Source organism: Rhinichthys klamathensis, unplaced genomic scaffold (genome assembly GCF_029890125.1).
Source record: "Rhinichthys klamathensis goyatoka isolate OS25496 unplaced genomic scaffold, OSU_Roscu_1.1 h1tg000754l_1, whole genome shotgun sequence".
Taxonomy (NCBI): Eukaryota; Metazoa; Chordata; class Actinopteri; order Cypriniformes; family Leuciscidae; genus Rhinichthys; species Rhinichthys klamathensis.
The window spans coordinates 2,757-74,845 of NW_026607160.1; the positions used below are offsets into that span (position 1 = coordinate 2,757).

At 39.6% G+C, this 72,089-nt stretch overlaps 2 protein-coding genes across 3 annotated transcripts in view; one reads left to right on the top strand and one right to left on the bottom strand.

The window, feature by feature from the left end:
* Positions 1-19,188: 19,188 nt before the first annotated feature.
* LOC130077529 (intraflagellar transport protein 43 homolog) lies at positions 19,189-51,254 on the bottom strand. Of its 2 annotated transcripts, none has more exons than XM_056242806.1 (9): positions 51,170-51,254; positions 50,463-50,564; positions 37,142-37,212; positions 31,848-31,883; positions 30,462-30,508; positions 24,097-24,169; positions 22,258-22,333; positions 21,993-22,046; positions 19,189-19,921 (listed from the first exon to the last, which is right to left on the bottom strand). In XM_056242806.1, the coding sequence occupies exons 1-9, from the start codon at positions 51,212-51,214 to the stop codon at positions 19,811-19,813; spliced, it is 615 nt and encodes a 204-aa protein (XP_056098781.1). In that variant the 5' UTR covers positions 51,215-51,254; the 3' UTR covers positions 19,189-19,810. The 2 variants fall into 2 exon arrangements, with proteins under 2 accessions (XP_056098781.1, XP_056098780.1); XM_056242805.1 differs by having other exon boundaries at positions 21,984-22,046.
* Positions 51,255-59,992: 8,738 nt separating this feature from the next.
* The window catches only part of tgfb3 (transforming growth factor, beta 3), a 47,345-nt gene continuing 35,248 nt past the window's right edge, over positions 59,993-72,089 (top strand). The window contains exon 1 of the mRNA XM_056242804.1: positions 59,993-60,636. Coding sequence (XP_056098779.1) covers positions 60,291-60,636 — 346 coding nt within the window. The 5' untranslated portion in view covers positions 59,993-60,290. The remainder of the gene's footprint in view (positions 60,637-72,089) is intronic.

Sequence of the window (72,089 nt, forward strand, 5' to 3'; positions counted from 1 at the left end):
GAGACGAAGGTTCAAGCCCCACCTTCGACACTTTATTATTAGTCAATTGTGACAGGAAGACTGAACCATGGAAGTAGAAGAACATACTCCTCCCTCCAACGTGGTGGAACACATCCTCACTGAGCTCGCTAGCCAAGCTGCAGCCATTAACAAGCATGAACAGATTCTAACTGAGATTCTTAAGCATCTAAGATATCGGTCTAAATCTCAAACCTCTCTAGTCCTACCGGCCCAGTCTCAAGGTACCACTCAGCCAGGTCCACCAGCAGGTCTCCTACTCGAGCCTAGACTTCCAGCCCCTGAGAGGTATGATGGGAACCCAGAGAGGTGTTGAGGATTTATAACACAGTGTACTCTTGCTTTCCAATTGCAGCCTAAGAGTTTCCCTACAGGGAGCAGCAGAGTGGCATATATGACAACCCTTCTCATAGGAAAGGCAGCAGTCTCCTCTCACGACCAGCAGCGACCTCTTCATATCAGAGATGAGGAATGCCTACAACCTAGTTAGGATCCGAGCCGGGGATGAGTAGAAGACTGCATTCAACACCCCGACTGGTCACTATGAATTTAAGGTAATGCCCTTTGGCCTAGTCAATGCCCCAGCCTAGTCTTCCAGGCATTCATTAATGATGTTCTATGAGAGATGCTTAACCAATTCGTGTTTGTTTATCTTGATGACTTCTTAATCTTCATTGTTACCAAGATCATGTCCAGCATGTCAGGCAGGTTTTGTCTCAACTGTTAAGGAACAACCTCTTTGTGAAGGTGGAGAAAAGTGTATTTCATGTACCATTTGTCTCCTTAATTGGGTTCAATGTCTCCAATGGCAGCATTCAGATGGATCCTGGCAGGACCCGTGCAGTCCTGAACTGGCCCCAGCCGTGCTCTGTCAAACAGGTACAGCGCTTTCTTGGTTTTGCAAATTTTTCTAGGAGATTTATAAGGAATTTAAGCTCCATTGCAGAACTCCTTACAGCTCTTACCAAAAAGACCTCAAGGCAATTCTAATGGACAGAAAGAGCTAATCTAGCATTTAAGCTGCTCAAGCGACGATTCACCTCTGGACCCATCCTGACCCCCCAGAGTTGCCTTTTGTAGTTGAAGTGGATGCGTCAGATGTTGGAGTGGGAGCTGTTTTGTCTCAAAAGGCCACGGGGGACAGTAAGCTTCATCCTTGTGCCTTTTTTCATGTTGACTCACCCCAGCAGAGAAGAACTATGACATTGGTAACCGGGAGTTGCTGACGGTGAAGTTGGCACTCCAGGAATGGAGACACTGTATGGAAGGGGCCAAACACCCATTCATCATTTGGGACCGACCACAAGAACCTCACATACATCCGGGAGGCTAAAAGGTTGAATCCACGGCAGGCCGATGGGCTCTCTTTTTTTAATTGCTTCGAGTTCATCCTCTCTTATCGACCAGGCTCTAAGAACTCTTAGCCCGATGCCCTTTAGAGACAGTTTGATATGCCAGAGGTGGAGGACAGACCTGAGCCTATCATTCCCGGCTCCAAGGTGGTGGCAGGGGTTCACTGGGGAATAGAGTAGCCGGTAAAGAAGGCTAAACGACTACACCCCGACCCAGTAATGGCCCCCCAGGTCGCCATTTTGTTCCGAATGTTGTACGATCTGATGTGTTGCAGTGGGGACATGCATCTCTTCTGGATTTACAAGAACTTTGAAGCGTATCCAGACACGGTTCTGGTGGCCCAGTATGCAGGTGGATGTCAGAAAATTTGTGTCTGGCTGTTTTGTATGCGCCCAAAAATAAAGAACCTAAAGCCCACCCTTAAGGTCTTCTTCACCCTTTACCCATCCCGAGACGTCTATGGTCTCACATCTCCTTGGACTATGTTACTGGACTTCCTAAATCACAAGGTAACACCGTCATCTTGGTGGTGGTAGACAGATTCTCAAAAGCATGTTACCTGATACCTCTGCCTAAGATCCCCCACAGCTTGTCAAACGGCAGACCTCATGATGCAGCATGTCTTCAGGATCCACGGTTGTTTCCTCAGGACATGGTCTCTGATCGAGGATCGCAATTCACTTCTCGGTTTTGGAAGGCTTTTGGCCGTCTCCTTGGAGCATCCATCAGTCTGTCTTCTGGGTTCCACCCCTCAGTCTAATGGTCAGACAGAACGGGTCAACCAGGAAATTGAGAAGACTCTCAGGTGCCTGGTCTCCAATAATCAAAGCACCTGGAGCCCCCCATCTGATCTGGGCTGAGTTTGCTCATAACACTCTACACCATTCATCCTTGGGCATGTCTCCTTTTGAATGTCAATTTGGGTTTCCACCATCTCTGTTTCCTGAGCTACTGGAGGTCCAGGTACCAGCCGATATCCATCTAGTCCAGAGGTGCGGCCATGCCTGGCGGCGAAAGCACGTACAGCCTTAGTGAGAGCATCGCAACGGCAGCAGAAACAGAAACCATCACTACGTCAGGGTCAGAGGGTGTGGTTGTCAACTAAGGATCTTCCACTTCATCTAGAGTCTCGGAAACTGGCCCCCCGATTCATTGGTACTTCTAAGATCCTTAGGAAGATCAACCCTGTGTCAAACCGGCTCTACTCCTACCCAGGTCTATGCGCATCCACCCCACTTTTCACATTTCGCGTTTGAAGCCTATTGTCTGCTCTCCTCTGTCCACAGCCACGAAGCCCCCCTCTCCCAGGTGGCACCACCTGCTGTGAACTCTTTAGTTAGGACTGCTCATTAAGTTAATGTGTTCCACCTGTATTTTGCCCTAGTCAAGTCAAGTCACATTTATTTATATTGTGCTTTTTACAATTGTTTCAATGTAGCTTTACAGAGATAACAGGAAAATAAGTTTTAATAGGGAATAGGGAAAATAACCCTATTTAAGTTTGGCAGTTTCATTGACCATCTATGGATTTCCTTGAATTCTAGAAGAGTTTAGTGCTGTTTCTCTGTTGCCATTGGGCTTACTTTATGTTTTGTTTTGTAGAGCTATGACTGCTCTTGTACTGTTTGTATTTGAAAACTGAGATAAAGACTGCCTGCTTTTGAGCTATCTGAGCCTCCTAGTTGGATTTTGCTTCTGCACATGGGTCTTCTACAAACTGTCTTCCCCAGTAGACCAGAGGTAAAGACGTAGCTTTCTCTGACTGGGAGACCCGGGTTCAAGACTCACCTTCAACACTTTGTCAGTCAATTGTGACAGTAATCACGTTGAAAGGTCACGCGTGTTTCGGTTCAGAAATGTAGGCTAGGGTGAAAAACTCAAATCGTTGTTTTACCTTTATTTTTTATTTTTTTTGTAAATGGCGTTTGACTTTGCACATCTGCTTTGTAAACACTAGGTCAGTTCTTCCGCCTTCATCACGTGTGACGTTTCAACGTGACTGCATAATGTATGGCACATCACAACTAGTGCAACACAAACATTTGTGGTTATAAAGTATATAAATGTTGTTGTTTTTTTATATAAAATGGCCGATGGTTTGTCTAGATAAGACTCTCATTCTTTGGCTGGGATCGTCTAGAGCCTTTGAAGCTGCATTGAATCTGCATTTTGGACCCCATTGAAGTCACTATGTGGAGAAAAATCCTGGAATGTTTTTCTCAAAAATCTTAATTTCTTTTCGACTGAAGAAAGAAAGACATGAACACCTTGGATGACATGGGGGTGAGTAAATTATCAGGAAATTTTAATTCTGAAGTGAACTAATACTTTAAGTATATATAGTTAGACACTTATTATAAAGTGTTAACACCAATTTTCTTTCATAGCTCTCTCTCTCTCAAGTGTGACTCATTCTGAACGAGTCGTACAGTTTGAAAAATTCGAGATCTCCGTTTGTTTTGGTGAAGATTGCTGAATGATTCAGCGTCTGATGCTGGTCTGTCGGGCGTCCTTGTGTTTCAAGGTTAAGAATCCGTTCAGTCTGAAGAAAAACAAGTGAGTTCTCATAAGTCCCACGGCCCTCAATGTCACGTCAGACGTCTGCATCATTTACAATCCTCTCCATTTCTGCATTGATACAAATGTACATTTGTAGGCAGATTGACTTTCAGGACGAATATGAAATTACTGACAGGGAGGAAACTAGAAATCTCAGTAATTTGATTGGACGAGCAGATGATGGCGAGTTCATGTTGACGGACACGAGAGCAGATCAGACGTGAACGCTGGGATAAATCTCTCCACACATTCGTCCTTGGTAATGTCAATAAGATGAGCTGAACAAAAGACCAACAAAAAAACAAGGAAAATAATTTATATTACTGTTCAAAGGAAGGATTCCCAGGGTCATTCTCAGGAAACTATGACCTTTGTGTGTCTGACCATGATCAGATACATATATATTTACATACATATATAACTGACAACTGGAGGTGATGGCTTCATAACAAAAACATAATATTTATTAAGTGCTAATCTGAATGGTGGATCAAAAACCACATTGATTCACAATTGATTTCAGTAGAGATGTCGCTAACAATGCATTATTACAATATTGAGTAAAATAGTGCCTTTTTGATTTGCACTGATTTTAAGCATATTTAAAATAAACTTTATGGATGGATTTTGTGCATTAAAGAATTGGCTTTTCCACAAAGGATGCATGTATAATTTAGTCAATTAAAGTCAGCATGAAACAGAAGTTGTGCTGGTCTTTTCTTCTCTATTGTCCCGTATATCGAGTGAAACGCCTCTGGAACAAGAACACATGTGGGCGGGGCTTGATTGTGTCTGTGAGGAATTGATTGGATGGTTGTGGTTTGCTATTGGCTGATCTCATGTGAGTGACAGGTTATAGCCCCGCCCTTGTCATCAGAGAAGAGAAGAGATGCTGCAAGAGGAACTTTATCTGATTCAAAATTATTAAAACAATAATGATGAGCACAGATAAATCATTTAGAATAAAATCTGAAATATTTCAACCAAAACACAAATGGAGGTCCATCTTTTGAGTTGTTGCATGATGCATTACTCTAATATGCATAAAAGTAGAGGTAAAATAGTGCCTTTCTTTACATTGATTGAACTATTTTAATTGCACTGTTTTAAAGCCTTAACTTCATGCACAATTCTTTTTTTTGTTGTTGTTGTCAAAACGCATTATAAGACTGGCTTTTGCATAAAGCATGCATAGTGTTGCTTTATAATTTAGTCAGATTAAGGCGTCTTGTAAGGCGGGATAAAGTTGCTGCCTGTCTTTGGGAGTGAGCATGTGATGCGTTTATAATGTTGTCTGTAGGCGGCAGAAGAACAGCCCTCGAGCCGCTGATAAGAGCAGATTCACACACACCTCTATAGGGTCTCTTCACGTAGAGTTCAGTCTGATCTGCAGTAAGAGCGTCTCTCTGTGTGTGTTTGTGCTGGACTCGACTCTCCCGCCGGCCGGTCCTCATGATCAGTCTCTGGACGGACCCCTGCTGTCCGAACACGAGCGCTGAGAGGAACCAGACACACACACCAGACACACACATCAGTGACACACACACCAGACACACACATCAGACACACACACCAGACACACACATCAGACACACACATCAGACACACACACCAGACACACACATCAGACACACACACCAGACACACACACCAGTGACACACACACCAGACACACACATCAGACACACACACCAGACACACATCAGTGACACACACACCAGACACACACACCAGACACACACACCAGACACACACACCAGACACACACATCAGACACACACACCAGACACACACACCAGACACACACATCAGACACACACACCAGACACACACACCAGACACACACACCAGACACACACATCAGACACACACACCAGACACACACATCAGACACACACACCAGACACACACACCAGACACACACATCAGACACACACACCAGACACACACACCAGACACACACACCAGTGACACACACACCAGACACACACATCAGACACACACACCAGACACACATCAGTGACACACACACCAGACACACATCAGTGACACACACACCAGACACACATCAGTGACACACATCAGTGACACACACACCAGACACACATCAGTGACACACACACCAGACACAAATAAGTGACACACACCAGACACACATCAGTGACACACACACATCAGTGACACACACCAGACACACACACATCAGTGACACACACACCAGACACACATCAGTGACACACACACCAGACACACATCAGTGACACACACACCAGACACACATAAGTGACACACACACCAGACACACATCAGTGACACACACACATAAGTGACACACACACCAGACACACATCAGTGACACACACACCAGACACACATCAGTGTCACACACACCAGACACACATAAGTGACACACACACCAGACACATATCAGTGACACACACACATCAGTGACACACACATCAGTGACACACACACACCAGACACACATCAGTGACACACACACCAGACACAAATAAGTGACACACACACACACCAGACACACATCAGTGACACACACACATCAGTGACACACACCAGACACACACACATCAGTGACACACACACCAGACACACATCAGTGACACACACACCAGACACACATCAGTGACACACACACACCAGACACACATAAGTGACACACACACCAGACACACATCAGTGACACACACACATCAGTGACACACACACCAGACACACATCAGTGACACACACACCAGACACACATCAGTGTCACACACACCAGACACACATAAGTGACACACACACCAGACACATATCAGTGACACACACACATCAGTGACACACACATCAGTGACACACACACACCAGACACACATCAGTGGCACACACACCAGACACACACCAGACACACATCAGTGACACACACACCAGACACACATCAGTGACACACACATCAGTGACACACACACAATTATTCATAATTTGACTTGATTTCATATTTTTACTTTTTATCTCATAATTTCAACTTTTTGTCATAATTATGAACATTTATCTCATAATTTAAACTTTTGTCATAATTGTGACTTTTTGTATCTCATAATTTAAACTTTTGTCATAATTGTGACTTTTTGTATCTCATAATTTCAACTTTTGTCATAATTGTGACTTTTTGTATCTCATAATTTCAATTTTTGATCTTATAATTTGGACTTTGTAGTTTTTCATAATTTCAACTTTTATTATGATTTACCAAAGAACTTGATTGTGATGAAGGATTGTGGCAGAACTTCCATCCATTAACTCAATTTGAATGTGAAGAGATCCATCATAAGATCAGGTGGTTCTGATAAGTCATTTCCAGATCATCTGAACCAGAAGCATGTCACTGGTCTTCCTGATCTCGATCAGTGAAGGACTCCTCGAGTGTGAGGTTCTGATAGACAGCAAGTGGAGGTGGACGTCACCTCATGTCTCGGGTTTCGGAGCAGCCTCCGGCCAGCTGGCACCAGAACCTCACGCCGGAAGTGTTTGGATTTGGAGGAACACAGAGAGACTCTCCACAAGGGTCCGGGACCCTCTCAGCACGGCTCTGTGTCGGGCCGCCGGACCCCCGCCGGACCCCCGCCGGAGCCGGACAGATGGAGGAGAGGGAGGACAGGAGAGACACACAGGGAGGAGAATGGCTGGTGTGTGTGTGTGTGTCCAGCAGCAGGTGTGTGTAGTGTGATCAACCTCACGCTTCAGAACGCTAGCGAGTCAGAGATTTCGGATCCTGCACTCTTAAAACATTCTGGGTTGTTTTAACCCAATTTTGGGTCAATATGGACAAACCCAAACGTTGGGTTAAAATGTTTATTTAATGTAAATAATGTACATATTTAAAAATGTAACCCAATGACTGGGTTTGTCCATTTTGACCCATAATTGGGTTAAAACAACCCAGCATAGTTTAGAGTGTGGAACAGCGACGCCGGAGGTCAGACTAGAGGCCGTTGCACACTGAGGCCGAAAGCTTTGTAAGCGTTTATTCGTATTCGTGATTCGGTGGCTCTGAATGATCAAAACACCCTTCAAACTGCTGGCTACGGATGCGAAAAACACAAGTTATGTTTCAATCAGCATTAGAGACATTAGTGTTCGCTTCAGTGACGTTTCTCTCATTGCAATTGGTATATTCGGCTTGTTTTGATGATAGAAGTTGTTCTATAAGCTTATTAGTTTGTTCAACAAACTGACGACGTTAGATGTTACAGTTCATGTCAATGCTCCGCTTACAACACTCTAAAAATGCTGGGTTGTTTTAACCCAACTTTGAGTCAAATATGGACGAACCCAAATGTTGGGTTAAAAATGTAATTAAAAAATGTAACCCAACGGCTGGCTTTGTCCATATTTGACCCAAAGTTGGGTTAAAAGAACCCAGCATTTTTTAGAGTGAAATCAAAGCTTTTTTTAATTTGAATCCACAAATAAAAATAACAACATGATGATTTTTGAGTTTATAGAACATATGTATAATGAAAGCAGACCATTTTTAATTGGTAAGTTGATACAAGTTGAGCATAGTCCAAAAAAATAAAAATAAAAGTTTTCCTAACTTGTGATTTTTAGCAGTGTATTTGTCACACTTTGTCAGTATATCATTGCATTAACATTAGGAAATATGGAATGGCATTCACAAACTTTTATTTATTTATTTTTAAATGAAGTAATTCTGAAAGAAACAGGAAAAAAAAAGTAGGACAGAATTTGATTGTATTTGTCAGGAATTGATTGGATGGAAAAAAACAGGTGGTTGAAAAATAACGGAAAGTATAAGAACGCTTTGTTAACGTTCCCATTAAGTTATGAAAACATTATTTCTGAATATTCCCTGAATATATACATTTTAAATGTTTAAAACAGTTTTCTCTTGGTTAAGTGAACGTTCCGTTTCATCATCCTTCACACATTATCGGAATGTTCCTTTTGAATGTTCTCTGAACGCTCTGAAACATTTAAAAAACATTAGAACGTCCAACTGAATGTTTCCGAAAAAAACATTCCATAAATGATGTCAATAAGACCAGATAACCAAGCGAACATTCTACATTTTTGTCAAGTCAAGACACCTTTATTTATAGCGCTTTTTACAACAGAGTGTTTCAGCTTTACAGAGATAACAGGAAAATAATGCAACAAAGTGTGTTTCCAGAAGAAAATAGCGTCACAGTAACTTTCAGAACTTGTACAAAAGATGCTCAATCATCACTCAATTAATCACTTAATTATCTCATTAACTTTAACACCGCTTCAATGTTACTTCTAACACTCTTGAGTGTGGACTCATATAAACTCTGAGCAGTGTTCATTAAAATCATGGGATTTAGCTAAAATCCCCAGATAAATAAACTTTAATACCCATATACAAGTGTTTTTATATTACAAAAACACTTGTATTTGGGTATTAGCGATTATTTATCAAGTTTAAAGTATCAGGTTTTTTTAATATATATATATATATATATATATATATATATATAAATCAGTTTATTTCCATTATGATCAATAATTGTAATATAATGAAAGCCATTTGTTTTCTGGTAAAATAAGAACGACACCTTGCACTTGAAGAAAGCATGTATGAATGTATTCATTTCACAGTCAAGAAAACAACATTTGTGGAAATGAAATCATGATTTTGAGCTCACAGCACTTGAAATCTTAAGTTTATGTATTTTGAAGTTATTTGAACTTATATTTTTGAGTGACAGGGCCAAAATGCTAAATTTAAAGTAACGTTTAGTCAAGTACACTTGATTGTTTAAGTAAAGACAACATTAGGGTTTACAGTGTAAGTTCAGTGTTGATTCATTTCTGCTGTAAAAAAAGTTATTAGTTTAGTTTATTTATCTATCCAGCCGCTCTGGAGAAAACAGTGATGTCATCGTCAGCTCAGTTCAGTTCTCATATAATGCTCTCAACGCATGAGATCAGTCATATTGTTGAATATTAGATGTTAGATGTCCCGTGTCGGCTGGGTATAACAGCGTCACACACGTGTGTTTCTGGCCAGAACATCAGGTCCTCATCTGATATGACTTGTAGATGCTGGCGCTCTGCTCGGCCCTGACCTCCACACACACACACACACACACGCGTCCCGTGGCTGCAGTGATGGAGAGGCTTTACAGGAGGACCACCTTGACCCGTCCCTCCACAGACCCCGGATCACCTCGCCTCTTGAGTTATTATCATAATTTCTCATGGCTCCATGTTTTACAGAATGTTTTGTGTTTTATTGCCTGAGAATCAGAGGCAGTGATAAGAAAAGCAGTCATGTGAAAAATGAAAGGGTCACATGTCCGGCAGAGAGAGGAGTGAGGGTCAGATAATAAAACACATGACAAATGCTCCGGCCGTATTTCACGCTCAATGTGAATGCTCACACAAACACAGCACACACACACACACACTACCGCACAAACGCTTCCAATCATTACGATTTATTCTTATCAAGTCTCTTCTGTGCCGCTTCATGCTTTTGTGGAAACCGTGACACACTGCTATTGAACATATGGGGTAAGAATGACCTTTTCAAATAAAGAAAAGAAAGAAATGATATTTTTAACACTAATTGTGTCAGTAAAGGCATTTATAATGTTACAAAAGATTACAATTACAGATGCAATTTCAAACAACTGCTGTTCTATTCAATAAAGAATCCTGAAAAACAAAACGTATTAGTTTTCACACAAATATAAAGCAGCAAAACATATGAAATCAAATCCTGATTTCTGAAGGATCATGTGACACTGAAGACTGGAGTAATGATGCAGGAAATTCAGCTTTGATTACATTAATAAATGACACTTTACTGTATATTCACATAGAAAACCGTTATTTTACATTGTAATAATATTTCACAATTTTAATGAATTTTTGATCAAATAAGCGCAGAGGGTTGTTTCTTCTTCCAAAAACATTAAAGGAATCGTAATTATTACAAACTGTTGACAGGTAGTGCACAACTCAAACCCTCATGAATATAATAAAGATAAGAAGATAAACTGCAGAACAGATAGTTGTGGTCCTGGAAGCTGATTGGTGTGTGTGGAGCTGGACAGATGCGGTCACTACGATCCTAAAGGGGCATGTTTGATGTATATTACAGCGGTCAATATGACAGTCATCTTGGACTTATATTGATGATTAGCATTATGCAAATGTTTCGGTTATTGATGCCACTGTAAAAATGTCTCAATTCACAGTTCAATTCATTCCACAGGAGACGGTTAATATAAAGTGATATTTGACTGGTCATGTGATTGATTCTGTGTACAATAATTCACTTTGCTTCACTGATAGCGTTTGGGTTTGGATGACGTCATCACACAAGAACCAATGAGATTGCAGATGTTTTGACGCAAATGCAAATAATGACTTAAAAGTCTCAGAGTGACTGAGTTGTTTGAATGATTTCTACTCTGCTATTATGTCCTTGTTGGACTATTACAAGTTTGGGTTACACTTTATTTTAAGGTGTCATTGTTACAGTGTAATTATATATTTAAGTGCTGAGTAATATTAATGAACTACACGTACTGCCTATAGGGTTAGGGTTATTTGCATGTAATTATGCATACTTTACTGTTATTACTATGGTAAGTACATGTATATGTAACAAGGACACTAAAATAATTGGCAACGCTTCCTTTTACAGTCCAGTTACCCATGTAAATACTATGTACTTATTTTAGTAACTACAATTACTGGGTAATAACTAGTACTAACCCTGAACCTACCCCTGTTCCATGTACTTACCTTATATTAGCCAGTACTTTCTAGGTAAGTACACTGTAAGTACTGTACTGTAAAAGGAAGCGTTACCAAATAATTAATAGTAACCAAAGATCAAATTACCCAGGTTTGCAGTGACGTGTAAATGCGGACGATCACACGTGTGATTCAGAACGAGCCGTTTTTACAGTTTATTCTCTCTCTTTTGAGTTCAGAAAGTTACAGTATAACGAATAACTCTATAATCTCTAAAGATAATAGTTTTTTTCTCCACTCTGCGCCTGATGGAGTTTCAGTTCCTCGCCAGTCGCCTTTTTTCACCTTTGTTGCCATTGGCTTGGCTTGCTTGCTTGGGGACATTTCATCTAATATTCAACAATATGATTGATCTCCTGCATTGACAGCATCACATGAGAACTGAACTGAGCTGGATGAAGACATCAGAGCGGCCGTATATATAAATGAACTAAATTAATAACTTTTTTACAGCAGAAATGAAACTTGCTTAAGCTGGACTGTGACGCTATTTCCTTCTGGAAACAAACTTTATTGCATTATTTATCTCTGTAAAGCTGCTTTGAAACACACAGTATAAATCAATCTGACTTGACTAGAGATCAAACACAATTTGATTCCTCATGATGAGATTCACTCATAAAGTCTGCTGTTCCTGTACGCCAGAGAGGAATCAAACAATACGGGCCCTGATAAGAGTTTGCGACCCGAGGTCCGGCACGCGCTCCGTAAGCGTGGGCTCATAACATCCCGTGACTTCCAGGCCTGGCCCCGTCTGTCCTCACCCCTCACTCTCCCTATCTCTCCATCTGCACATATTCTTACACTTTAATTACACGCTCGTATATTGCCCTGCGCCGTACGGACGGGAGATATGAGAACAGATCAGATGCAGGAGCTTCTGTCACCACCCAAACATATTAGAACGGCAGCACAGACAATTATTTCATTCTCAACGACAATTAAGCATCCGAGTCCATCCAAATACATGCAGACAGAGCTCTGGACCACAGGGCCTTTTAATAAAAACCTCGGACTTCCCTCTGGTTTCGTTTTACTGGCCACGAGGATGAGAGACCGGAGGAAAAGACTTTCTTCTGATTGATTAGTCATTAATGATGTTTGTTAACGCAGCCGTCGCTCTGACTATATTCATAACACCGGGCGTATAGTAATAGATCAGTAGATTGATTAAAGTTGAGTGTGTGTATTACTTCAGAAAATGCTAAAAAGTACATTATCATTCAAAGGATTTTTTTTTTTTTAAAGAAATTGATTCTTTTATTCATCAAGGACGCATTAAATTGAGCAAAAGTGACAGTAAAGATATTTATATTGTTACAAAAGATTCTATTTTAAATAAAAAAAGTTAAATTTATGATGTTTCCACAAAAATATGAACTGTTTCAACATTGATAATAATCATAAATGTTTCAAATCATCATATTAGAGTGATTTATGAAGGATCATGACTGAAGACTGGAATAATGATGAAAAACTAAATCACATTTTACAATATATTCACATAAAAAAAACACAGCTATTTTGGATTGTAATACAATTTCTCTATATTTATTTTTTACAGTATTTTTTTGTTCAAATAAATGCAGCCTTGATGAGCAGAGATTTCCTTCACAAACATTAAACAAATCTTACCTACCGACCCCAAACTTTTGAACGGTAGAGTTATTTATAAAATGTATTTCTCATACACAAGACAATAACTTCACCCGTCTTTAAGGGATTATTCACCCAAAAATGAAAATCCTGTCATTTATTCACATGTTTTTTTCTCCACCAAACCTCTCCAAGCTTCAAAGGACAAACATAGAATAAAAGCATCATCACTATATTTCATAGAGCTCTGTGTGAGCAATGAACTGAAATCTGAGTTCATCTTCACTGTTAATTTTCTTCTCATTTGTGTTTTTGAAAACTTTTTGAGTTTGGCGTCAGTGACCTCAACCCTTTAGTCTGAACCCTGGAAAGCCTGACCTGTGAAATAATAGTCAGAAAAATCCTTTTTTTTTTTTTTAATGGAACATTTTAAGGAATACTTTGACAATTTTTTTTGTTTGTTAATTCTTGATATTTTATGGATCAGGCTTTTATGGCTCATATAGTCTGATAGTGAAAGAAGCAAAAATATGCAATTTGCTGCAGATGCTGATATTAATATGGATAAATAGCAAGATGAAATTCTGATGTGTTTAATGCAAATCAATGAGACCTTTATAACAGTATAGCAGATACTTACATAAAATGCATATGAATATCAATATCTGCCAATAATGTCTTAGTAAGATGATATTTAAATGCTTAGTTTTATGATCAAATCTCTGTAGTTTTAAATCATATAATGCAATGCAATACAATAATGATTGAGAGATGAACTAATGAACCTTCCTCAAAAGCCTGATGATCATATTTGATACTCATGATTTTTCTATAAATGATTTATGATAATCAAGTAAAGCGAAGCTGCTTCAGTCCAGCTGAAATATTACTAACAATATCAAAGTTATTCCTTGATAAATCAGGTCAGATTTGACACAGAAAGACTCGTGAAGCTCGAGCTGAAGGAGGACGTTTGTACAATTACACTGAAAGACTTTTACTGGATAAAAGAGTCTAAACTCTCAGTCAGAGACAGAAGGACTGAGGAGATCGAGTGCGACAGGTTTAACAATGTTGAGCATTTTAGAGACCGTGTGTATCAAACATGATCCAGTAGACATTACAGGGTTAAAATGAACATTGGTCTGTTCAGAAGGCTGTAATTATACTGTATGTAAAAGAGCATTCTGTCCAACGTCTACTTTTACAGGTTTGGAACAACATAAGGGTAATAAACGATCATATTTTGGTGATCTCTCTTTAATAAGAGATGCAGTACGATGGAGACGGATAAAACGCTGCTTTCAGAGAGAGGTGACTTTGAGGAGCTGGACTGAGTCTCATGCCAAACATCTCTCTCTCTCTCTCTCTCTGTCACATAATCCTCAGTCCTCGGCCCGGTTCTGGGAGCGCTTGTGTGAGGCGGGTCAGTTCCCCGCGATCACAGGGCTTTAATCTGAGCGGCCGCCTGCTAAACTGGCTGTGCGATCCCTGAGAGAGACAGCTAGAGGTTGTCTGTACATGGATGGGCACTTCACAGCTCGGCGGGGGGGGGGAGGAAGGGGCATCTCGGCAGATGCTCGGGGCATATGGGCAGAATTCATTAAAACAGCCCAAAAAAGCTCATGTGAGCAGAGAGACAGAGAAACAAAGTACAGCAAGTGTGTGTGTGTGTGTGTTTAAGCGCACTTTTGTGTATTCATATACATCACTCTTGAGTCTTGCATCATGCTTGAAAGTTGTGTTAGACCTTGAGCCAGTGTTATTTTATTATCATTCATATACTATTATCGCTTTTTCTGCTTTCATTTTAATTTTAGTTAAAGTTTTAATGTTGTGTTTTTGTCTTTTTTTTAAATGTCAATATTGCTTAAGTTTTATTTTATTTAGTTTTAGCTATGAAAATAAGGATTGTATTGCTTATTCTCTGAAATATATTACGTTTATTTCAGTTCATGTTTATTATTATTAGTTAGTTCGTTTGCTATAAAGTTACTAAACTAGCAGTAAGCTAGATCAACATTAGAATAACATACTGACCATATTCTAACATTTCATCATGTTGAGCTAACGTTATATAACATTGATTTGTTTTATGTACATTTGCTCACCTGTCTAATAAAGCTGTGAAGCTCTGTCAAGTCCAAGTTAGTCGCGGACGCTAGTTCTCGGCATCTCAAAAACGCCACGCTGATGTTGATCCTCATTTTAGTTCTCTTTGTTTGTCCCAAAGTCTGCTTGCCATGGTCTGTTTGAAAGAAACAAGAACTGCGTGCCGCTAAACGCTACGCACTGCGCAGTTGTCCACGTCCGTCGCCATGGTTGCGTCATGGCTATGGCAGTATGAACGGAAACCGAGGAGAGCGCGGATATTGCGTCGCTGACAGGCGACATTTTTTTTCCAGGACCGCCACTTATTTAAAATGGGAATTTCTCTGAAATAAAAAATCTTTGGAGACTTTTGGGATATGCAGGAAATATATCACACTGTGCAAGTGATTTTTGGATATTTTATTACAAAATTCTTACATATTGTACCTTTAATTTGCCATAATTTAAAAAAGTTTTTAATGTGTTCATTTATAGTGGAAAACGGTGTGTTAAAAAAAATCTTGGTTACTGTTGTAACCTGATGGAGGGAATGAGACGTGGTATCGATGACTGGCACTCGGGGTCATACTTGGGAGACCCAATCACCTCAAAAATTGTCAAGTGGAATTTGCATGCGCCACTCCCCCGGACAAACAGGTATAAAAGGATCTGGCATGCATCCACTAATTTAGATTTGTGCTGAGGAGCCGAGACAGTGTCCCTGGTCATTTCAGAGGGGCAGTTCAGCATTGTGGCTGGAGGGACCCCACGTCTCGTTCCCTCCATCAGGGACCGGAGGTTACAACTAAAACTGAGACGTTCTATATCTGTCACAGAGGACAATACTTAGCATGAGAATAGGTCGCTTTAGCCGGTGTTTTGGCCTTTTTTTATTTTAATTCACAGCTGTGAATTCTTCAGCCAAATTTAACTGCCGTAGGGTGCTGAAAAGTAAGATACATCCAGGGTTTGCTGGTCCAGGGAACTCATATGGACAAAGAAGTACACATTATTCCAACAGGGAGGGGAAAGGCTCTGTATGCAAGTGGTATAACCTGGATGTTTCCCGCAACTTACCTGTTTGTACCCAAAGGGAAACGGGACAAAACTGGCACAACACGGAAAATGTAAAATCTTGCGAAGGTATTGGGTGTAGCCCAGCCATCTGCTCCACAGATGTCTGTTAGAGAGGCGGCATTTGCTAGAGCCCAGGACAGCCACACTTCTTGTGGAGTGTGCATGCACTCCTAAAGGGCCCGGCACGCCTTAGGGCCGGGTATGCGAAGGCAATGGCATCCACAATTCAGTGGACCATCCTCTTTTTGGAGACAGCCTTCCCCTTCTGCTGTCCCCTAAAAAAGACAAAGAGCTGCTTAGAGCTTCTGAAGCTCTGTGTGCAGTCCAAGTAAACATGCAGGGTGCATCCTGGACACAGCAATCACCCCGAGGTAGTGCTTGCAAGTTTCCCACTTAGTCCCTAAAAGGGGTAGTGGGAACTTTGGGCACATAGCCTGGCCAGGGTCTCAGAATCACGCGAGAGTATGCCGGACTGAACTCAAGGCACGTTTCTCTGACAGAGAACGCCTGCAAGTCCCCAACCCTCTTGATCGAGGTGAACACTGTCAGGAGCGCCATCTTCAACGAGGGCAAGAGGGCCCAGCAAAACCATAGAGAGATCCCATGAGGGAATAGGGCATGGCCTAGGAGGAATCACCCTCTTGGCACCTCTGAGGAACCTGATGATCAGTTCATGCTTTTTTGGAGACAGTATGCCAGTCACATACACTTTCATGGTGGAAGGGGACAGACGGCCTTCCAACCTCTCTTGAAGGAGAGCACTGACCCGAAAGCGTGTCTTTGAAAGTCTTCCCCTCGAAAAGAACACCAGTTTGCGAACAGACTCCACTTCAAAGCATACAGCCGCCTCATAGAGGGGACTCTGGCTTAAGGGAGTGTCTATAATTGCTGGTGATGGGCCATTAAGGTCTACTGCATCACGTCCAGAGACCAGACGTGGAGGCTTCAGAGGTTTGGGTGCAGGTGTCAAATTGTGCCCCATCTTCACCAGGTAGGGGCTGTAGCAATGATTATGAGGGAGCATTCGTCCAGGGCAATGGGAGCATTCCTGGAAAGCGAACCGGTCTACCTGCATTTTGCTGAATCAACACCAAATCAGCTGGACCGCCTAGGGTCTCCACTCCCCCTAATGTGTCACTTGTCGTGAAAGCAGACGGGGGGCGGTGCTTCGGCATCCTAAAATTGGCAATCGCACCGAGTCAGGATGTGTTTAATAGCATACGTCTGCTTCTTTACTACCGAGAACGGCTTGGCAAATTCCTTGACAGTGTCACCGTAGAGGCCACCCTGCGAGATGGGGGCGTCGAGAAAGCAAACTTTGTCCGTGTCCCGTATCTCAGCAAGGTTCAGCCAGAGATGCCGCTCATGGACCACCATAGTGGACATCGCCTGGCCGAGAGCCCGCACCGTGACCGTCGACGCTCATAATGCGAAGTCTGTTGCCGAACGCAGTTTTAGCATCAATAGTCTGATGGACCTGCAAGATGGCCATGGCATGCAAGGCGGAAACAGCCAGTCCAGCGGCACTGTAAGCATATGCCGTTAGAGGGAAAGTAAACGTACAGCCTCTGGATGAGAGTCTAGGACGGTTCCGCCAGGTGGCAGCGTTTTGTGGGCGTAAATGCACACCAATGGAACCTCTATGTACAGTGGCTTCCCCAACAATGAGGGTAAGAGCCGAAAAAGCGGGACCAGGCAATAAAAGGTGCCCTCCACGACTTCAGCTCTTCATGTACTTCTTTCAACTGCGAACGCTCGGGACAGGGTGGAGGGTTCTCCGCCAGCCCGATGCTTGCGACGGCTTGGGCAAGCATGGCCGCCAACTCTGCATCAAACTTGGTCTGGAATACCACACCTGAAGGTGGTCCACCTGAGTCCTCAGCATCGGAAGGCATTTGCCCATCCCCGATGCTGTGATCGATAATTCGTCCCCATCTGAGAACTCGGCTGCATGTGATGCAATCTCAAACTCATCCGGGATGATGATCTTGCGCCAAAGATCGTGACCGTCCTTCTCAACGAGGCCAATGGAAATGAGCTTGTGTGTAGAAGAACAAATCCAAATGACTGGATGCAAGCCAGCTACCTTTATACCCGTATATCCGGTGAAGTGGCGCATGCAAATTCCACTCGCCAATTTTCATTGGCCTTTTCTCAAAATATCAGAGTTGATTGCGGCTCACAAGTATGACCCCGGGTGTCAGTCATTGACACCAAGTGTAAGTGATTGACAGATATGGAAACCAGTGATACTTAAGCATTATTTATATACTATTACAGTATTTTGAAGTAGCTTTTATTTTGATATGTTGATAACATTTTTGTTATTTGTTTTATTTAAATATTTCTATTTATCTTTCATTAAATTTGTATTTAATTTTCAGTCATTTTAGCACTTTAACTTATTTTAGTTTCCAAAGCAACATTTCTCATTTTTAAGTTTTTCATCTAATATTTATATTGTTATTCTATTTCAGCTCTTAAATTGTCAAAAAAAAACGATTTTTAATAGTGTTAGTTTTATTGAAATCAGCATGGTCCACAGTGTGGTTATTGGTAATTGTTTTTATTTTGAATCTACTGGTCAAAACAATGTATCCTCTTTTTTTTAACTTTTAAGCCATTTAAAACAAATACATAACATACAAGATATATACTGAAAGCATAAATTACAAGATATATACTGAAAGCATAAATTACAAGATATATACTGAATATCATCAAGGCTAAAAACAAATTGAGCATGACCATTAAAACATTTCACAGACAAAAGGTAAATAATTAATTACTGTTTATGGATAATTTCATGAGAAATATAAATTTTTCAAAGAGTGAAATTTGATATTCTAACTTAAATGAAACGCGTTATCTTAACCAACAAACAAGGCATGATAAAAACACAGGAATTAAGCTCACCGTGTTTGAAACAGCTGAGAACCGGACGTTTCGTTCACGGTCGATGGTCTGGTCAATAATGATAAGGCTGGCTTGCTCGGATGAGCAAAGTTCATTTTAACTCAATCAACTGGATTTCAGTTTACCCACTCATTAACCTTGGATTTACGCTTTTCCCAGATACTACAAACGGTGACAAATGTCTCCAGATTGATCCAGTTAAGAAAAGCAATGTTTCTGGGTTTGCAAGGTTAACCTTAATGAGAAACACACACAGCGTAAAGCCGCGTGATGTCACCGGCAATGACAATGACATAGTCAAGAAACACATTCAATATGAACAATATCTGAACACATGAAGTGTAAACGTAACCCTACAGAGACACGTCGAGCTGCTCGTTCCTCCTCAGGCCACAGGAGGCGGCGACTGCTCCTCTCGCTCTTCTTGATCCCATTCCGTCTGGAGTTCAGAGGAGACTTCGGTGAACAGATGATCCCAATCCCAAGCAACATCCTCCTGAAAACCATGAAAACCCATCATAGGAACTTCATTAAGAGAGAGAGGCTGGGAAGAACTAGAAGAACAGTGGCTTTAAAGGGACACCTACAAATTCATAATTTACTTACACTCATGCCGAGTAGGGGTGGGGGAATAAAAAAATCGATTCTTTGATGCATCGCAATGCGGACGTGGACGATTCTGAATCGACAAGAGCAAGACAAGAGCCACACTTTATGCAAGTAGGGCTCCAGACTGCGACCAAATGGGCAACCACGTTGTGCAATTGATAAGAGCTGCAACTTCTGCTACATACGATACGAGAAACATCAAACGAAACGAAAGTTACGAAACCGCGCTATTCATTTGAGCTTCCGCGCAGCGCGAGCTCAGAACAGGTTTACTCGTGGGCCAATCTCAATCACGCGACACTGTTATTACACAGCGCTGGGAGATCCAGGGAGAAAGCGTTGAGTTCACCGCAGATAAATAACACGCAGCGAGATCAAACGGCGCAGATGTGGAAACCAGGACAACCTTAAAAGCTTCCACCCGACTCGGAAAAGGCAAAGCGAATTACAAACTCTATCACAACATGTATTGCCACATCACTTCCCGTTCACAAATCACGTGTAATTAATAAAATATATTGGAAGTAAATTCATTATGGATCATTACAAATACTTTGCTTTAAAAGTACCATCTTCTGTAAGGAAACGATGTGATGTACTCAGCAGTTCACAGTGAGCATGTCTGTCAAGATCCAAGGATGAAAAACAACAATAAAATTATCAAAGGGGTAGGAGTACATGAGTTTTACTTCTTCCTACTCCTTTTTGTACATGTAAATAGAGTTGTGGTTTTTTTGAAGTACTGGAAAGTATGGAGTTTTATTTTGTTGTTCATCTGTTTTTTTACCAATATTTTTTTTTTTTTTTTACTCTGATTTTTTTAAAATTGTATTTACATGTTCAAAAAAAAGATATCAATCAATCAAGAAAGTAGAGTCGAGGACACGGGGTGCACTACATTCAACTGAGTTTCTCAGGAAAAGCATCAACTGCAGGACTTTTAAAAATCATTTTGATAGTTATTATTGTCCTTGTCGTAATGGACTGTCATTGCATACACTACCGGTCAAACGTTTGGAATTATTACGATTTTTTAAAATGTTTTTCTCTTCTGCTAAAATGTTATTACAATGTAAAATATATGTTTTCTAAGTGAATATGAATTATAAAGAGTAATTTATTCCTGTGATCAAAGCTGAATGTTCAGCATCATTACTCCAGTCTTCAGTGTCACATGATCCTTCAGAAATCACTCTAATATGAGGATCTGATGCTCAAGAAACATTTATGATTATTATCAATACAGTTGTACTGCTTTATATTTTTGTGGAAACCGTGATACACTATCATTAAAAAGTTTAAGGTAAGATAAAAAACAAACAAAAAAAAACATTATTAATCAAGGATGCATTAAATTGATTAAAAGTGACAGTAAAGACATGTATAATGTTACAAAATAATATATTGCAAATAAATGCTGTTCTTTTGAACTTTCTATAAATAAAAAATCCTGAAAAATAAAATGTATCACAGTTTTCACATAATTATGAAGCAGCAAAAAAATCAATTTTGACATTGATAATACTGATAAATACTGAGCATCAGATCCTCATATTAGAGTGATTTCTGAAGGATCATGTGACACTGAAGACTGGAGTAATGATGCTGGAAATTCAGCTTTGATCACAGGAATAAATTACTTTACTAAATATTCACATAAAAACTGTGATTTTAAATCATAATAATATTTCACATTACTTTTTTACTGTATTTTTGATCAAATAAATGCAGCCTTCGTTCCACAGAAGAAACACATACGAGTATGTAATGATATGAGGGTGAGTAAATGATGACTGAATGTTCATTTCTGGGTTGACTATCACTGTAAAACATTACGAGAAAGTATGAAATGAAGAATGCTGGTCGTGATTTCCTAAATCTGCTGGTCTGACCCTCTTCCACGCCCTAGAAAGAGCCGGACCAACGCTATATTTACCCCTAGAGCTCACCTCTCTCACCTCCTGCTCCGGGGCTAAAACCTTCGTGAGCAGCTTCAGGTCAATCTCTCCATCCTGGAAACATTCAATACAAGCAAAACATTGGGCAAACAATTACTGATAATACCACAGCTATGCAATCTAATCCCAGGTCAGCATATTCACCCCAAAATACTGTAGGATGGGAAGGATCCTCTAAAATGATTCAGAAACCTTACGCTGCTTTACAAGAGAGTCAGCAGTCTGTGTTGTTGTTTAGGAATGATGGGAAGAGTGAGTGTCTCACCAGGGTCTGGAAAGCAGAGTACTTCATGAGGTCGTTGTCCAGGTCTCTGTAGGTCATGACTCTGTTCACCTGGATACTGAGGACAAGAGAGAACTATAAACACGTCATCTTAAAGGGCCAGTTCACCCAAAAATGTAAACTCTGTCAGTAATTACTCTCCCTCATGTTGTTCAACCCCGTAAGACTTTCGTGAACTACGTGAACTCAATAGTTGAATAAGTCGTTATTTTGGGTTTCTTTGGCACACAAAAAGTATTCTCGTCGCTTGATAAACTTAAGGTTGAGCCACTGTAGTCACTCGGACTATTTTAACAATGTCTTTACTAACCTTCTGGGCCGGCAAGTTTCAATTACAATAGAAGCCTATGGAGGAGTGATCCAGCTCTCAGATTTAATCACAAATATCTTAATTTGTGTTTCGAAGATGAACAAAAGTCTTACGGGGTTGAACAACATGAGGGAGAGTAATTACTGACAGAGTTTACATTTTTGGGGTGAACTAACCCTTTAAAGACTAGATTGTAATCCCTTTAAAATCGCTGATAGACAACCAGATGAAATTCTTTGAAACTTTTCAGCACTCAAATTAAGAATCGATTGAAACTTTGACAAGATGAAAATATTATGGCAAACCATCACACGCTAGACATCCTAAAACTATTTCACCTTTAACACTGACTTAAGATATTAATTAAATATGTTTAGGGCAATCACTATGTTTGATTTTGGTTTCATTTTCCATTTAGCTTTCTAAAGGCAGGTCCGAAATCAGAGACTAATTGTGATTATTTTATTCCATGACAGCTCTAGATTAGCACAATTAACTACTCAAGATTAGTTGTTTAATTTGCACTTTGTTGTTTGTTAAGCACAATATTCTCATTAAAGCTGATCTGGAATTATATTTATTGTGAAAAGAATCTGAATTGAAAAAATGTTCATCCTCTTGTTAACCTTATATAAAGTAAATATTTCCCAGATAATATTTTAATAATTTGTTTTGGCTTCAGTACAGTGGCAATATAAAACCAATTATTTTTTATCTGGGAACGGATAACTTGCATATTATTTGTTGTTGCTTATTATAAAAAAAAATAAAAAAAAAGAATAAATGGGTTTGTGTACATGAAAATAAATAGCTGCCTTTGTATTTTAAGAAAGGTGTCCCACATAAGGTAATCATCATATTTGTCCTTTTACTTTTGTGCTTTGTGTTAAAGCCTCAAGGAAATATATATACATATATATATATATATATACTGTATGTATTCTATTTCACTGTTTCTGAACTCCTGAAACGCCTCCATTGTAGTCTTGAGTTTCTTCCGGGAACGAACACGTCACAATATTCCTCATTATAATAATTAATACGCAGAATAAAGGGGCGGGGCCTGGTTGAGTTAGTTAGTAGTGTGTTAAACTGGCGGTTATGGGAAGGGGCGGGACATTTCCCAAACACACTCGAAACGCTTGACCAATCACAACACACTAATCCAACCGACCAATCAGAGCACAGTGTGCTTTTCAGAAGGAGGGGCTTCATAGAGACAGGAAGTAAACAGAGCGTTACTGACAGACTGGGACGAGAGGAGCCGCAACAATGGAGAATATGAGGAGAATAATCAACATTCAAGCAGGAAAACCTGTTCTAGTAGAGCCTGAAAGACTAGTGAAAAAGTGCATAATAGGTCCTCTTTATAATAAAGTTTTTTAGCAAGATCAATCTGTCAAATGCTCAAACATTGGACTCAATTGGACATGTTTCAGGATGATGTCACTATTGTTTGTGGGCACGTGAACCATATGAGATTATATTAGAAGATGAGTATCAGTTGATACCTGGGTGGAGCAGCGATCTGCATGGTGAGATCTTCGTCTTGAACCTCCTCCAGGTCTGGAATCACTGGGATGTCTAGAACAAGTAGGTGAAATGCATTTTCCATTGAACTCTAACAAGACATGTAATGTAGTAGCTACTCCTACGGTAAAATAGCTGCCATTAAAGGGATACTCCACCAAAACAAAGGAAAATTCTCTTATCATTAACTCGCCCTCACGCTGTCATGCTTTGTGTTCATGCTTCATATGAACACAAACAGACATTTTTAGAACAATAATCCATCTCTGTTTCTCCATATAAAGCACATGGATGGGACCCTCAAAGTTGACGCTTCATAAACCACACAAAACAAACACTACTGCAATGCATTCGAAACCGCATAAAACAACTAAATTAGCTTGATAGGAAAAACAGCAAACAAGAACACGGCCATAATAAAACTAAATAAATACAAATGCTTTATATACCAAAATATTATGACCTGCACCTGCCTATTTTATTAATAAACTTGATTCAAGCCCAAGCAAGTACTATTACTATGGTCAGAAATAGTGAATACCAAACGCCTCTGGCTTGCTTTGTTGGGAACACGTAAAGGATTAGTTCACTTCAGAATTAAAAAATCTTGATAATTTACTCTCCCCCAAATCATCCAAGATGTTCATGTCTTTCTTTCTTCAGTGGAAAAGAAATGAAGGTTTTTGAGGAACACACTCCAGGATTTTCTCCATATAGTGACTTCAATGGGGTCCAACGGGTCGAAGGTCCAGATATGAGTTTCAGTGCAGCTTCAAAGTCTCGACACGATCCAGCCGAGGAATAAGAGTCTGATCTAGACAAACCAGCCGACATTTATAACAAAATACACATTTATATACTTTTAACCACTAATGCTGGTCTTGCACGAGCAGTGATGCGACACACATTACGTGATCAGGGTGAAAGGTCAAGCGTGACGTAGGTGTAAGAACCGACCCAGTGTTTACAAAGCAAACGTGCAAAGACAGTCAAACGCCATTTAAAAAAAAAAAAGGTAAAACAACGATGTCAGACGATTTTGAAGTTGGAGGAGAAAATGAGAGTTGTGTGCCCTACTCTACATTTTCCGCCTGACCTTTTCAACATGATTACGTAATGTGTAATGGTTAAAAAGCATATACATTTTTATTTATTTTTATAAAATGTCCGCTGGTTTGTCTAGATCAGACTCTTATTCCTCGGCTGGATCGTGTCGAGACTTTGAAGCTGCACTGAAACTCACATCTGGACCTTCGACCAGTTGGACCCCATTGAAGTCACTATATGGAGAAAATTTTTCCTCAAAAACCTTCATTTCTTTACGACTGAAGAAAGAAAGACATGAACATCTTGGATGACGAGGGGGAGAGTAAATTATCAGGAAATTTTAATTTGAAGTGAACTGCAGTCAGTCCCTCAGCTCACCATCGCTGTCGCCAAACTGCTTTGTGTCTAAAATGTGCATAAGTATTGCTCAAAGTTTACTTACAGGAGCGCACATTGTCCCGTCAAGTTTGTTTTGAATAGATCACAACCTTTGTGATGTACGCAAGTTTCAAGCCACGTTTATAAATGAGAACCCATGTTATTTAAAGAGGCAGACGGCAAAACTGCATCACACTTGGAATAATAACCACAACGTTTGTTAATAAAATGAACGTGGTTATGAACGGGCCTTTACACTAGCTAACATAACTCCTAGTTTACAGAAACAAATATTGACTTTTCATAATGGACTTATTACAGTACAGGTGAAACTCGAAAAATTAGAATATCATGCAAAAGTTCATTTATTTCAGTAATTCAAAGGTGAAACGAATATATTATATGGACACATTACATGCAAAGTGAGATATTTCAAGCCTTAATTTGTTATAATTTTGATGATTATGGCTCACAGATATGAAAACCTTTTCACAATATTCTAATTTTGACTTACTAAGCTGTAAGCCATAATCATCACAATTATAACAAATAAAGGCTTGAAATATCTCACTTTGCATGTAATGAGTCTATATAATATACTAGTTTCACCTTTTAAGTTGAATTACTGAAATAAATGAACTTTTGCACCATATTCTAATTGTTCGAGTTTCACATGTATATCGATATCAACACTTTCGGAACGATGAAAACATTGACATCCAATCAGAATACATCCATTTTTTTAAAGACGCAGACTGCAAAACTGCATCACTCTTCTAATAATAAACAGAACGTTATCGTACTTTGGTGTGAATGCTAATAAAACAAACGTTAGTATGAACGGGCCTTTTTGTAACTGCTAAGTTTACATAAACAATCATTGAGTGTCTACAATGGACTTAATACAGTCAGTTTTATTAACTCGCCAAAGCCAATTCAGTTCATGGCTTTAAACTGACCATGTGATCGAGCCACAAAGTTTTCCTTTTCGAGACGCGCGCGGCCATATGCTACAGCCACTGCTGGGTGTTACCGCGAGTTGCAGCATTTCCCACAATCCCTCCAATCATCACAGATGCTGTCTGTCTCCTCGGCACGGCTCTGTTTATATATTGTGTGTGTGAACCGTTTGATTCCCTCCCTCCTCTCAGTGTTTCTCTCACTCTCGCACTGACATCCTCCTCCACGCTGCCCCCCTGTCACGGAGACCAGGCGGCCATGAATATTCAGTGATCGAGACAGTATCTCTCCCCGCTGTGAGGCGGCGCTCCGGCCAGGGGCTCCCCAGAAACCGACACACACTCGCACTCATCCCGGAGCCGAGCATTTGGGCCCTGTCAGCGCCGGCCACCCTCAGGACCTGTCAGGCCAGAGCGGCGACCTGCGTGTCCACTCGGGCCGGGCCGGGCCGGGCTCCAGGAGCGCAGGCCTGCCTGCGAGCCCATCTGTGTGGGGTCGGAAGTCACGGCGAGGCCTGGCAGGAGCCGCGGTGCCAAGAGCCACGCACCCGCTGCCCAGAACAGTGGGAACCCGCTTTAATTGGCAAAACTCGACAGGACAGAGCGTGGCATCGCTCCCAAAGAAGGACAAACTTTCACAGCCCTTCGCCTCCTCTTTTTTTTTTTTTGGACAGGGTTTTGCTGGAGTGCGTTCAGGTGTGGCACGTTCACAAAATCACCGTCACAGTGCTTTACATGGACGAAAGCAGTGCTTTTCTGTATAAAGGAACGTTTTGTTGATCAAATCAGAGCAAAACTTTTGTCACCTTCACCACTTAAAAGTGGAAAAGTTCAAAAACACCAGATGCTTTTATCCGAAAACAAGCGATTCATTTTTACATTCAACCAATGTTGAAAAAAGTAGGTAAGGTAACACTTTATTATGATGGTCCCTTTTACACATTCTGTTGACTATAAGTAACTTTGCAACTACATGTGAACTAACTCTCATTAGAGTATCAGTAGACTGTCTGCTTAATATCTGCCAACTCTTTATTCTGATGCTTTCTAACAGATATTCTACTGACTAGAAGTAACTTTGCAACTATTCATGTCCACTTATTCTAACCCTACTAATACTCTACTAACACTGTGATGAGAGTTAGTTCACATGTAGGTGCAACGTTACTTATAGTCAACTGACTGTGTAAAAGGGACCATCATAATAAAGTGATTATTATTATAAAACACTTTTTATAATAACTTTGACATTATAAATGCCTCCTTCCATACGCTGCTTGGATCTAGTGGAACATTTTAAAACAGTTGAAAGCTCTTCTATTTAAAGAGGCTTTTAGCTAGACTGTAGGCCGGTCTCATGTGCATTTCTGTTTTATTTTATTTACTTATTTAATTTTTGGATTATGTATTGTACGTCCTCCTTTTGTTGTGAAGCACTTTGTGATTTTTATCTGTGAAATGTGCTATACAAATACATTTTACTTACTTACTTACATCTGTCATTAATAAGGTACTTCTATATAACTAACAAACGTGAATTAGCGCTGTTCATGAAGTCATTGAGCCAGTCTTCACGTTGAGTGCGTTTGTGCTCCAGACATGAGTGATTCCTCAAATCAGTGTGTTGATGAGGAAGAGTGTGACGCTACTTTACTAAGTGATCAGCTGGACGAATAAACAGGAGAGAAAAATCCCACAGATGCTCATTGAAGGAGAAACCAGAAGATCACTAATGACATTTAATGACATTTGGCAGACGCTTTTATCCAAAGTGACTTACATTGCAGTCCAAAGTACACATTATTTACATTCTTGTCAGTTCTTGTTTCCCTGGGAATCGAACCCATGACCTTGGCGTTGCAAGCGACAACGCTCTAAAGGAAAGCCTAAAATGCAAGGTCAGAAAAAAGTCATCTAGAATACCATCATTTTGAATGAATAGTTAGTGGCATTGAATGAATCCAAAATATAGTTATAATGATTTCAATTGCTCACTGCCATCTGGTATTTATTTTTTCCCTGAGCTCATGCATTCTGGGATTGCCTTCTCCACCAAAGCTGCGTTATGATCTTAAAAAAAACGAACCCACGATGCCTTGAAACACTCCCTCCACACACACACACACACACACACTATCTCACGGAGATAAACGTGGTCATTTTTAATTCCCTCTCAGACTTCCTGAATCCTGTCACAAAAGCCACGTTCAATTCATCTCCCTGACCCTCATAACAAGCCCCGTTATCCTACATTGATAACTTCTTCCTTTTCTCTCATTTTTAATTAAAGCTAATTAAAAATGCCAGCCTCGTTTAGTCACTGACAAGATTCATCTGTGTTCCTGATACACAAATAAATGCAGGCGCGCACGAGCGCTGCTTCATATTCATGAGCGCGAGGTGACAGCGTCCCCTCATTGCTAAAGCGTCTGGTTCAGCAGATTCGGGCCCCCGCGGACCCGCAGTCAAATCTAATGCTCTTAGAGCAATGACATCAGAAAGCCTTCGCAAACAGGCCGCCGGACCTGAACTTTTACACCCTCCCTGCGTCTGGCCCGATAATGCACCGTCGACACAATCCTCAATGTGAAGCGCCGAGAGGAAAAGCTCTCGCTATGCAAACGCCATGATTAAGCGGCCAGAGAAAACAGCGTTTTGTTTAATGAGGTCGCGATACGACCTGTGACACACAAGGTCGAGGGGGAATCGACACTGACGCGTCGCAGAAACCCGGCTTTGATGCTGATTCTATCAAAAAGTCGAGTGTCGCCACGTCTCTACAAGATGACCACATTATTCTCTTGTCTATATTTGTGAGTTCAAGCAACTTTCTCACGAGTAAAGGATCGGATTCGGTGAGCGAGCTCATGAGGGCGGGCGACGTTGCTCAGACATCAGTATGATGATTTATGACTGATGGCAGCATAAGCAACTAGTTATGAGTTTGATATGCGTTTAGTATCATTGATATACCAAGAATGAAATAAATTTTTTACATTTTCTCTAAGTTTTAGTCATTTTGTCTTTTTCTTTTTTTAGGGCTGTGCAACGAATAATCGCATCCAAAATAAAAGTTTGTGTTTACATAATATGTGTGTGTACTGTGTATAATTATTTTTTAGATATAAATACACACACACATGCATGTATATATTTAGGAAATGTTTGCATGTATATACTGTATATATATTTAAATATAAATATTTTATTAAAAAAAATTCTTAAATATATACATGCATGTGTGTATCTATATCTAAAAAAAAATATTATACACAGTAGTACACACACGTATGTATAAACAAACTTTTATTTTTGATGCGATTAATCTTTTTTAAATATAGTTTTTATTAAGTTTCATCAGTTTATTTACCTTTAGTTATTTTAGTACTTAAACCAAATGCAACTAGCGGAAATAAATCCAGTATATTGACAATATATTAGCAGATGTTGGTTCATTGGTTTATATTTGACATTCATTCACAAATTTCTAAATCTAACAACTTCATTTTCTGTTATCAAATTTGCTTTTAGTGTATTTTTGACACTCAATCAGTAAAGATTATGTATTTGATTGTAGTTTAATGCATATTCTGGCAGCTGTATCCAGTATGTTATTTCTGCATAATCTCTTTATTTTATCATCATTTAAGGTCTCTTTGTCATTTATGAGTGCAGCATTTGGCCTGAAGATGGCATGTTTCGATCGGGTCTTTTAAGCCTAATGTAAGTGTGTTTGCCGCTGGTGTGTGTCATGAAATAATGTTTCAGAATGTGTAATAATTTATCAATCGCAGCAGCTGGAAGCTCACGGGATAAGCCTCTTTATCAGCCCTCTTATGGAATGTCGAACAGTAAATTAGCAGCCATTAGCTTCAGTTCTGTTTGAATTTCATACGGCGTGTTCATGGTGGAGTGAATGTGTTTGAAGTGAACCCGAGCTCCAGGGAATCATCTATACTCACCGCTTTCAGTGTCGGAGCCCTCGGGGGTTTGAGGCCTCAGACGCCGGCTTCACACACGGGGAGAGACAGAGTTAAACACAAGAGAACAGGGACAAATACTCGATCCATGAACAAAACACACACACACACACACACACGACGGTTTTATTAATGAAAACCACGCTTTTTAAAAACGCTCTCCAAAGTGGACAAATTTGAAAACGCCATTTTCGTGTTGTAGTGTGGACTGTCAAAACTGAGGTATTGGAAAACGATGACATAAGTTTAGTCATGTGACGCATACAGGTGAAACTCGAAAAATTTGAATATCGTGTAAAAGTTCATTTATTTCAGTAATTCAACTTAAAAGGTGAAACTAATATATTATATTAAATGAGATATTTCAACCCTTTGTTATAATTTTGATTATTATGGGCTTACAGCTTATGAAAACCTTTTCACAATATTATAATTTAGAATTTGGTGTTTTCATAAGCTGTAAGCCACAATCATCAAAATTATAACAAGTAAAGGCTTGAAATATCTCACTTTGCATGTAATGAGTCTAGTTTCACCTTTTTGAATGACTGAAATAAATGAAATTTTGCACAATATTCTAATTTTTCGAGTTTCACCTGTATTATACCCATAGATGTTTATAGCGGTGTTGTGCCTGTTATGTGCGGTTCACTTTCACACAGTCGCTAAAATATGTTACTTCACACACTCTTCATATCACAGTCCTGCACAGATGACAGAATTCACTCGCATTTGCTAAACATGAGCAGTTTTAGTGTTTTAGACCAAACATATAACGGTGAGTGAGAGCGACGGGACGCTTCAGTGAATGCTGAGATATTCTGCTAAATAAAATTATCCTGCCAGAAGAATTACGCGATAACTTTATTATTTATTTTCCCGTCTGTATCATCTCAGTGAGCTTCCGTGAGGGTTTACGCATGCGCAGTAAAGGGGAATTTAGCGTTAGGGTTAGGGTTAAAACGTCAGTGTGGACGGAGAGTGTTTTTAAAACGAAAACGGCGTTTTCAAATGTATCTGGATTAATGTAGACGTAGTCTCTCTCACACACACACACACACAATGTTGCATAGTTTTCTATAGTCAGCTAAATCATGTGAATATATTGTGAATGTGTGTCTCGTCGTCCAGTTCTCGTGGTCTCAACGCTCCTGATAACCACAGGTTATACATGTGAACTCCACCATCATGCCTTTTAATCAGAGTGATTGTTCTCGCATTAACCAAGGACACTTTCAGTATGCCGGTAATTTCCTCCTTAAATCAGGAGCATAAACAAACATGTCCTTTTCTTAAGACTGCGGTTCCTAATCACTGCATGCTAATCTGAATCATGAAGGCAGTAACAGCAGAAGATAGTGAACTCACTCCTCCAGCTCTTCAGCAGCCTGCCGTCTTCCAGACCTGTGGAGGACATCACAAATCAAACTTACAACAATCAACCAGCACAATCACAACTCCTCGAATTCACTCAATCACTCCAAGTGTGTGTATCTGTGTCTAGCGAAACGTCTTCTCCTCTCATCTAGAACTCAGCAGAAACAGACAGCTTTCATTAATCACCATTCATTTTAAAATAATCATTTGTATGCATTAATATGGTGAAGAATAATTTTCACACTGTTTTGGAAAATAGTATAGACTATTTATTTGAACCATTCTTCAGCTCGAGCTTCACGAGTCTTTCTGTGTCAGATCTGACCTGATTTATCAAGGAATAACTTTGATATTGTTAGTAATATTTCAGCTGGACTGAAGCAGCTTCGCTTTACTTGATTATCATACATCATTTATTTATGCGTATCAAATATGATCATCAGGCTTTTGAGGAAGATTTATTAGTTCATCTCTCAATCATCATTGCATTGCATTATATGATTTAAAACTACAGAGCTTTGATCATAATACTAAGCATTTAAATATCAGATTACTAAGACATTATTGGCAGATATTGATATTTATATGCATTTTATGAAAGTATTTGCTATACTGTTATAAATATCTCATTGATTTACAAAAAAAAAGCATCATAATCTTTTTGTTCATATTAATATCAGCATCTGCACCAATTTGAATATTTTTACTCAGTTTGGGCCTGTGAATAAAACTGAGCTGTTTTTTCCTCCACATTATCAGACTATATTAGCCATAAAAGCCTGATTTATCAAATATGATACTGCATTTTATATATATATATAAATATTTCAAAATATATATTAAATTTCTCTCTCTCTCTCTCTCTCTCTCTCTCTCTCTCTCTCTCTCTCTCTCTCTCTCTCTCTCTCTCTCTCTCTCTCTCTCTCTCTCTCTCTCTCTCTCTCTCTCTCTCTCTCTCTCTCTCTCTCTCTCTCTCTCTCTCTCTCTCTCTCTCTCTCTCTCTCTCTCTCTCTCTCTCGTCTAAACATTCAATAAACTGTTCAATTTTTTTTTTTTTAACTACTATTACTATTACTTCATATGTCGGGCTCCACACGTTTAGAGGAGCTGTACTGGAATCCTGCTGGTGTTTAGCGCCATCTAATGGCTCCTGAGATTGACTCTGTTCATTTGCAGTATAATATACTACATCTGTGTGAAATTCTGCTAGAATAATACACATTTCACTGGAGCAGACAAAACAGACTTTAACATTTATGGGTGTTGAAACAAAGGTCACAGAAATATGACCAAACTCTTGTGTGTTTTCTGTGTGTTCGAGGGTCATGAAATTGCTGATAGTGAGTTCTCATTACAGCGCCATAAACATGCTAACACTGCCAAGAAAAGTTGTTCGGGATAAAATATATTGTGACAATTTGGCCTCAAAGATTCATCAATAAACTGACAGATCATTTAGTGTCAATTAGAAGTGATAGATCTGCAAATCCCGGGATTTCTGCCGTGGGATTAGTGGGAACAGAGCGCCGGTGATTGAGCACGAGGGGTGACATTGAGATGAAGAAGGAGTCCTTGTCTTCTTCAGAGGGGGCGATTACTTTGTTTCAGAAGCAGAATCAATGCGTGGAGAAGGCCTTTAACACCTCCCAGCCGGCAGAATCAAGAGGAGTTTGGCAGCCGTGCAGAAGTGACGCTTTGACCTTTCCGGAGAGTTTGCTTTATCCTCCGGTCTCGGAGCCAATGGATACGGGGTTTTCGCAGTGATGCCATAACAAGAAAAATATTAGCCGGATTCCCAAAGAACCTTTAGACGAACAGCTCTTAAAAGAACCAGTTTTTCTAAGTGGAAAGAACATTTTAAAAATCTAAAAGAACCTTTTTTCACCATAAAGAACCTTTTGTCCAATGGAAGTTAAAGATTGTTTATGGACCCATCGATGCCCATAAAGATCCTTTATTTTGGAGAGTGAACTTTAATTTCTCCAGTATATGTATATATACAATAACTTGCTATTTACAAAAACATTCAAAAGTTTGTGGTGTGTAAGATTTTTCAAATGTATTTAAAATAAGACTCTAATCAAAATACAGTAAACACCGTGAAATATTAAAATTGTGCATGTGCATAAAGTGTAATTTATTCCTGTGATCAAAGCTGTATTTTCAGCATCATTACTCCAGTCTTCAGTGTCACATGATCCTTCAGAAATCACTCTAATATGAGGATTTGATGCTCAAGAAACATTCATGATTATTATTAATGTTGAAAACAGCTGCTTCATATTTGTGTGGAAATACTCATACATTTTATTTTTTCTGGATTCAAAAGAACAGCATTTATTTGAAATATAATCTTTTGTAAAATTAAAAATGTCTTTACTGTCACTCTTGATCAATTTAATGCATCCTTGATGAATACAAGTAAATTTCATTAAAAAAAAAAAATACTGTTATTAAGATTAAAATAAATAGTGATTTTACTATAGATTTTACCATTAAAATCACGAATGTACTTATATACGATATAAAGTTGGGGGGAAAACAACTGTGTCATATGCACCGTCATATGAAGCGTTTTTTCTCAATTAAATACTGTAAAAATCCATATCGTGTCATTTATTGTGATATCAAGGTCTCATCTTCAAAAAATAAGGTTTTTAGATATTATCAATTTAGCTCTTGAGAGTACTTAATATTGGATCGAACCACTTTAATTTTGAACCGCATCTTCATATCTATTAAATAAAATTAGCAACACGAGCTTTACTGATATATATTAAAAAGGCAAACACTCTTACTGTTGAGATTCTGTGGTTTTCTCTGACGAGATTCACTATTATGCTAACACTGGAACTAAATGCACACATATGATGCACATGTAAATGTACTGCAGACTTTAGAGCTCATACACACTTTAAAATAGATTATTTTCAGATTTAAAGATTATTATAGCTCGTTTTACAAGAAAATACTATTTCAGTCTTTCTTCTTCAAAATTACATGTTGAATTCAATGTATTTCTTGCCATTTCTTTGTCAATTATTTGTGAAATTGACTTGTGATTTCTGAGGGAAAACTCTTTCTACATATTTTTCATTGTACATTGAACGGTTTCAGAATGATGAATTTGATGAGCATGTTTATCAGAGACTTTATATGTTTCTGTTTTCTTACATTAGAGTTTACAGGCGAATTACTGAAATAAATGCTGCCGTTAGGAGGGATCGTGATGTTCATTTAACAGGAGATGATGCCATCATGTGGCCACTGACGGACATTGCTTGCTGTTCCTCGAATGGAGTGAGCAACAAATCCTATAGGACTAGGAGTATTTATTAAAAGTGTTTTACATCCAAAAATCATGCTATAATGATAATGATAAAATAAATACTACTGTAAGAAATGCTCAACTACTGCAGTGATTGCTGGATTGCAAAGACATCTCACACATCATGATGCATGTCCACTTTCCTGTTCGATATTTACATTTATTCATTTAGCAGACACTCTAATCCAAAGCAACCTACAAATGAGGAATACTACAGGCAATTTATCTTTACAGGGTTCGTACAGACACTGTAAAATTAAATTACAGGACTTTCAAGGACTACTTTTTTGGTTTTCAAGGACTACAATCAGAGATATCACTAATCAAACAATATCTTTCTTACCTTTGTATTAAAAAAAAGAAAGAAAAGGTAAATAGATATAAAAATAAACTAATAAAACAAAATGGTACAACTAAAGTGCAGCACATGCAATGACTGCTGTAACTTTAATCATTTAAAGCCTAAAGGACACTTTCCTTATTCAAACTGATTCGACAGACCTGAAGAATGAAAGCTGTATCATATACGTGGATATTAATATGAGCAATATCACACTCATAGCCATGCGAAATACCTCTATATCTATATCAGACGGAGTGAGGAGGTCGAAAAGATTGTTTTATCAATAAAATTAAACATTAATTTCACATATATTGTCTTTTCAAGTACCTTTTCATAAATATTGCCTACGGGTTTTCCAGGATTTAAATAAAATAACTTTAAGCAGCTTGTACGAACCCTGTCTTAAAGAGGAATTAAACACAAGAAGTGTTAGAAATACAAAGTTTCAGACATCGTTCAGAGACTAGAAAGAGAATTAATTATTCTTATTCCATCTTATTACAGTTTTTTACAATCACTTTGCTACTATTTTCAGAACCTTGATGTCATTTTTCAAAACTCTAGACACAAAACTCAAAACGGTTATCACTTGTAACACAGGCTGTCTAATGTTCGAAACATTGCATTGTGCATTCACATCTTTAAAGAAATCTTGCACTTGCACAATCATTGGTTCAAATTTACTGTGAAATACCATTGAAACATAACTATAGATCACCCACACACAAGCAACCGATAGTTTCACTGTGTCATTGTTCGTACAATCATTAAATATTGTAGAACACAAAAGGTGATCCAGGTTTCATCATGGTCTACATGTACAGTAAACACATCTCTGTGAACGCACTGCAGTCGTAGAGAGAATACACACATAGTGGAATCACTGAACAAAGTGTGTAATATATTGATGCAAAACACTACAGTACAATCACAACACAGGTTTATTGGAATCAAAGCAAAAATATAAAATATTACTGTAGGCTACATCCATGGGTATTGTAGTCTAATTGGTTCATGCTCCACGCTAATTGGTGACACTGACAATGAATCTCGTTATCTTGAAACTTTCATGATTTACTGTAAACATGGAAGATTATGTGTCTGTTTCCATACAACTATGCATTAAGAGTAACGCAATAGTTCCTTATCATTTTGAGCAGTTGTATCAGCTGATAGTTAGATCATTGTAAGGAAATGAATAGACACTCATTTGAAATGTAATGTGTGAATTGCCTTTAGAAATAGAAGTACTGTGATGTTAAGTTGTGTCATATTGAACAGGTGATTTTTGTTGAATGAACAAATGATCTAAGTTGTATGTGTATTGTATCCAAGCAATTGAAAAATGTGCATTTTGATCATTGGTTGTGAGTTTTGTGTCTAGAGTTTTGAAAAATGACATCAAGGTTCTGAAAATAGTAACAAAGTGATTGTAAAAAACTGTAGAACAATAATTATCTGTTTAATAAAATGCTGGACTGAAACACTGCGGTTTAATAGAGTGTGTGTGGAACTGTTTCTTATTGACAGCACGTGTTGAGTCGATGTAGGGCAGAACCGTGTGGGCTTTTAGAAAGGCCATCTCAGGAATCTGGAGGTTTGTAGTGTACTCACTTGGCAGATCCGGTTCCTGCGCTCTCCTCCGCCCATCCTCCCTGCCGGCGGGCCGGTTTCGGTGGAGGACCCTGGGATCAAACACACACACTCTCAGTACATACACAGCACAACATCACGTCTCATGTATGAGCGCTCAAACAGATGTGTGTCTTCACATTAACTACTAAACATTTCAGGTAGGCACATCATAGTTTGCTAATGCTAGTATTGAAGAGCACCTGTTATTCTTTTGTCCATGTGCATCTGTCTTTAGTGTGTGATGTTGCTGCTTGAGCATGAAAAAGCTCCAGTTGTTTCTCTATATCAGTGTTTCTGAACTCCTGAAACGCCTCCATTGTAGTCTTGAGTTTCTTCCGGGACGAACACGTCACAATATTCCTCATTATAATAATTAATACGCAGAATAAAGGGGCGGGGCCTGGTTGTGTTAGTTAGTAGTGTGTTAAACTGGCGGTTATGGGAAGGGGCGGGACATTTCCCAAACACACTCGAAACGCTCGACCAATCACAACACACTGCTCCAACCGACCAATCAGAGCACAGTGTGCTTTTCAGAAGGAGGGGCTTCATAGAGACAGGAAGTAAACAGAGCGTTACTGACAGACTGGGAAGAGAGGAGCCGCAACAATGGAGAATATGAGGAGAATAATCAACATTCAAGCTGGAAAACCTGTTCTAGTAGAGCCTGAAACATCATCAAGACTGTAAAAGGCCATAATAGGTCCTCTTTAAATGTTTTTTTGAACAGCAACTATAAGGTAAACAAAAGACAGGCGTACAACGCTAATCACATCTTCTGATTCTTTATTATGACTATTTTCCATACGCTAGAGTAATAGTGCAGTGATGAAAACTGTGAAATAACACAAATGCAGGTCTGGGAATGATGGAGTGATGAAAACGTGACACAAATGAAAACTCTTATATTTGAGTTTGTTCTGTGTCTAGATCAGGACATTCATCAGGTGCATCCTGGGATGCTTTTAGACAGTAGTGGAGGAGGAACATGTGTCTCCTATAACTATCTGGTACAACTCATTTACAGCAAATTAAGTAAATATACAAAACAAATAATTAGTAAATAATTACTAATAGTAAATATACAAAACAAATAATAAGCAAATATATAAAAACAAATAATTAATACAATAAATTCATAGGCAGAATTTATATATATATATATATATATATATATGTCTTTACTGTCACATTTGGTGAATTTAATGCGTCTTTGCTAAATTACAGATTATTCTTTACTCTTTTTTCTTCTTTTTATTTAATCTTACCCTAAACTTTTGGATGGTAATGTAATAATCTGTAACATTCTGATAATAATGATAGTAATGATAGTAATGATGCTGAAAACACTTAATTTAAACTGTAATACTATTTAACAATTTCACAGTTTTGACTGTATTTTTAATCAAATAAATGCAGCCTTGATGAACAGAAGAGACTTCTTTCAAAAACATTAAAACATCTTAATGAATCCAAACTTTTATATAAAGAGCTGGGTTATAATATGTTATGAAATAGCGCTGAAATAAGCGAGTGTAGGACAGTCAGAGCGCGCTGAAGGGGTTTGAGGGACCGGTGTAAGTGTGGGAACCGCTCTGAGCGGGCATGACCCAAAATAGCTTCACAGCAGAAAAAAACATCTCACTTTATTCTTTCATTCTGAAAATAGTCGTTTGGGCCACGGCAGCGGTTCCACGAGCAGCAGAAGAACGGTCCAGCTTTAACGTGACAGAATTCCTCGGGGCACAACAAGGGTGGGCAACACACACACGCGTTTGAAAAAAGATATTCTCATTACCAAATTGGGTCTGCAAATAAGCCAGAGCCCTGCAGGAATTCAGTTACTCTCGCATAAGAAACACAGCAGAGCAAATAAACTTCCGTTCCTGGGTTCCTTCAGCAGGGTCATTTGTAAATCCTGATGTCAGGATGGGGGGGGGGGGGGTCGCTCTGCATTCCACCTCAAATGAGACGCTACATGTCTTTCATGCAATTCGTGGAAAATGGGTCAGCAGAGAGAACAAGGGGAGTGAATATTAATGAGTGTTCATCAATTCACCTGAATAAAATCACATAAAAGTCTGCTGTACTGAAGATATGAGCAGTTCAATTCAGTGCATCTACAGTGGAATAAAAATAAACCCTCAAAAAAAAAAAAAAATGCATGAATGCAAGTTAAAAATTCTAAATTATTGCTATAATTAAACCTTTTAAGTTGCATAAATTGTACAACATTATTTTGACGAGTTCTGTTGTAGATAATTACATTTGTGAGGAAATGAACTCTTTCCCCGCCAGCCTTTTGTTTTTAAGTTGCCAGCCGATTCAAACAGTAGCCTGGATGCCAGCCGAGCTTAGCCCCGCCCACAACATCTGAGGATGGGAAGTTCGGTCTGGACTTGATCCGTTGTGACGCAACTATGTCCAAAGCTGTTCGGACCAATCAAATTGTCAAAGGCGGGCTTTATACGATGATGGACAGATGATCAACAGTAACGTAATCATCCACGTCACCAAGAGCGCTTGGGTTGAGTTCGTTTACAACAGAGATGGCCGCCGCTGGAGAACTGAGATGTGTAGATTCAGCCGTCGCGTCTGTTATAGGAGATGTAGACAGCGCATTCATTATAAAAGAGGAACAGAGAACCGCGATCACGGCATTTGTCGATCCAGTTGAGTGCAGAGGCTTTTTCTTTCCGTGTTGGGTTGAAACGCCCCATAAACACAGCCCAATGGAGCCGTATCAGACTCACATGCTGACGAGAGTCTGAGTATGACGACGTCAGGATACCACGCCAGCATTTTTTTTTTACTTTCATGGTCCACAGAATATTTTGTTGTAAGAATATGTATAAAAAAATAAAAAAAAAATAAAAAAAAAATAATGCTGGTAGGTCGCAATACAGATACAACATGGCGAATGTAGTATGTGCAGATTACATTACAACATACTTTTTTAGCGGTCGTTGAGTATGTTTAAAAGAAGTACCAACTCAGAGTTTCAGACGCAGCTTGAATGATTCCTGGATGAATCAGCTGTTTGAGTGAATCGGTTGAGGGAATGACTCACTCATTAAGACAGTGACGTGCCGCCACCTACTGACAGTTTTAGTTTCATATTTTAACTATCATTTCATTTAAAAAAAATAAATAATTTAAATCATAAAAACATAAATGTTTCAGTACTTCAAATATAATGTCTCAGTATACTAACTGAATATAAATGTAGGAATTTGGTATTAAAGATGATGCAAACATCTAAGGTTATACAAATGTGCCCCCTTATAAATGTAAAACTGCACCTGGAAATAAATTTGATAAATTTACACGACAACAATGTACTAAGAACGGAAAAGTTTTTCCTTTGCATTTTTCGCATACAGACGACGGACAACATTGTCAAAACGCTCACAGTTCACATGAATTAGCGGATATTATTAAAAGTTGCGTTTTTATATATATATATATATATATATATATATATATATATATATGCGTGCATTAAAAGTACCATCCCAGCAGCGAGAATGATACTGAACCAAATAAGATAAGATCAGATAAGACTACATCCCTCAATGAGTCAATGAGTGAGAGAAAAGAAAGAAGATTTAAAAGTTAAATGCCTCGTCATGCGCAAGATGCACGAGATGCAAGCGCAACGGTTAAAGACGTCTGTCTAGTGTGTGTTTACACTGAAAAACAAGGGAAAGGTAGCACAGTGGAATGGAAAAACGCGTTCTGTAATAGCTAGGGCTGTCCCTTTTGTGGGAAAAATCCTGTTCGATTTTTGAGTCATAAGTGTTCATTAAATCGATTGTAAAATCTATTTTCCATCTAAAGACGTTTCCACTTTCAACACCAAATACAGGCAAATCCACGGACACCTAACAGGCATTAGGACGAGCGTAAAGAGGGCGCTTGAGACGCACAAGTCAGCAATATTCCTGATGATTTATTGGCGTGAAGTTTCAGCACAATGACAAACAGGAGCGCAACATTCAGGGATTGAGATTAACACCCTCGACCCGCCAAATGCGGGTACAAATGAACTTTGGCGGGAAACGCTGTCAAATCACGAGCCAATCTGGCGTTTCTGTGTTTACTCACTTTGCTGGGGAAGTTCGTGTAAGACAAATCTGCGCGGATTTAGCGCAAATACGCAACTCGTGATCCTCATGATATATTAAATACAGCGTATTGCAAAATCTGCGCATTTCTGGCTCACTTGAACACACACACACACACACGTCACTACGCAACACATAACGGCACGCTTGTTCACTTGCATTGAAGTAATAGCGAATATTAAAAAGCATTTGGTGAACAGTTATTGTCCAGCATCCCACATGTTCTGTGTGCTGTATTGATCCGTCCACCTAACACACATTTTTCGTAAAAAAAAAAAAAGGCCGTTAAAATCTATTCCCTATTTTTGTTTTCGAACCTTGTGTTGAAACCGATCGATTGTGCACTCGATTTTCGAACGTGAAGTGACAGCCCTAGTATGAACGGCCCCTAATATTCCTGCTGCTATCTGTGTTTTTAATGTTAATCAAACCATAAAAGACAAAGAAATCACTCACTGCTCTTCACTGGATAACTTTTGTAACTTTAGTAAGGATTCATCTTCATTTAATTCATTTAATTCTGAGTTCTACATATCTCACCTTTAAGAAATCATTCAGTTTCTTAGAACCATGACACAATAATTCAGACAAATAACTTCAAATCACTGATAAGTGAGTCAAGAGTGAATTTAGCATGAGGATCAACGTTGCACAGATCTCAATACCGCTGGATGCTCGGATACAAGTAAAACATACATTTGCAAAGAAACTAAATTAAACAACACTGACTATCAAGACATGAGGAAAACAGGCCTGTCACTCATCATGGCAGAAACATGTATTTCGTGTAGATGTGAGGTCACAGGGGACTCAAGAATCCTGGTTTTACATCGGAAAACGCAGCCTAATTTGGAAAGTTTAAAAAAAAAAAACATAGCTGGGATTCCTACAGATTCGTGTACGGCTCTCAGCGCTCTTGGGGACAAACCCAGAGCGACCAAAGATGGCATGCCTCAGATGCCGATGCCCTGCGGTAACAGCCGAGAAATATGCCTGAAGCAGTCTTTAGTTCATGTGTAAGAGAGAGAGAGTTCACTGAGGGAAACTCCTTAAAATAGACCAGCGCTCAGGACATTAATACTGTTATACTCTTTAGAACAGGCTTTGCACTGCATGATGGTTTCATGTTTGGATGTGTATCGATTAGGGTTGGGACGATACACCCATCTCCCGATTCAATATATCACGATACTTGGGTGCCGATTAGGGATGCACGATATAGGATTTTGGCCGATATTCGATATGGCGATATTTTCAAACTAATTTTGCCCGATACCGATATATTTGTTTGTTTTTTTTAAGTGCAAAAAAAGCTTATTAAAGCTTCTATTAATGTTCTCAGTCAAGAGCAGTGAGTGATTTCCTCTGTGTTTTGTTGTTTTATTAACATTAACGGGATAGTTCTCCCAAAAATTTAAATTGTCATCATTTACTCTCTCAAGTTTCTTTCTTCTGTTGAAATTATAAAAGTTATTTGGAAGAATGTGGCTAACCAAACAGTTGCTGTACTCCAGTGACTTCCATAGTATATTTAAGCACAAGAAAGAAATGAATCCAGGTTTGAAACAACATTAGATAGACAGAATTTTTATTTCTGGGTGCAGTATCTCTTTAAAGACAAGCGGCAGAATATTATTACTGTCTCTTTAAGAACTGCACGCGAGTAACGCGACGCGTCTAATATACACGCATTTGACAAGCAGATTTTCTCTGTTTGCTTTCACTTTGGACATAACCAACTTTGTTTATGTAAACCTTGTGTGTATTTGACAGTATCAGCGCAATAAGTCTGGAAAGATTAGTCCAGTGTGCAGGCGCTGTGACCATAGACTGTAAAAAAAGATGGACGACGCCCCTTCGCTCTTTTCCATTGGAGAGAACTGAAGCCGCCAGAGTCCCGATATGGCGCTGACATATTGGAACTTGAGTCTGCGCAGTAGCGTTTTCGGGACCAGTCATGCGCAGTCGTGAGCAGGAAGTAAAGCCGCGAAATCAAGGCCCCGCCCTCACGCTCGTTGAATCAATCGTAAGCACATGCCCCGCACTTTTCTTAAGTGGCCTTGTCTGCTCCGTTCCTCGCCAATGATGTCTGCTGATTGTAGTACCTCGTTAAAATAAGGTAAATACAACTACTAACCACATAATCAACATTATGAAAAAAAGTCTGTTGGTGCTTCAGTTACTACTTCGCACAGAGAACCTGTCAATCACAGCTGTCAATCATGATGTCACAGCACCGTTTTTAAAGCATCAAATAACTAACTAAAAACTAACTTATTTTAAAAACAAACACTTGAAATTACATCAACGTGATAGAAACTACAGTAAATGACAGAAACTATCTTTAGAAAAAAGATATGTGAAGTGTAATTTAATTATTTTGTTGGTCTCACGTCCTGTTGAATAACATGGGGAGGCGGGGCTTATGAGCTATACTAGGACCGGTCACCGGGGGGCGATCGAGACGTTTTGGCTTCACTTTTGAGGGCTTGTGCGGCACGCTTGGCTGTGACAGGCTTTAGTTCCTGTGAGCGTCGGGTGTAACGCGCTCAGAAAAGCGGATGTTAGAACAGCGCATCAGCACGTGAATGACATGTTTACCTAGCAAGACTTTGACGCACATGCAAACAATGAACTTTTGTGAATTGCGGTGTCCCGTGAGTGTAACTCTACCTCTGCGTTTACATGTGATGTGATGTGAATGTACGTCGTGTTGTACAGTATGTTGATATGAAGGCGCCAGAATTGAACTGATAGAATGCACGATACTATGATTTTTCTTCAAAAGCAGATCGTGGAGACATTTGAATCGTCCACGATCAAAAACCGTGAGACGCACACCCCTAGCTGGAAGTTTAAGTTGCTGGCGCTCATGCTTCGGTCGCGGTCGTCACGTGCGCATAGGAAACACGCCACCCTATCGGCAAGACTCATCGGCAGAAATATTCATATCAGCCGATACCGATGTTGTCCCGATATTATCGTGCATCCCTAGTGCCGATACGATATGTATTGTGATTTTTAAGAATTGCGATTCTACAAGTATTGCGATTTTTTTCTTTTTAACACTAGACCATCGGGAGAAGCTAAATCATACACTTATATGAAGTATTGTATAAGATGAGTCCTTTTTACAAGAACAGTTCATCACATCTTTCTGAGTTTTATTTCAGAAGCATCATACAATACTACATATAAACACTGATGTAGCCGTCGAAATAGAGTAGATCAGCTTTTGATAGAAACTTGGTGCTTAAAGGCACAATATGTAGGTTTTTCGCCACAAGAGGGCGCAGTTTCCAACAATAACAAAGGCGTAGGTTGATGACGCAGTGATGAGCTGAATGATGGGACTTGCTGTCAAGCTGATGGATCTAATAAGTGCAAACATTCATGTTTTTTAACATTACAGTGATATGAAGCAGGTTGCGATTGCTAAAGAGACCGATATCACACGCGAGTCCCGCGGATATAAAGGAATAAGGACATTTAATTCTACCGAACTACCCTCAAGAGCTGGATTACTCACACAGGTCAGTTTATTAGACGAATTAAACTTGTGAGGTAACGCAGCGCTGCTTCACTCGGTCTAATGTTACACTATCACACTAAACGGCATTTAAATGTGTGTTGAAAGTTATAATGTTATTCTACGTGTTAGTTCGTTTGCTATACGAAACTAGCAGTAAGCTAGATCAACATTAGAATAACATACTGACCATATTCTAACATTTCATCATGTTGAGCTAACGTTATATAACATTGATTTGTTTTATGTACATTTGCTCACCTGTCTAATAAAGCTGTGAAGCTCTGTCAAGTCCAAGTTAGTCGCGGACGCTAGCTCTCGGCATCTCAAAAACGCCACGCTGATATTGATCCTCATTTTAGTTCTCCTTGTTTGTCCCAAAGTCTGCTTGCCATGGTCTGTTTGAAAGAAACAAGAACTGCGTGCCGCTAAACGTTACGCACTACGCAGTTGTCCACGTCCGTCGCCATGGTTACGTCATTGACAGGCGACATTTTTTTTCCCGGACGGCCACTTATTTAAAATTGGAATTTCTCTGAAATAATAAATCTTTGGAGACTTTTGGGATATTGTAAGTACACAACTGCAGGAAATATATCACACTGTGCAAGTGATTTTTGGATATTTTATTACAAAATTCTAGAATATAGAATATATATACAAGAATATAGATAGGAATACAACTGGAGAGTTGGGTGTATGTAAGTGCTGCTGAGGTGGAGATTTCTGGCTCAGAGAATGAGAAAAACCCCATTTTGAGAAAACGACCTTTAAAGAATTGACATCAGCCAATGATATTTCGCTTTTACAGTTAAATAAATCCCCCCTTTTACTTTCACGATTGGTTGCTGATAAAAAGGAAATGACCATATTTGGATCCGACAGCATTGTACAGGAGAGAGAGGGCTTTCTAGCGGTGTGTGTGATGACGGTGCAGGCGGCGATCGAGGAGCAGCGGGAGGATTCAGATCGCCAACTTTTGATGAATTTAGGAGAAATCTACAGACGCAAACAGACACAGTGTAGTAAAATAATGACCTAAATGTGTATTTTGGACTTTTTTTCACCACAAGTCTGAAAGAAGACATGTTATTGAAGACAAATAGCCCAAAATCTCAAAATTGACCAGTGAAAAAAAACCCTGTGTTTTTGCCTGCCGTGTCTCGCCTTAATATCGATTCTGGAATAAGAAAATATTTTTTTAAATCGTAAAAAAGATTTGAGATAGTTAGTCCTTTTCTGCAGTATCGATACACCGATACCAGCTGTGCGTTCTCGCCATAGATCTCCATAATAAAGGCTAGATGTCTCGTCCGCGCTGCTGGCCAATGGAGGTGGACGTCCGCACCTGGCGGCCATCTTGCCACAGGCAGCTCGCTCACTCGTAACATTGTGTTTTAATGGTGCATGTACTTTTTAAATAACCATAACATGCTCAATTTTCTACCGATTTTCAAACGGTTTGGTTTGTTATAAACGTCAGAGATGTAGTTGTGGGGTTGTGATGGCGCAGTGGATAAGACACATGCCTTTGGTGTGAGAGACCTGGGTTCGAATCCACTGTGAGACACCAATGTGTCCCTGAGTTGATCCAGAGGTGTGCGACCTCTGACATATATAGCAATTGTAAGTCGCTTTGGATAAAAGCGTCAGCTAAATGAATAAATGTAAATGTAAATGTAGTTAAGACACTGCATACTTATGAATAATAAGTGTATAAATAAATAATCATCCAGAATTATAGCCACGTTAATAACGTTTGTACGAAACTAAACCGTTTGTAAATCCGTCAAGATTTCCGTCGAGAAGAGTATTTGTGTTCGTGCTGATCACTCATCTTACATCAGGCACCACAGAGCCCACCAGAAAGCTTGCCTGTGACAAGATGGCCGCCGGTGATGACAATAGAGACTCGCCGTAAGACATCTAGCCTTTATTATGGATATCTATGGTTCTCGCTCTCTCTTCTCTGCTATGGCGAATAAACACACGCCCGCTTCCTCTCACTCGCTCCGATTGAATTGCGCATAATTCTAATAATTCCGGCAGGTTTTGCTCGATCACCACAAGCACGTGAACCACTGATGTAAATGTGGCACTCTCAAACAGCTCATGAGTACACAAATTACTTCTTCTTCGTGACTTATTGCGCTTATACGGTCAAATACATTCAAAATGATGTCAAATTGAGGTAAATACAGTCAATTTTGGAATCTAAATAGTTGAAAAAGAAACGGCGTGTTGTGTAACAGTACACTGGATCAATGCATAAGCTCTGAAAGTCCCGCAGCCTGATATTCCTGAGCTGTCATGTTCATCAAAGAACAAAAGGCAAAGAGAAAATCACTCGCTGCTCTTGACGGGATAAGTTTTGTAACTTTAAATGTAAGCATTAATCTGTATTTAATTTTTACAATTGGAGACTTTTAATCAAATTTAACATTTGATTACTTTGACAACTCAAGATGTCATTTAATTTTTCCAACTTTCATTTAAAGGGAAAGTAGTCAAAAGTAACACGGTGGACAATAAATTGACGGACTAATATAGTGTTCTTTTTTTTTTTTTTTAAGTCATATATGTTGATTATATTAAAAAGGAACTGCATGAGATGAGTAAGATAGGATCATAAGATGCCCAATATATCGGAAAACATTTGGAATGGGTCAGACATGATTTTGACCACTTAATTAAGTTTTGTTTTGTAGAAAGCCATTCTTTAAAGTGAATTTCATTTTGTAAAAATTGTATCTTAATTTCAAACTATGTTTCATCAACCATTTGCCTGGATTTAATAAATAATAAGCGAAATATAGCAGACAATATAATCAGGACACGGACACGCCGGCGCGTTAACTGGAGCGCGTCTCATAAGTGAACCGAACCTCAACTTGCCTCACATACCTGAGAACGTATAGTTCAGGCTTGAAATGTCTACTTTAAAAAAAAAAAAACTATTTAAATCGATAATAAATGGGCTACTCTCTGCTTATGTAGGCTAATCCGTATGAAGTGTGCATTTCTCTCTATAAGCACGTTCACTATGCGAAGATGGCGTCAACATCGCCAACTGTATCTTTGCAGTTTATTAATAAACAATTAAAATGTATCATGCTGCATAAACATTACTTTTGCCGGTTCTTTGTGGCAAGCTTTATGCATGCGCTTGATATGCGGAATATAGCCTATTATGATGACGCTCATTATGGTTTAGTATTTTCTCCCATATATATTTAATTAAATTAATATAGATATGCGATTAGACTAATGGCTTAAATGAACTAGGCTACTACTAGTCGACTAGAAAAAAACTTTAGTCGTGCACGGGCAGCCCAACTTATTTAACATATTTTCTAACCAGCATGTCACTGCGGGCGTCCTGAGCGAGTGGCGCTGTGGACTGAGCGAGCGAAGCATACTCTTCAAAAAGGCGCTCTCTCTGGAGGACAATGACTCCTCCATGTGAGATTCCTTTGAAACATACACGGCAAATAGCAAATTTTTTTCATTGTTTCTCGACACATCATAGCAGCCTAATTCCACACCGGCGATGACATGACTGCCAAATCATTTAAGTCCCCACGCATCATATAGGCTACCTCCTCACGTTTTGACGTCATCAAATTGTGATCGGTTTGTGAGATCGGCCAAGTTGAGTGAGTACCGATCGAGTCATAAAATGTGATGATCGGCCGATACCGATCTCCGGCCGATCGATCGGAGCATCCCTAGTTTTTCTCTTTGGTTAACATTCATAAATTCAGTAAAATGTGGTTGTTTTGATCAGGGGCATAGCAACCGGGGGGGACGGGGGGGACACGTCCCCCCCACTTTTAGAAACAGGTGATTCTGTCCCCCGCATTTTTTTTTTACTCCGCGCCAATATTTCCGCCCGTGTTCTCTGATTTGTTACTTAGACTTGAGTGAGCTAACATTCAGCCAATCACAGCGCGAAGCATCTATTGGGCGCGTCTGCCATGAGCTTCAAATCTTTTGTTGCTCTTGCGAATTTTCGTGTTTGTTTAGTCGCTTTGCTGTTTGGCCGTCTAATGCACCCCAGAAAAAAAAAGCAGAGGACTACATCATTTTTTTCCAAACACACACTGTTGCAGTATGTCGCGATGACATGAATCACACGTAAAGTTTCCTTATTATGATTTAACCTACTGTAACGCTGTAAGAGGTGTAAGACAACAGAACCCGTATGGACCTCGTCACGTCGCGCCGGATTGTGCCGAGTGTGTGTTAAATGCTCTCCTACTTGTTGCTTTGGATAAAAGCGTCTGTTAAATGAGACATAACAGATTATTCCCAGCAGGCACACAACGTCATAAGACGTTGATATTTGGTTAAATTTTGGTTGCGACGTCGGGTGACCAAAATTCAATGTAAATTCAACATCTAATGTCAATGTTAAATTGATGTCCAATACCGAATACATTGATTTAGGTTTTATTGATATATTTTTATAAAATGTCTGTTGTATAAAATTACTGTAGGCTAGATGTAATCTGTTATGTACTCATTGAACACTTTTTTTGGTCCAACTGTTAGTAAGATAAAAGTTATTGTTCAAGTGTAGTTTAACTGAAATATTCTAAATATCATAAAATAACTTTATTTCATAAAAATAAAGTATAGATGTCCACAGTTGTCTGAAAGTCCCAAGTCCTGCAATATTTTTTTATTTCGAGTATGATTTCACAAAAATAGGTTGCTGTAAACTATCATGGCATGTTCCCAAAATTGGCACTAGGGTGCTGTAAAATGCCAATTGCTATTCCATCTAGAATTTATTATTATGAACATCACCTTTCAGTCCCTCCAGAAAAACGCGATTATGCGATCGCATGATTCAGTGCATAATCAGCCAAAGTCCGCATATTTATGCAGGGGCATTTTTTCAAATACGCCGCACTTTTGCCGTATAAATTGCCGATTTCCACGCAAAATATGCGGGCTTGTATGATTTCATAATCCCCGCATTTTTGTTGCAAAAAAAAGTCACATATATCTGAGCAGAAAGTTGAAAAATGTTGCGTTTGCTCCACACGAGAGCAGCCGTTTCCCCCGGTTGCCATGGGAACGTTATGAAGTGACGTAATTACGCGACATGAACATCATTGAAAAAACAACAACTGTAAAACAGGAAACATTTTTTTCATATTTTATTTATTCATTTTTACAGAAGTTGTAGCATATTCCTTTTGTAAAGCCACAGAACTTGTTTGACTCATCAATGTTTTGTAAGTTTGAGCCATGTGTTTATTAAGGTCTGAAATAAAACAAGATTAAATATTCCAGCACTTTCTGTGATGTAGTATGTTTGCTTATCATAGGAAGTAATAAGAAAGGACTCTTTACATTAAGGTAGTAGCCTAGTGAGAACAGGGTGTTGGGGAATCACTTTTTCTCTCTTTTTCATCAAACCGCAGTTTTTGCAAGTTCCCGCAATTTCATCACATAAAATTGCAAATATCCTGTATATTCCATCGCCGCATAATCAAGGATTTTTGCCCGCAACAATCACAAAAAAACTCCGCATTTTTCTGGAAGGACTGACCTTTGGGTCACATCACCACACCATTTTGTCCCCCCCACTTTTATAATGGCTGCTACGCCCCTGGTTTTGATGCAGACTGACCTCTGTGACAGAACTGAGCGATGAAGAGGATTTCCTCTGACGAGAGTCTTCAGTGTTCATCATCTCAGCAGCCTGACGAGCTCTTCTGCCTGACCGAGCCACCTATTACACATGAGCAGAACACCTGTCAATCATAACCTCTGAGCAGCACACCTGTCAATCAACACCTTCTGGAATAATCCATCCCAACATTAACAGACATTAGAAATTACAATCTGCTAGAAGAAAATTAGGTCAGTTTTAGAACACTGAGATGTGCTTTCTTTAATGTTTTATCAATTAAAGAATAAAAATGTATGATTTGGTATTTTTTATTAGATTTATTTTGATGTTTATTAATGCATGTTCAGCGTGAGAGAGTCATGTGGTCCACAGACGCCATTACTGTTACTATGGCAACAGGACGCGCCAACTCTGTTTACACGCGATGAACGAGAAACAAACGCAAAGTACGCGTTCTCTTAAACACACAAACAACACTACATCATGTTAGTCCTGTTTATTAAAGTTGAGGAATCTGCGTGACTAACGTTAGTTCATTTGACAGGGTATCGGCTGTTTAGCCCACAAAACACTACTGTCCTGCAGTTTGAAACGCGGCGTGAAAGAAAGACTACTGTGAGCCTTTCTGCAAGCTACTCCGTGTCTGCACAACTCTCTATCTGGTCACGAATCTCTAAAAACAGTTTAATATGAATTCAACTCACATTTTTAGCTAATCCACCGTCTGCCAGCTGAAGACTGTCGTCCATTTCTAACGGAGCCGAGTACAGGAAGTGACGTCACGTCACCGCTGAATCCTGTCACGTTATCAATATAATGGCAAAATAATTATATCCAAGGCAAATTCCATCAGTCATACTCGAATAGGTGATTTTCATGCAAAAGATTGCCTAAGTACCAGTTGACTTTTCAAAATAATAAAACATGTATTAAAAGCTTTTTCTTTCTTTGTTTCTTTCTTTCTTTCTTTCTTTCTTTCTTTCTTTCTTTCTTACGTATGTCCAGTGATTAATGTGATTGTCAAAAAGTATACAAAACAAAACAATAAAATAATAAAATGAAATAAAATCAGACTGATAAACAGTAAAACGGTGCTATTACCATGCATTTTTACCATGTTTTTAGGCATGTGCCATATAGTATTCTTTAAAGGTGCTCTAAGCGATGTCATGTGTTTTTTAGGCCAAAACATTTTTTGTCACATACAGCAAACATCTCCTCACTATCCGCTGGCTGCCTGTCCCCTGAACACACTGTAAAGAAACGCGATCTCTGTAGACAGCCCATGCTTCACAAACAGCACCAAAAACAAACTGCAGCGACCCGCTCCCCAAAACATAACAAACTGTTCCAGCCAATGACCGACAAGAAGGGTTTGGGGGTGTGGTTTGGGGGGTTAGTGTGCGGATGAGGAGGAGGGAGGGTCTAGCTAGCCTCCGTTTTGTTTGACAATAGTTCGAACGTCAACAAGAAGTGACGTCACCCAGGATCGCTTAGAGAACCTTTAAAGTATTATCATAAAAAAAATCATCATTATCTATTAAAGTGCCTTGAAATCTAATACAATCGGTGTACCATGGTATCACCACAGTATCATGGTTTATGTAATGGAGGGTTTTAGGTGACAGTCTTTAACTTCATATAAGAATATCACTTTTTTTCTTTTTGTAAAGTGATTTGTAACTTTTTTTAATAGTGATCAATCACTTTCCCCAATAATGTTATTACCCGCAAACATTTAAGAAAGTTTTATCCAAACAAACAAACAATAAATAAATATATTTATATACTATATATATTTATTTATAATTTATATGAATACAAATTAAACTGACAGGGCAGCACATCAGGACATAACGTTTGGAGATCAGAAATGTCACTCATTTTGTGATATTTATGTCATTATTATTGTTATTTTTATTATTCAATTCTGAAACTAACTTTTTTTGTTCTTTGGCGTACAGCTTGGAGGTTTATCTAAAAATGTTTCCCAAAAAGTAATAATATACCATCATATGTCATTGTCATCACGTCATCTCCATCACATGTCATCATCATCACGTCATCACCATCACATGTCATCACCATCACATCATTACCATCACATGCCCTTACAACCACATGTCATCACCATCACTTCATCACCATCACTTTAACATCACATGTCTTCACCATTACATGTCTTCACCATCACTTCATCAACATCACATGTCTTCACCATTACTTCAACATCACATGTCTTCCCCATCACATACTTTACATCACGTGTCATCACCATCACTTCAACATCACATGTCTTCACCATAACTTTAACATCACATGTCTTCACCATTACATGTCATCACCATCACTTCAACATCGCATGTCATCACCATCACTTCAACATCACATCTCTTCACCATAACTTCATCACTATCACATATCTTCACCATCACTTTAACATCATATGTCTTCACCATTACATGTCATCACCATCACTTCAACATCACATCTCTTCACCATAACTTCATCACCATCACATATCTTCACCATCACTTCAACATCACATGTCTTCACCATCACATATCTTCACCATCGCTTCAACATCACACGTCTTCACCATCACATATCTTCACCATCACTTCAACATCACACGTCTTCACCATCACATATCTTCACCATCACTTTAACATCACGTGTCTTCACCATTACATGTCATCACCATCACTTTAACATCACGTGTCTTCACCATCACGTCATCACCATCACTTTAACATCACATGTCTTCACCATCACATATCTTCACCATCACTTTAACATCACATGTCTTCACCATCACATATCTTCACCATCACTTCAACATCACATGTCTTCACCATCACATATCTTCACCATCACTTCAACATCACATGTCTTCACCATCACATATCTTCACCATCACTTCAACATGACACGTCTTCACCATCACATATCTTCACCATCACTTCAACATCACACGTCTTCACCATCACATATCTTCACCATCACTTTAACATCACGTGTCTTCACCATTACATGTCATCACCATCACTTCAACATCACATGTCATCACCATCACTTCAACATCACATGTCTTCACCATCACATATCTTCACCATCACTTCAACATCACACGTCTTCACCATCACATATCTTCACCATCACTTCAACATCACACGTCTTCACCATCACATATCTTCACCATCACTTTAACATCACGTGTCTTCACCATCACATGTCATCACCATCACTTCAACATCACATGTCTTCACCATCACATATCTTCACCATCACTTCAACATCACACGTCTTCACCATCACATATCTTCACCATCACTTTAACATCACATGTCTTCACCATTACATGTCTTCACCATCACTTTAACATCACGTGTCTTCACCATCACGTCATCACCATCACTTTAACATCACATGTCTTCACCATCACATATCTTCACCATCACTTTAACATCACATATCTTCACCATCACATATCTTCACCATCACTTCAACATCACATGTCTTCACCATCACTTCAACATCACATGTCTTCACCATCACATATCTTCACCATCACTTCAACATCACATGTCTTCACCATCACATATCTTCACCATCACTTCAACATCACACGTCTTCACCATCACATATCTTCACCATCACTTCAACATCACACGTCTTCACCATCACATATCTTCACCATCACTTCAACATCACACGTCTTCACCATCACATATCTTCATCATCACTTTAACATCACGTGTCTTCACCATTACATGTCATCACCATCACTTTAACATCACGTGTCTTCACCATCACATATCTTCACCATCACTTCAACATCACATGTCTTCACCATCACATATCTTCACCATCACTTCAACATCACTCGTCTTCACCATCACATATCTTCACCATCACTTCAACATCACTCGTCTTCACCATCACATATCTTCACCATCACTTCAACATCACACGTCTTCACCATCACATATCTTCACCATCACTTTAACATCACGTGTCTTCACCATTACATGTCATCACCATCACTTCAACATCACATGTCATCACCATCACTTCAACATCACATGTCTTCACCATCACATATCTTCACCATCACTTCAACATCACACGTCTTCACCATCACATATCTTCACCATCACTTCAACATCACGTGTCTTCACCATTACATGTCTTCACCATCACTTTAACATCACGTGTCTTCACCATCACGTCATCACCATCACTTTAACATCACATGTCTTCACCATCACATATCTTCACCATCACTTTAACATCACATGTCTTCACCATCACATATCTTCACCATCACTTCAACATCACATGTCATCACCATCACTTCAACATCACATCTCTTCACCATAACTTCCTCACCATCACATATCTTCACCATCACTTCAACATCACATGTCTTCACCATCACATATCTTCACCATCACTTCAACATCACACGTCTTCACCATCACATATCTTCACCATCACTTTAACATCACATGTCTTCACCATCACATATCTTCACCATCACTTCAACATCACATGTCTTCACCATCACATATCTTCACCATCACTTTAACATCACATGTCTTCACCATCACATATCTTCACCATCACTTCAACATCACATGTCTTCACCATCACATATCTTCACCATCACTTTAACATCACGTGTCCTCACCATCACGTCATCACCATCACTTTAACATCACATGTCTTCACCATCACGTCATCACCATCACTTTAACATCACGTGTCTTCACCATTACATGTCATCACCATCACTTTAACATCACGTGTCTTCACCATCACGTCATCACCATCACGTCATCACCATCACTTTAACATCACATGTCTTCACCATCACATATCTTCACCATCACTTTAACATCACGTGTCTTCACCATCACATATCTTCACCATCACTTTAACATCACGTGTCTTCACCATTACATATCTTCACCATCACTTTAACATCACGTGTCTTCACCATCACGTCATCACCATCACTTTAACATCACATGTCTTCACCATCACATATCTTCACCATCACTTTAACATCACATGTCTTCACCATCACATATCTTCACCATCACTTTAACATCACGTGTCTTCACCATTACATGTCATCACCATCACTTTAACATCATGTGTCTTCACCATCACATATCTTCACCATCACTTCAACATCACATGTCTTCACCATCACATATCTTCACCATCACTTCAACATCACACGTCTTCACCATCACATATCTTCACCATCACTTCAACATCACACGTCTTCACCATCACATATCTTCACCATCACTTTAACATCACGTGTCTTCACCATTACATGTCATCACCATCACTTCAACATCACATGTCATCACCATCACTTCAACATCACATGTCTTCACCATCACATATCTTCACCATCACTTCAACATCACACGTCTTCACCATCACATATCTTCACCATCACTTCAACATCACGTGTCTTCACCATTACATGTCTTCACCATCACTTTAACATCACGTGTCTTCACCATTACGTCATCACCATCACTTTAACATCACATGTCTTCACCATCACATATCTTCACCATCACTTTAACATCACATGTCTTCACCATCACATATCTTCACCATCACTTCAACATCACATGTCTTCACCATCACTTCAACATCACATCTCTTCACCATAACTTCATCACCATCACATATCTTCACCATCACTTCAACATCACATGTCTTCACCATCACATATCTTCACCATCACTTCAACATCACACGTCTTCACCATCACATATCTTCACCATCACTTTAACATCACATGTCTTCACCATCACATATCTTCACCATCACTTCAACATCACATGTCTTCACCATCACATATCTTCACCATCACTTTAACATCACATGTCTTCACCATCACATATCTTCACCATCACTTCAACATCACATGTCTTCACCATCACATATCTTCACCATCACTTTAACATCACGTGTCTTCACCATCACGTCATCACCATCACTTTAACATCACATGTCTTCACCATCACGTCATCACCATCACTTTAACATCACGTGTCTTCACCATTACATGTCATCACCATCACTTTAACATCACGTGTCTTCACCATCACGTCATCACCATCACGTCATCACCATCACTTTAACATCACATGTCTTCACCATCACATATCTTCACCATCACTTTAACATCACGTGTCTTCACCATCACATATCTTCAACATCACTTTAACATCACGTGTCTTCACCATTACATATCTTCACCATCACTTTAACATCACGTGTCTTCAGCATCACGTCATCACCATCACTTTAACATCACATGTCTTCACCATCACATATCTTCACCATCACTTTAACATCACATGTCTTCACCATCACATATCTTCACCATCACTTTAACATCACGTGTCTTCACCATCACGTCATCACCATCACTTTAACATCACATGTCTTCACCATCACATATCTTCACCATCACTTTAACATCACGTGTCTTCACCATCACGTCATCACCATCACTTTAACATCACGTGTCTTCACCATTACATGTCTTCACCATCACTTTAACATCACGTGTCTTCACCATTACTTCAACATCACATGTCTTCACCATCACATGTCTTCACCATCACATACTTTACCATCACGTGTCATCACCATCACATGTCATCACCATCACTTCAACATCACATGTCTTTACCATAACTTCATCACCATCATCACTTCAACATCACATGTCTTCACCATCGCTTTATCAACATCACATGTCTTCCCCATCACATCATCACCATCACATGTCTTCAGCATCACATGTCTTCACCATCACAAGCAGTGCTGCTGCTAGCCATTTTGGTGCCCTAAGCAAAATTCCTTTATGATGCCCCCCACCCCCCGAGAAAAAAACGTTTGTTATTGCCAGTTTAATTTTTTAAGGGGGAGGGGAGGCACCATCGTTACTTTCGAGCAATTAAATACTCTTGTGAGTATTTAAGATGTGCTTTCTTTAATGTTTTATCAATTAAATAATAAAAATGTATGATTTGGTATTTTTTATTAGATTTATTTATTTTGATGTTTATTACTGTAATGCATGTTCAGCGTGAGAGTGTCATGTGGTTCACAGACACCATTACTGTTACTATGGCAACAGGACACGTTTTTTGTTATATGCATGCCTAAAAAGTGCCTTAAAATTATTATGACTATGATGATTTATTTTTCATTAGGCTATTTTGGTGCCCACTCAGCACTTGGTGCCCTAAGCACAGCGCGTGATGCGCGTGGTGGGAGCGGCGGCACTGATCACATGTCATCACCATCACATGTCTTCACCATCACATCATCACCATCACATGTCTTCCCCATCACATCATCACCATCACGTCTTCATAATCACGTCTTCACCATCACATGCCTTCAACATCACATGTCTTCCCCATCACATCATCACATCACGTCTTCACCATCACATGTCTTCACCATCACATCATCACCATCACATGTCTTCACCATCACATTACCATCACATGCCTTCAACATCACATGTCTTCCCCATCACATCATCACATCACGTCTTCATAACCACATGTCTTCACCATCACATGCCTTCAACATCACATGTCTTCACTATCACAAGTCATCACATCACGTCTTCATCATCACATCACCATCACATGTCTTCACCATCACTTCATCAACATCACATGTCTTTACCATCACAGATCAGTTGAAATTGAATGTTGATCAAGGCCATGATCACATCATCTTCCAGAACATAAAATTAACGTTTTAATAAAGAAACTTGACGAATTTTCAAGTGGTAAGATTTTATCTGAAGTTTATTTTACTAAAATTTTCTAAAACTCGAGGTCACTTTAGAGCCAATAGCAAAATAAACACACACATATAAATAGAAATTAAAAGACTGACGAGCAAAAACAAAGTTACAACAAAAACGACAAACAAGTATCAGAAAGTGCAGGAGTTTAGTTCTTTGTCACTGGGATATTGTGGCGTAGTGAGTGTTTCTTTGCTGTCCTCTTCATGTCCGTGGGACAGTGATGACATCCACTGATCATCTATTGTTTATTTTTGTTTTTTAAGGGAAATGTTGGTTCAGTGCCAGCAATCTGGGGTCTTATATTGTTTAGGACATTGCCTGTGTATGTTGATTTAAGCCACATGGATCTTTCCATATATAGAAATGTTGATATGCAAGTTCCCACTGCAACTTGACATCGGTTATTTCATGCAAACTGAAGTATGTCATGGACAGTGAAATCTGAATGAGGTTCACCAGCTCTTGAAAGGGTAAACAGTGTTTCTTTGTTCAGCTACATTTAAAACAATGATGGTAATGACGCTCAAAATAAAGATCTGCTTCAATAAAAAGTTATGTGAAACCATACATGGCTATATTAGCCTAATGAATGACTTCAAATACATCCTTGACAATTTCAGCATGATTATTATGAACACACTGTAACCTGTAATATAATGCAAGTAAACTACTAGTCAAAAGTTTCGGGATGGTAAGATCTTTAATGTTTTTAAAAGAAGTCTCTTTTTGCTCACCAAGGCTGAATATTGTTAAATATTATGACACTTTAAAATGATTGGTTTCTATTTTAATATATTTTAAAATGTAATTTATTCCTGTGATCAAAGCTGCATTTTCAGCATCATTACTCCAGTCTTCAGTGTCACATGATCCTTCAGAAATCACTCTAATATGAGGATCTGATGCTCAAGAAACATTTCTCATTAGTATTATACAGTCTTTACTGTAACTTTTGATCAATTTAATTAATCCTTTATTTCTTTTGAACTTTCTATCCATCAAAGAATCCTGAAATAAAAATGTAAATAACTGTTTTCACCACTGATAATAATGAGAAATGTTTCTTGAGCATCAAATCCTCATATTAGAGTGATTTCTGAAGGATCATGTGACACTGAAGACTGGAGTAATGATGCTGAAAATTCAGCAGGAATAAATTTACACTTTATATTCACATAGCAAACAGCTGTTTTAAATCGTAATAATATTTCAAAATATTACTGTTGTTGTTGTTGATGTTTTTGTGTGTGTGTTTTTTTTTTATTATCAAATAAATGTTTCTAATATAAAGCAGCAGCTTCTATGAAATGTATGTTGGTAGTTTCAGATTAAACATCCAGCAGGAGGCGCACAGACTTTATAAAAAACAATTCCTGTAGAGTGAGCGCCAGAGAAGGACATTTGGCGTTTGGATAATTAGGATTACACAGTCATTTCTAAAATATTCTATTCGTTCCCATTGCTTTAGGTTACGTAATCTGCAATTACATTTTCTATGCGTTAGCTATTATATAAAGTGATTGCATGAATGGGAAAGAGAGCACTCGGGGTGAGCGAGCGTGGCTCCGCCCACCGACACACGTCACAGAGACTCTGACTATAAAAGCGCACGAGAGCGAAATAATCCTGTCAGACGAGCGCGAGCGTTGAGCGCGTGCAACTCACAGGGAAACTCTTCCACGGCGCTTGTTTAAGGGGGAAATGCGATTGGACAAGGCTATGCTGAAAATCTGGTTTCTTGTAAAGTGCCAATGATGGATGTTTAAGGATGTTATGGGATTATTGTGCGGTGTTTATATGGAATAATAAGGTTGCAGCATGGAATCTCTTGGAGAAAACAGGCTCAGCACTTGAACTCCAGCCCATAGAGAGGGCAACCTGGGATTCACTCTCATTATCCTTTTAAAGCTATACAAGTGAACTGGAACTGTGACAAGTGAACAGAATAAACCATGCATTTGGGCAGAGGGCTGCTGTTTTTCCTGCTTTTAAACAGTGTGACCATGAGTTTCTCTCTATCAACCTGCACCACGGTGGACATCGACCACATTAAGAAGAAGAGGGTGGAGGCCATTCGGGGTCAGATCCTCAGCAAACTGAGGCTGACCAGCCCGCCACAGACCCTGGGCCCTAGTCAGGTGCCCTATCAAGTGCTGGCCCTGTATAACAGCACTAGGGAACTGCTGGAGGAGTTTGGCCGAGACCGGCATCAGAGCTGCGGACAGGACAACACCGAGACCGAATACTACGCTAAAGAAATACACAAGTTCAACATGATCCAGGGCTCCCCTGAAAACAGTAAGTTACCGTATAGGTGCACGGTCTGGCACTGGAGACAGGGGTATTCATAGACTAACAGATTCAAAAGTAATGGCCAATAACAGTTATCTCTAGAGAGCAAGGTGACTGATGAAACATTGCATTTCTGAACACCCATTTATCCTACAAAACCTTTTCTCACAGTTCACCAAGAAATACTTGAATTGCAGTCAAAATTTGAATGTACTTTAACTAGGGGTGTAACGATACCCTCATATCACGATACTGAATTCACGATAGGATACATTTAACAAAAAATGTAGCCTACTGTTAATTAAATGTTAAATTTGGTATTAAATTGGTGGAAATGGATATTCTTGGACTTGGTGCTGGAAACCCAAAGCACAGGACAATAGAGACACCAGAATAACAATATTCATGATTCCGAAGCTGAAAATACAGAATTATTTTACACCATTATGCTTGATCTGTCACTGACTATAAATTTTAAATAATGTAGGCCACTTTTTACTGGTATTATAACACATTTGGCATTATCAGGACCCACAAATATCCCCCATTGCATTATTATACATTATATTCAACATTATTAATGTAGTACTGACACTAAAAATGTTCATTTTGGGTGAAGTATACACAATACATATGGTCACTATCCACCATACATATTGATGCATTTTTGCATTGCGATATATTGTTACACTCCTAACTTGAACCGATCTGTAATGTGATTCTGTTGGTTAATGTTATTAAAGTGTTACAGGTGATAATAGCGCCGCTCGGCTCACGTTACACCAATGCACTAATCACTTTTCAGGCCGTTTAAATCTGTCCTGGTAATAGATGGACCAAGTTGACATCTGAAAACGATTTCACACGGTTTGTCTGGTCTGTTCGTTCACCGGAGGGTCAGTGCAAAAGGATCTCCAACAATTTTCCATGTGTCTCTGGGTCCTGTCCAAGTCGAGACGGGCCCCAGATTATCTGAGGACACAGTTGGGTGAATGTCTTCCTAGTTTAGCACTAGATTGTGAAGCTGTTGAAAGATAAGACGAGAGTGCGAGAGGTGATTCTGGAAAAGTGGTGAACCAGACCTGTTTTACTCTTTGTCTGAAAGCATGTGCTAGTAGAAGTTGCTACAGTATACAGTCAAACCAAAGACACCTTCAACATTTCTCACATTATCTCAGTTTATTGCTTTAGAAAATGGTGATAAATATGAGCAGAACTCAGTTCTCAGATCAGTGGATATTTGACTGGTTTTGTCCGTCCTTCTGTTAAACTCTCACACATGAATTATGTTGAATATCTGTCAGCTGTTCAATTTAACTACACAATTAGATAATACCAGTTTAGCTCAACCAGTGACCAAGCAATGCTTCATGTTGTTCAGTCTGTGTGTGAAAAGAGCATTAGCAATCACAGCAAACACATGATCAGCTCAAAGTGGAGGAATCATTTTTAGTCCCAAATGTTACTGGTAGTCACTGTATGAAGAATATTTGGGTATAATATGTCACAGTTTACTTTATTTTGCTCTCCTCACTTACATACATGACCTGTCCTGCACCCACTTGTAAAAAAAAAATAGATACAAAATTATATCTGGTGTCTGAATAATTTTTGGTTTGACTATCACCCTTGAAATGCAAAGATCCTTTGGGGAACCCTCTGGAAAACATCTAAAGGTTAAATTAACTTCAATATATATTTCAAGTGCTTCAAGGCCTTCCCTTTTGGTGTTACACTCTTAAATATAAAAGTTCTAAAAGGGTAGCGATGCCATTGAAGAACCATTTTTTTTTAGTCAACACTAGTTTAATTTTTTTTAAAACATTTTAATAATCTAAAGAACCTGTTTTTTCCACTATAAATAACTTTTTATGTTTGGAAAGTGATGTTAAAGGTTCTTCATGAAACCATTGATGCCAATAAAGAACATTTATTCACGAGGGTTTACTGGAGGAACCGCTAACTGATGTTCTCGTGGAACTTTTGGGTTCCATTTGGAATGTTCAGGTTCCATTTGGAATGTGCAGGTTCCATTTGGAATGTTCGGGTTCCATTTGGAATGTTCAGGTTCCATTTGGAATTTTCAGGTTCCATTTGGAATGTTCGGGTTCCATTTGGAATGTTCAGGTTCCATTTGGAATTTTCGGGTTCCATTTGGAATGTTCATCTGAGAACGGCTGGTTCTGAAGAGGTTCTGCCAGTGTGGTGATCTGAAGTCTGAACTGTGACTCAAATATTTAACGAAAAAAACCCAGTTGACGAGCACAGTTTTCTTTTAAGTGTTGATGTAGTTAGAATCTGTTGAAGAGCTCGTCCCTTTTTGTTATTAGTTGGTGTCACAGCAGTGAACGCTGCTTGCTGTTGGTAGTTGCTGGACGTTCTCATTCTAGAGAGCGTCTGATTGGACTAAAGATGACATGTGCCTGTAAGTGCAAGATGAGTCACCAAATATTTGTTTCTCAGAAAAGAAAGTCTTATTTCCGTGAACTGAATTGCAATGCTTTAAGAAACAGGTACATATCAGAAAGTCATAAAAACTCAATAAAAATGAGTAATGTCAACAGAGCAGAAACGAGTAAAATGATCTTGTTTTTACAAAGTTAGTGCAACATCTTTTACAGTGCACATTAGTTTAGTCCACTTTTAGGACTATAAAGACACATTCAAAAGCTACAGACATGGAAACTAAAAAACTAAAACCATACAAAAACATTTTCATTACTTGAAATAAAATAAACATTAACTGAAAAATATTTCAGCTAGTTGGCAAGGAAACATTTCAATTTTTATTTAGTTTAACTTGACGTACCAAAATACTAAAACTACTGATTCATTTTTTTTTTTTTTTAAATGACTAAACCTTTAATGAAAAATAAAATGAAAACAGATTAAACAAAAACCAATTCAAAAATATGAATAAAAACTATAAAAGGATCTCAGTGATCCCATTTGTCTGTAAGCAGTTTCGTTGATATGAATCATATAAATGTATATTTACGTGCCTCATATTGAAGGAATATCCCCCCACTGCTCTATGGGCTGTTATTGTTAAATACGGTCCCAGCGGAGACTCGTCCCGCAGAACAAACACACGAATTCTAGCACTCATGCGGGAAAGAACTGGATCGGCAGAGGGATTTCTTCCCTTTCCATCCTGCAGTTTTCAGAGTCATAAGCGCAGTCTGAGAGAATGTGGTGGGTCGAGTAATGTATATTCACGTTCCATTCACATCAGCTAATCTAATGTCTTTTCATGCACGCCGCGTCCGGGGCCAGTGGGTTCATGTGTTGTGCTTTCTTATCGCCTCTGTGTGTATTTGCATCCAAAAATGACTGAATGACATCACTGGAAAGCATTTTTGCCATTCCAGACCTGTTTGTCCATTAACCAAGAGTAAGATTAAGACGTGCACCTGCGTCCCAGCCTCTTTTCCACCGATTGGCAACTTGCAAAACTTCCCAGAAAGGCTGTGTGTGGAGGGAGGAACACCCAGCCAGCAGATGGTGAGTCTCTGGGACTGGGCTATAACACTATCTGGCTGTTGGAAATCACGGCTGTGTGTGCCAGAGAGCGATGGACGGCGATCAGAGATTCAGAAAGCGCCACTTCTGCTGATATGTTTAATAGTAAGAAGGTGATGTCATTTCCAAGCAAAACAGAGATCACATTCGCTGGCCAAAACACACAAACGCGCGCACTTTTTTCCATCTCTGATTCGCCGGTCACGTGAGCGCTCGAGTCAGGCTTTTTCTGCATTATCTCATCTCGTTGCTGCGTCTCAATTCGCCTACTTGTACTACTTCTTAAAAGTATGTACTCTTTTTGTGAAGAAAAAGTACGTTTGAGTGTGTAGCAGAAGAGTAGACAAGCTTTGGGACACTATCACGTCTTTAAAGGGATACTCCACTTTTTTGGGAAATAGGCTCATTTTACAACTCCCCCAGAGTTAAACTGTTGAGTTTTACCGTTTTTGAATCCATTCAGCCGATCTCCGGTTCTGGCGGTACCACTTTTAGCATAGCTTAGCATACATCATTGAAGTGGACAAGACCTTTAGCATTTCTAAAAAAAAAAAAATGACCAAAGAGTTTCGATATTTTTCCTATTTAAAACTTGACTCTTCTGTAGTTACATCGTGCACTATGGCCCCTTTCACACCGCAAGTCCTAATGCTCAATTCTGTTTTTTTGCTCAGATCCGATTTTTTGATTGGCTGTTCACATTACCTTTTAAAATGTGACCTATTTCTGATTGCAATGTTTGAGGTTTCAAACTAACCGGCATGCGCAAAAGAACAATAACAATGACATCAGACGCACCACGCGGTTGCACTAAAGTTCGGGAGGTTATGGGGGAAGTAAGCATATTCGCATTTATTTCATAATGTTTGTGTAATGGAAACTTTTGCGGGTTTATAGTTGCAAATTCACTACAGAGATCTGTGTGGATGCGTAGACGAAGCCAGGATGGTGGGAATATGACGTGAATAGTTTCACTGAGACGCTGTTCTCCTGTGTCCCCGTTCTTCCATTTCGTGTGCAATTTTTTCAAAAACGGAGCGGTTACGGTAGGTCCTTCTAGCTTGAATTGAAGTATCTCCCCATATACTACTTAGATCTAACACCTCACTCTCATTGACTCACTTCATCGCTGTTCTCCATATCTAGTCAAGTTTTTAATGTTAGGCTACTGTCTGTGTCTGTTGTGTCTAGGGCTTCGCCGGCGCATAATTGTGACAAATGTCGACGTAGATTGACGTAAAAGTCGCATCAAATCCGCCTTGATTGTTCACACTGGGGCCGCATTGAAAAAAATCAGATCTGGGCTAGATTTGAGTGTTCACATTACCTCTGAAGAAATCTGACCTGGTCACTTGACCCCAAAAAAATCAGATTTGGGCCACTTTTGCCTGCAGTGTGAACCTAAGACCGACGGAAAATGTAAAGTTGCGATTTTCTAGGCTGATATGGCTGGGAACTATACTCTCATTCCTGCGTAATAATCAAGAAACTTTACTGCCGTACCATGAGTGCAGCAGGCGTAATGATATGACGCAGCGCCTGAAAATAGTTCCGTTGTGTTGACGGACGGTAGCCTATTTTCAGGCGCTGCGTCATATCATTACGCCTGCTGCTCTCATGGTCCGGCAGTGAAGTTTCTTGATTATTAAATATCGAAACTCTTTGGTAATTTTTTTTTTTAGAAATGCTAATGGTCTTGTCCACTTCAATGATGTATGCTACGCTATGCTAAAAGTGGTACCGCCAGAACCGGAGATCGGCTGACTGAATTCAAAAACGGTAAAACTCAACAGTTTAACTCTGGGGTGCGCTCGTGGTGCGTCTGATGTCATTGTTATTGTTCTTTTGCGCATGCCGGTTAGTTTGAAACCTCAAACATTGCAATCAGAAATAGGTCACATTTTAAAAGGTAATGTGAACAGCCAATCAAAAAAATCGGATCTGAGCAAAAAATCAGAATTGAGCATTAGGACTTGCGGTGTGAAAGGGGCCATAGTGCACGATGTAACTACAGAAGAGTCAAGTTTTAAATAGGAAAAATATCGAAACTCTTTGGTCATTTTTTTTTTTTTAGAAATGCTAATGGTCTTGTCCACTTCACTGATGTATGCTAAGCTATGCTAAAAGTGGTACCGCCAGAACCGGAGATCGGCTGAATGGATTCAAAAACGGTAAAACTCAACAGTTTAACTCTGGGGGAGTTGTAAAATTAGCCTATTTCCAAAAAAAGTGGAGTATCCCTTTAACGGTTGCTCTGTCGCATCATATCACAGTAAACTGGCCTGTCAATCATCCTGTCACCGTAAACTGGCCTGTCAATCATCCTGTCACAGTAAACTGGCCTGTCAATCATCTTGTCACAGTAAACTGGCCTGTCAATCATCCTGTCACCGTAAACTGGCCTGTCAATCATCCTGTCACCGTAAACTGGCCTGTCAATCATCCTGTCACCGTAAACTGGCCTGTCAATCATCCTGTCACAGTAAACTGGCCTGTCAATCATCTTGTCACAGTTAAAATCCTCCACATTTAATCTAATTTAATTGGCTACTGTATCAGACAGAAATGCAGAAGCACTTTGCAGGGTCTTTCATGCGGAGACTCCTCATATCGATGCATAATGATGCATTTAAAAGTTAATGGCTGAACGGATCTTTATAAAAGTCCACTTTATTACAGATTAGATATAACACGGATAACATCATATTTTTGTTATCAGGTTAAACTTTGACTAGTCACTCAAACCTTTATCTAAACCCCGGTTGCGCATATCCACCATGTTTTGTAGTTTTTTAACACTTTTTACTCGTGTTTGTTGTTCCTCTTCCAAAGCGCAGTGGATTGTGGGTAATATTAGCCTTTATAGTGAGCATACGGGAATAGTAGACCATCCTCTCTTCAACATACCATGCTTTAGCACACACTTATTTTAGTCTCACACACTGTTCAGGACGGATAGCATGAACGTTGGGATGCAGGTCTGTCATTTGTTTGAGGGATTCCACATCCGCCGCGTGAATAAGACCCTGGAGATAACCGACCGGAGGAGTCTCTTAACACACGGGTCACGGCCTGTTGCGCTCCGCTCTCGATAACTGCACCCGGGATGTTCACCGCATGACCTCCGCTCACTGCACACTCGCCGTCTGGACGCAGAACAAAGGCTCACAGGACCTGAAGGAAAGCGCACTGATTTGCATTCAATCTGGTGATGTCTGGGAATGATTTAACCCCTACAGTTCTGCACTAGGGGAACTTTTAGACACTTGACATTTCATCAAAATATGCTTTCTGGATTAGATATATCAACTTTCAAATGAGTGTGTGTGTGTGTTTGAGTGGGAGAGAGAAAGAGATAAGTGCTTTTCCATAATAACTAATACATGCATAATACATAAACTTACATTTGTGGCCAAAAAACGAGAAATAATTGGTCGTTTTTATCCTATTGTTTAATATATTTATTTGTTTGCTGTTGAACAGTGAGGGGAACTTTTGACCTCTTGACATGTCTTTAAAATATGCTTTAGTTATATCATCAACTTTCACATGGATTTGGGTATAATGTGATTGTAATGAATAAACCTAGGCCTTCATTACAACACAGTTTATTAACTCGTAATATTAACCAGTCTGCTAATGGTACCTAATAAAGCTCCGCTCTCTGACCGTGATATAATCACATGTCTGGTCTTCAGACTGGCGTAGAGTGACGAGTTTTTATAGTCCCACCCGTAAGTTCGCATCACACTTTGCGTTCTCGAGCGCCGAACACTGCTGTTGTGTGAATGAACGGCCAGAAGACATTAAGGGTTTTCTGTTAGAACAGTGTCGTGTTAGCGGCCCCTAAGTTAAAGGGATTAGTTCACTTTAAAAAAAACTTTTGCTGATAATTTACTCACCCCCATGTCATCCAAGATGTTCATGTCTTTCTTTCTTCAGTCGAAAAGAAATTAAGGTTTTTGATGAAAACATTCCAGGATTTTTCTCCATATAATGCACTTTGCTGGGCACCAAACGGTCCAAGGTCCAAAAGACAGTTTCAGTGCAAACTGCAAACTGTTCAAAGGGCTTTAAACGACTCCAGACGATGAATAAGGGTCTTATCAAGCAAAACGATCGCTCATTTAAAAAATAAAAAACGATCGCTCATTTAAAAAATAAATAAACGATCGCTCATTTAAAAAATAAATAACAAAGTTTAAGTTTTATAAGCTCAAATGCTCGCCTTGCTCTGTTCTGTGATGCACGTTCGTGACTCTCCTGTTCGAACTCGTTCATCAAAATGAACGAATCTTTTTCCGAGTCAATTCGTTCATTTCGTTCGTTAAATGAACCAAATGACTCGAAAAAAGATTCGTTCATTTTGATGAACGAGTTCGAACAGGAGAGTCACACAGAACAGAGCAAGGCGAGCATTTGAGCTTATAAAACTTAAACTTTGTTATTTCTTTTTTAAATGAGCGATCGTTTCGCTTGATAAGACCATTATTCATCGTCTGGAATCGTTTAAAGCCCTTTGAACAGTTTGCAGTTTGCACTGAAACTGTCTTTTGGACCTTGAACCGTTTGGTGCCCAGCAAAGTGGATTATATGGAGAAAAATCCTGGAATGTTTTCATCAAAAACATTAATTTCTTTTCGACTGAAGAAAGAAAGACATGGACATCTTGGATGACATGGGGGTGAGTAAATTATCAGCAAAAGTTTTTTTTTAAAGTGAACTAATCCTTTAATAACTAATGATCTTTGAATCCAGTGAATCAATCAAAACTAACTTTAGCTGGACAATAACTTTATTCCAGAGCTGCTGTAAAGCCTAAACAATCTCTGTTACTGTAATCTCCTGTTATCACTGTAAAGCTGCTTTGAAACAGTCTGTGTTGTTAAAAGCGCTGTATAAATGAAGCTGACTTGACTTCATTTCCTCTGACATTCATCAGCGCTGCCGTGATTACATCCAAGGCTTTCTCAGGAACTCTGGATCATGTCACCTGGCCGGAGAGGAGTCAAGCCGACGAGAGCACCTCAAACATGACACTTACCTGGCCTGAGACGTGCTAATAATCTGCTGAAGTAATGATAGACTGCAACAGGGTTATTATTGTTAACTAAAATGAAAACTATTGTCCAGTTTTGGAAAACCTAGAGGTGTTTGTTGTCACTCTATTGACCCATATCTGACTCAAAACTGATCCTTTGCAACAATCCCTGTATATCCGTTCATGGAACAAATGAGCTACACACTCGAGCCTTGGCGAAATCAGCCATAATGTGAAATCCACCTACAACATTGCAGTAGGAAAAATGAGATCATCTAGAAGGAAACCAAAAGAGTTGATTAGAATTTCAAATCTCCGAGCGGGGCTTTCCATCTTCAAGAGGAGAGCGGCTCGAGAAGCGTGCGGAGAGACACACAGGCACGTGTAGATACAGAATAGCTGCCATTTGCATTAATTAGCATATATATATATAATAAGCATATATTGGCAACTTATTATTATTTTTTTACAGTCTGAGACTGGACGCACTAGCTCTGCACAACATTGGAATATCTCATAAAACATTTGCAAATAAAACATCGTTTCTTCCCATGTGAGATGAGAACAAATCGAAACTTCCTGGGAAAAATGCGAGTTGCATCTTACAGACACGCTGAAGCTCGTGCCGCCACTGGCTAGCCATTTTTTTATTTTACTCGCCAGACTTTTTAAAGGGTAACTAAACCCCTGGTCAGAGCCTGACTCCACCCACTGGCAATATTTGAAAAATGCTGGAAAAATGGGCGGAGATAGAGGGGATGAACGGATACTCTATCCTGATCGTTTTCAATACTCGCATTTCCAACTCCTGACTCGCTACTCGCTATATATGGTTTTTATACTGCTATGGGCGTGGTAGCTCGTACCAAGGGCGTGGTAAGCTGAAACCTGCTTACGTCAGCTCTCACCGCTACCGTCACGAACTACCGCAAACATCCAATAGGAAAATTCAACTGCAGTAGCCACCGTTCAACCTGAAGAGGGCAGCACTCAGACGTTTTTTCACCATATATTGTAGAATTAAAACACTTTATACCCAAATGTCAAAAAAGGTACTCGAATCAATGAACAGCACTAATAAAGCCCCAGTCTTAAGCCCCGTTCACACTACACGCGACCAAGCGACGCGATACCATTCATTTCAATAGTGAGCGGGCGACTTCCGGCGACACGCGCGACAGCGACCGTTGGCGACTAGATGGGGCGTGTCTGGCAACGCGACAAAGTTGAGAAATTTTTAACTTTATGCAAATGAAGAGCGATTTTCGCGAGCGACAACCAATAGGAGTGGAGCGCACGTGATCCTTCTCCTCAGCCCCTGGGCCTGCAGTGATAGCGGCAAGAAAGCTGATTCGCTGTCTTTTGGATGTCACACTAGTCAACCAGTAGTGGGGAACGCCCACTAGCGACCTCATCGCCAGCAACTGGCGACTTGCAGTGAAAAAGTCGCGTGTAGTGTGAACGGGGCTTTACAGATCATTAACTAAAAAAAGTTGGTTTAGTGTTTAGTTACCCTTTAAATGTAATCCAAGAACAATGCAAAAAAAATAAAAAATCTATATAAACATAATATCAATATAAAGTATACAATTTAAGCACTGTTAAAGTCAAATAAACAGTCTGTAATAAAATAAGAACAAAGCAATAGCACAAATAAACACAATAAAACAAAGATGCTAATTAAATAAACAGTGTTACAGTTTGATTTAACAGTAGATGGAGAATAGCAGAATAGGTACAGAAACTGAATAAAGTAATCAAATGTAAAATAACATTGATTAAATATAGATTAATCCTTATTAAAGATGCACAAGTTATTTAGTCAAGAGCAGTGAGTCTGTTGTTTGATTAACACTGACACACAGGCAGCGTGAGGAATATTAGGCTGCTGTCACTTTAAGAGCGCACGCACGGATCCAATACACAGATCCAAGACACGCCTTTACTCTCTCCACCGCTGATGGCCACTGCACGCGCCTTTACTCTCTCCACCGCTGATGGCCACTGCAGACGCCTTTACTCTCTCCACCGCTGATGGCCACTGCACACGCCTTTACTCTCTCCACCGCTGATGGCCACTGCAGACGCCTTTACTCTCTCCACCGCTGATGGCCACTGCACACGCCTTTACTCTCTCCACCGCTGATGGCCACTGCACACGCCTTTACTCTCTCCACCGCTGATGGCCACTGCACACGCCTTTACTCTCTCCACCGCTGATGGCCACTGCAGACGCCTTTACTCTCTCCACCGCTGATGGCCACTGCACACGCCTTTACTCTCTCCACCGCTGATGGCCACTGCAGACGCCTTTACTCTCTCCACCGCTGATGGCCACTGCACACGCCTTTACTCTCTCCACCGCTGATGGCCACTGCACACGCCTTTACTCTCTCCACCGCTGATGGCCACTGCACACGCCTTTACTCTCTCCACCGCTGATGGCCACTGCACACGCCTTTACTCTCTCCACCGCTGATGGCCACTGCACACGCCTTTACTCTCTCCACCGCTGATGGCCACTGCAGACGCCTTTACTCTCTCCACCGCTGATGGCCACTGCAGACGCCTTTACTCTCTCCACCGCTGATGGCCACTGCACACGCCTTTACTCTCTCCACCGCTGATGGCCACTGCACTCGCCTTTACTCTCTCCACCGCTGATGGCCACTGCAGACGCCTTTACTCTCTCCACCGCTGATGGCCACTGCAGACGCCTTTACTCTCTCCACCGCTGATGGCCACTGCACACGCCTTTACTCTCTCCACCGCTGATGGCCACTGCAGACGCCTTTACTCTCTCCACCGCTGATGGCCACTGCACACGCCTTTACTCTCTCCACCGCTGATGGCCACTGCAGACGCCTTTACTCTCTCCACCGCTGATGGCCACTGC

What these genes read in the sequence shown, in the direction of transcription:
- LOC130077529 (XM_056242805.1), bottom strand. Translation starts at nt 51,214, where the DNA reads ATGGACGACAGTCTTCAGCTGGCAGACGGTGGATTAGCTAAAAAT. An exon ending in ACGGTGGATTAGCTAAAAAT is followed by an intron (nt 50,565 to 51,169) that starts GTGAGTTGAATT and finishes CATGTGTAATAG; the next exon opens with GTGGCTCGGTCAGGCAGAAG. An exon ending in CAGATCGCTGCTCCACCCAG is followed by an intron (nt 22,334 to 24,096) that starts GTATCAACTGAT and finishes TCTTGTCCTCAG; the next exon opens with TATCCAGGTGAACAGAGTCA.